This window comes from Lutra lutra, chromosome X (genome assembly GCF_902655055.1).
Source record: "Lutra lutra chromosome X, mLutLut1.2, whole genome shotgun sequence".
Classification (NCBI taxonomy): domain Eukaryota; kingdom Metazoa; phylum Chordata; class Mammalia; order Carnivora; family Mustelidae; genus Lutra; species Lutra lutra.
In genome coordinates, this window is record NC_062296.1 from 41,268,937 (window position 1) to 41,341,025 (window position 72,089).

Below are 72,089 nucleotides of genomic sequence, written 5' to 3' on the forward strand. Positions count from 1 at the left end.
GTGGCTCATCTGTGTAAGAGAGTTGATGTTACAAGGACAAGAATATTCTAGAACTTGGGGAAGCAAATGGGATGCAAGAAGCCACAAGAGGCACATCTCCCTGAAGTATTCATTTTACTCAAAAAGGGAGAAAAGAGGGGACAAAGTTCTTTGTGTATCAAAACAAACCTGTGTGGCTCTGTCTATTAAGTATCTGCCTTCAGCTCAGGTTGTGATCCAGGGGTGGCAATCAAGCCCTGCATGGGCAGGAGTGGTGGGGGGTGGGGAGGTTCCCTGCTCAGAAGGGAGCCTGCTTCTCCCTCTCCCTCTGCCTGCAGCTCCCCCTATTTGTGCTGTCTCTTTTTCTCTCTCTCTGGAATAAATAAAATCATTTAAAAAACAAATTCAACAATATTATAGAATAAAATGAAAAATACTCATGATTTTATTAGAGATCAAGCATAAGAATTCAAAGTAAATGTGCGCTGACTTAAGTAGCACATTAGAAAAATCCCTGGTTCTTACTAGGTACACAATAAATATTCATTAAACTGCACTATTGATTCTCACCTATCGTTAGGTCAAATAAAAACAGGAAAAAAAGTACTATTCATCAAGTGCAGTCTAAATCTTACAATGCAAAACTTCCCAGGAGACAAATCTCAGATAAAACTGCCAGCAGACAGGCACCACATCTGACGAAATTTACATAGGGCCTATACACTTTTGATAAGAAGGGTGAACATATTTTATAAGTGCCTATATGATCTGGCCCCTACCTACATCTCCAGCCTCATTTCTGTCGCTTCCATTATTCAAACTCTAAGCCCTGAGAATCATGAACTTTTGTACGTCCTTTAGCTAACTAAATTGTCTCACAACTCCAGGTAATAAATTCTTTCCTGCTGACTTCCATTTTTTATGGTTATGAAATCATGTGCTGTAATGATGGGAGAAGTCATGGGGTTTCCTTGACAAAACCACTAAGTTTTAAAATAGCCTCTGTAGGGGGAGGACAAGAAGCCCAGTGAGACTAACACCTTTAGAGGCCGGCAAAAAAGAACTTCTTAGCTTCCAGCTCGAGCAGGTAAAGAGTCTGCTAAGGAGCCAGATCATATAGGCATATAGAAAAGGTAAGGATCCATGTGTGTGTGTGCAGGGGAGGGGGTGTCCCACCTGTATGTATCCAGGGCAGAGACCTTGGAGTCACCCAGTCTGGTGGACTTCAGAAATACCATTCAACATGACTTATAAGGCTCTTTGGGTTCTGGTTGTCCCTCACCCCCCTCTCCAGGAAATCGTATGTTCCGGTCATACTCTCTATCACCCATTAGCCTTTGCCCATTCTGTTTGGAAATACACTTACACACTTCCCTGTTTCCCATCCTTTTCTGTGTGACCAACACCATTCACTCCTTAGATTTCAATTTGTCATTCCTTCCTTTATTCATTATACAAATATTTCCTGAAAGTCTGCCATGTGCTTGGTCCTGGAGATATAACAGTGGACAAGACAAACAAGGTGCCTGCCTTCATAGAGTTCATAGTCTAGGAGAGAAAGAAAATAAATAAGAAAACTAAATAAGGGGGTACCTGGGTGGCTCAGTGGATTAAACCTCTGCCTTCAGCTCAGGCCATGATATCAGGGTGCTGGGATGGAGACCCGCATCGGGCTCTCTGCTCAGCGGGCCTGCTTCCCCCTATCTCTCTGCCTACTTGTGATCTCTATCTGTCAAGTAAATAAATAAAATCTTTAAAAAAAAGAAATAAAACTAAATAAGATCATTTAGATAATGAATCAAGCAAGGTGATTTACTAGGAAGTGCCTAGATAGTTGGCTTAAATTGAAAGGTGAGTGTAGTGGATGGAATGATGACCCCCAAAAAGAGATGTCCAGTCAGAATCTTAGAATGTGACCTTATTTGGAATAAGCCTTTGCAGATATGATTTAGGTAAACACCTCAACATGAGATCATCCTGGTTTAGGGTGGGCTTTAAACACAAAGATGAGCTTCCTTAGAAGAAACAGAAAAGGAGAAGATACAGACATAGAGACCCAGAGAAAGGCGATGTGAAGATGGAGGCAGAGATTGGGGTGATGCTGCCACAAGCCAAGGAACACCTGAAGCCACCAGAAACTGAAAAAGTAAAGGGAAGATTCTCCACTAGAACATTTAGGGGCACTGCCCTGCTGACACTTAGATTTTGTACTTTGAGCCCCAGTACTATGAAAATAATCTTCCGTTGTTTTTAGCCAATTGTGGTAATCTGTTATGGCATCCCTAGGAAACTAACACAGCCAGGGAAGGCTTCCTTTTTTAAGCTGAACCTGAAATGATGAGAAGTAGCCAGACATGGGAAGATCTGGAGAAAATATACTCCAGACAGAAAACAACAAGTGCCAAGGTCCTGAGGAAGGGAAAAGCTTGACATGTTTAAAGAATGGAAATAACACCAGATGGCTGAACAGAGAGAGCAGGGAGGAAGAAAAGTTGATGGAGAAGAAGACTGTGCAGGGTTGGCAGGCCACTGTAAAGAATTGGGGTTTGGGGGCGCCTGGGTGGCTCAGTGGGTTAAATCCTCTGCCTTCAGCTCAGGTCATGATCTCAGGGTCCTGGGATTGAGCCCCACATCGGGCTCTCTGCTCAGCAGGGAGCCTGCTTCCTCCTCTCTCTCTCTGCCTGCCTCTCTGCCAACTTGTGATCTTTGTCTGTCAAATAAATAAATAAAATCTAAAAAAAAAAAAGAATTGGGGTTTGGTTCTATGTGTAATAAAATGGTTTCAAGCTTTCTATCCCATTTAGAATAAAATCCCAATTCTTTTTCTTAAACGATTTTATTTATTCATTTGACAGAGAGAGATCACAAATAGGCAGAGAGGCAGACAGAGGGGAGGGGGAAGCAGGCCCCCTGCTGAGCAGAGAACCCCATGTGGGATCCCAGGACCCTGAGATCATGACCTGAGCTGAAGGCAGATGCTTAATCCTCTGAGCCACCCAGGCGCCCCATAAAATCCCAGTTCTTCACCATAACTAAAAGACCCTCCAAGATTTGGCCTATGCCAACCACTGTCTTTCTTGCTTACTTTGTTTCATTCTCACATACTCTTTTCAATAAGCCAAATTATTCCTTCTTTCAGACTCTTTGCATTTTCTGTTTCCTCTATCCTGGAATGTTCCTCCAGATCTTTGCTTCTCTGGCTCCTTCAAATGATTGAGGTGTCAGCTCACATGTCTACTTTACTTCACAGCAATTATTCTTTCAATTAACCCTGTGTTATTATTTCATGGCACTCATCACTTTTGAAAACATTTTATTAACTCTCCTTAGTTGTTTGATGTCTATCTTCCTCATGTAATTGCAAGCTCCGTGGAGGCAAGAGTATTTGCACTGTACTTTTAGGATTAAAAGGAGTTTACCAGGGTGCCTTGGTGGCCCAGTCTGTTAAGCATCTGCCCTCAGCTCAGTTCATCATCCCAGGGTCCTGGGATCGAGCCCCACATCGGGCTCCCTGCTCAGCAGGGAGCCTGCTTCTCCTGCTCTTGCTGCTCCCCCTGCTTGTACCCTCTCTGTGTCAAATAAATAAATAAAATCTTTGAAAAATAAAAAATAAAAGAAGTCTAACCTAACTGATACATGAGAAAGGGGAGTGTTCCCAGGACTGAAAAACTAACTACTTCAGAACTGTTGGAGTATATAGAAAGAGGGTAAAGCGAGCGAAATGAGAAGTGATGGGGGATGAAACAACTGTACTTTTTAAAAATACCACATTGGCTCCTGAATTGTAGTGGGGCAACAGTGTAAGTGGAGAGACCGTTTATTTGTTCAAGAATATATTTTGTTCACCCACTACATGTTAGGCACTGTTTGGGATTTCTCAGCAAACAAAATAAACTAAAATTTTTATCCTCTTGGAGTTTGTGGTTTGGTGGGGACCAGCTTTGTAGCTACTGCAGGTGATGATGACTTGTACTAGAGGTGAGACAGCAGAGATGGGGAGAAGGGGCTGGATTTTAGGATATGTTGTTTTGTTTTGTTTTAAGATTTTATTTATTTATTTGAGAGAGAGAGCACGCACGTGAGTGAGAGAGTGAGAGCATGAGCAGCAGAGAGGGGCAGAGGGAGAAGCAGACTCCCCATCAGGCTTCAAGGCAGGGCTCTATCTCAGGACTCCAGGACTGTGACCTGAGCCAAAGGCAGCTGCTTAACCAACGGAGCCACCCAGGTGCCCCTTAGAATGTGTTTTGAAGGGAGGTAGAGTTGATAGACCCAGATAATGGATAGGATAGATTGAACATCACTTCCTCCACAAAGTCTTTCCTGGACACCCATTCCCCGTATGAGATTAGGCATCACAGTACCCCAGTTTACTCTATTGCTATCCACCCTGTGTTACAAATATTCATTCACTAGTCTGCCTTACTTGTATCTTATCACATTACATCGGAACTCATGGCACAATACTTGGAATAAAATGGGTACTCAATGAATTTATTAAAGAAATAAACTTATTTCATATTAATATTTATTATTATCAAATAAATTTACTAAATATATAAACCAGGTCTTTTATCAGGGTAGTATTCACTGTCCATCCAGCGAAAATCTCTTTTGACTAAAAGAGAAAAAAAAAACTATTGGTTTATTCTGTTCTTTGATGCAAAAAGTTCCTTTCTGGATTGATATGATAAGAACCTCCATTTAAACTATGAAAACATTCATGCAAAGCCTGGAAAATTACATCGTCTCATTATGACATGACAGTCGCACCTGATTAAACATTGCACAATGTCAGAAAATTAAAAGTTCAAGATTATAAATACAGTGCCAGAGAGCCCATTTGTAAGAAATCAAATATTCAATCAAGCTGTTATGACATTTAAAAGGTCAGTAGCCAAAAGCACTCCACATCTTTAGGTAATGGTCAATGTAGTACCATAGCACCAGTCACAGCTCAGAAAATACTTTAGAAATAAATTTCAATGGAATTCAAGCTTACAGGATCCCAAACAGCCAATAAAATTCAACAAGAAAGACAAAAAATTGTCACATGCAACCACACACTGGAGCCTAGAAAGTAATGACTGTTGCTGTTACTTTAAAGGGCTTCTCTCCACATTTTTAACTGTAAATATCTAGTACTATAGAACTTCTCCAGTTACCCAGTGGAAGACTGAAGCTTGCTTATCTGTGGCTGATATTCAGGGATTGGTTTCAAATCTACATTTCCATTATAAATGACTATAATATTAATGAGGGTTTTTTTTTTCCTCTCCAGTATTTGTGTGTCCCCTATCCAAAGTCAAGAACTATATGGAAACATGTAAGTCTGATTGCAGAAGCCAAAAAGATACAGAGAAACAAGGAGCTCAGTTAGGTGCCATGTGAATCTGGCTCATGAATTCATGTCCTCTACCCCTTTCTCTAGCCAGAGCTTTCAACACACTCTCATTGCATGTGAGTGACTATCATTTCACAGGTTAGGCAACCCAAAAAGGGATCACTTGGCTGATCCTCAGGGTGACATAGCAGCTAAACTACAGTTGAAACTAAAACCTTGTAGCCCTGGATTTTGATTCTCAAAAGAGGATTCAAATGAAAACAAAAACAAAAACAAAAAAACCTGGGCACTCTATAATCAAAATCCTCATGTATCAAAATACTCCCCCAGGGAAAAAAATGCCATCTTGTCTGAACTCAAACTTCCTGAAATCCCAGCCCCTCCATAAAACATTCCTAGAGTGATAAGAGGAGAGAGGATGGTTTCTCCAGGTTCCTTGCTTTTCATAAGTGAAATTCCCATGAGCCTGTAGGAAAACTGACCTTATCTGCATGTGTAGTTTTCAACATTAATTTCACTGACACCAGTGTGTCAAAACCTGTGGGAAAAACAAAGGAACATCATGTGCACTGAGAAGGCTATAACATCATTTCTATGATATTCCTGCCGCAAATGCATAACCTGAACCTCATCATGAAGAAACATCAGACAAATTCAAATTCAGGGACATTCCATAAAATAATTGGTTTGTACTTTAAAAATGTCAAGTTCGTGAAGGACAAAGACTAAGGAACTATTTCAGATTACAGAAGACTAAATAGACACAACAACTAACTGCAATGCCATGAGTGATACTGGATTGGATCCTGTATCTTCTACACAGGACATTAGTGGGACAATTTGCAAATGTGAATCAAGTCTAAAGATTAGAAAACAGTATTGTATCAGTGTTAATTTCCTGGTTTTGATCATTGCATTATGGTTATATAATCAAATGTTCTTGTTTTTAGAAAATACACACTGAAGTATTAAAGGATAAAGGAGCATCATGTCTGTAACATTCTCAAATCGGATAAAAAAATATACATATTTATAATCAGAGAGAAAATGTGCTAAAATGCTAACTTTGAGTGAAACTAGGTGATGAGCATATGGAAATTATTTGTACTATTTTTGCAACTTCTCTATAAATCTGAAATTATTCCAAAATAAAAAAATGTTTACAATATTCGCGGTCATTCATTCTTGTTGTTCCAGTCTGATTTGGACGGAAAATCCATACACAAATCATCTTCCGTGCCTCTATGGGTAGCTCCAGTTAATTTAAGGAACATATAATCATATTTAAAGCTAAGAAATAATTTAAGTTCGCTTTAATTTCAAAAATAGTCCCACGTCCCGCAGCACGTGAAGAGGAGGCGATGCAGGCAATCCAGAATAAACCTGGCAAGATTAATCCTGGACTGCTACACCAATAATCTTGAAAATTGACACCCTGAAGGGAAGAGTGCCATCTCCCCACAGGATGCCCTGCCGGGTGCCTACCAACTTGCCAAGCACCAGTGCTTATTCCGAGCGAGATGTTTGTCCGCCCCGCCAACTTCCATTGAAAGCCATTGCCGCAGTATTTCATTTGGCCACCTGAGGGCGTGCTAAAATTACTTTTTCTAACTCAGGGATTTACAGGCCTGGAGGCGGGAAGTGTGTGGGAGGTGTGAGTCCCAAGTGTCTTCAGGTCCCTTTGCAGACTCCCGATGGGGCGGAAAAGAGAAGGCGTAGTAGTTCTGACTTCAGCAAAACCGTGTTGTCCTCAGAGTTCAGCTTCGTTATCTTCTGCCTCCATTACCGGCTCACTTTTGACTTACTGTCAGAGTGCTTTCTACACCCCCAACCTCTTTCTCTTCTCTGGATATCCACAGCCTTCTTGGTCTCTTTCACCTTACTCCAACATTTTTGCCTAAAGCACTCATTCCCATTCAGTGTAAGACTGATAATGATGGTAATCACGATAGCAGAATGTCACTTCCTAAGAAACTGATAATGGTGATGACAATCATGATAGCAGAACCTGGCCCCTCTCAGGAGAGATTTTAATGCTGGCAGGAATCCATGGCTTAAACTAGAGCCTTAGGCTTGGATTAGAAAGAAATTCAAGCCTCAAAGCTAGTGGGAGAGAATGGTGGGCGTGGGCGGGGGGACCACAGGAGTCTTCATTACTCACCAAAAATCATACCTTGAGTGGCGAAAAGGGAGCCTGGTTATCATCCAGCTAGGCAAGGAAACAACGTGCCTGGGGTTTGTGGGAATCGGGAGGAACATCTGAGTTTGGGGACTGAAAACTGGATTCTAGAAAGGTGCTGCAAGGCAGAAAGGCAGTTGAAGTGAAGGAAAACAGTCACCTCTAGGGAATTTGGCAAATCCCCACGGTTATCACAACCTCAAAAAAATTGTGTGATACAACTGTAAAGCAAATATTGCTGACCTTTTTGAAGTTGCCCTTCTTCTACCTCCTAAAAGCAGAAACCTCCGTTATTTTAAAGCAGAGAGGAAATCTGGGTGTGATAGAGCAATCCTGGCAGTAAAGACATCTGGAGAAATCGGTGGTGTCATGAAATGAAGTCTATCAAAGGGAACATTCATTTCCTAGAATAATGTTCATCTGGGGTCTACGATCTGTTTTAAGAGATACTGATTATTGAGACTTCTCTAAAATTACCAATTTAAAAACTTGTAGACTTATCCATTCATTCAATAGTCATACACCTGAATTTTAGATGTCTTATTTATAAAAGTTCAGTTTAGGCAAGTCTGTTTTAACCTGTTGTCCCTGTGTAAATAAGCTTCAGAAATTATCCATCAAATTCTGTGTCCCAGGCTGGTCTGTCTCTGCTCCAAATCCCACTCCGTAGCCCACTCTACCGTGATCTGTTGAGATTTCCCTCTCGTGAGGCATACCAATGCTTCTGTTCACCCCAAATGGTGAAGCTATATGGCAAAATGTTCTAGACCGCCAACTCCTGAAAAGCAGGAGGCGACCTCTTTCATTAAGGAGCCTGTACCTTGCTGCCACTGGGGTCCCTCTACTTCGTACCTCTCTGATGTTGTGTATTTTGAATAAGTGAATGAGTAAATACATTTTTCTGAGTTTGTGATGTTTTTAAAAGGAGCTATGAAGTAAAACACCACCTGAAGCTGGCAAAAGCCTATCACACCCTCAGCTCTATAACATCATCTTATTATTAAAGTCCCAGTTCAAATCACTTTGCTAAAAATACAGGAAGGCAAAGAGCTAAAATATCGCCAAAGTCCACCTTTAGGAACATACTTGCTTCTGTACTAAAATATTCTGTATTACACACCTCATACCTTCCAATTAACTGACAATTAACTTCAAACAACAGGTATGCCCTTACAATTCAGAGCTTGAATATTCTTTTATGCCTAATAGTGTGATGTTAACAAACAAAAATGCCTACAATATGCCTCAGAACTGAATGTAAATTATCGCAATATTTATGGCTAAGCCAAGCTGGTAGATACCCGTTCTTTTTCTTGCCCTCTCCTTCCTGTCTGCCAGGAGGACACCACTTGTCTTTCAGGACTGAGCTCAAGAGTCACCATCCTCTATGGAGCCTTTCCTTTTTACGTTCCTCCTCTGCCAGTACATTTGTCTAGTCCTCCCCTCTGCCCATCCCCTGCTGTGCCACTACAGGCTTCTCACAAGTCCCTAGCACCCCCTTCACATTTGTCTGCTCACACATCTGTCTCCTTTGCCAAAAGTCAGGCTGTATTTGTCTTCGTAGCTCCTTGTCCTAGCTCAGCACCTGGTGTTCCATAAGCCCTCAGTATGTGTCCATGTATTTGTGTGTTTTCGTAATTATGCATGGTATACTCCCACTTGTAGATTCCTTTTCTTCTAACCATAGAATCAATTCTATAGTTGGGACAAACTAAGCATGAGCCCAATCTTAGGACAGAAGCTTGGCTGTCCAGAAGAGGGAGACCCAAAGCCCTGGTCAGTGCTGGGGTGGCCTGGTAGATCACCTCTTCAAAGTGCAGCCTTGGCGTCAATCTTTTCCAATGCCCCCTTCTCCCTGCACAGGAAACTTGTCTGTTTTCAAGCCCAGCACAACTAAATGTCTGACATAGATGGAAGCTGGAAGTACAGGGCCAGCTGCAGGGGTCCTTCCAACAAACGATGTGTTTGGTTTCTAAGTTAGGAAGCTAAAACAGCAGGTGGATAGCAGTGTCAGCAATGAGCCTCAATGAGCTGCAAAATGCCAATAATAAAAATTATAATAAAATTATATATAAAATTTATATATATATTATATATATAAATTATAATAAAAATAAAAATTATTGTTTTTGTTGTTGTAGGAAACATGATGTGGGTGCTGACTATGTGCCAAGGAACTATGCTAAGTGCTTTGTTTATGATTTAATCTTCAAAAGAACCCTATGAGATAGAGACCATTATCATTCTCATTTCACAGATAAAGAACCTAGGGCCTAAAGAGATTAATGGAACTTTCCTCTTCGAGAGTAAGTGGTGGAGCCACCATTCAAAATCCAGTTTGCTTAATAAAGAGCCCCCAACCATATCTAGTGCATTCTACTGGTTTCTTCTTTTTATTATTATTATTATTTTATAATGTTCTGTTAGCCAGCGAATACTACATCATTAGTTTTTGATGTCGTGTTCAACGATTCATTTGTTGTGTATAACAGTGCTCATCCCAACACGTGCCCTCCTTAATACCCATCGCGCAGGTACCCTATCCCCCCACCCCCTCCACTCTATTTCCTTCTATAGGGAAATACCAAAAGCCATAATTCAGGGAAGAAATTGAGACCAGGAAATGTGCTCAACAAAGAAACAAAAACATGAGGTGGTCACTGGACAGTTGATTTTTTTTAATGCACCACCCAAAATTATCTCTCATACTACTCCTTAGGAAACACTGAGCTGAAAAAAAAAAAAAAAAAAAACGTTGCCTCCAGAAGTCCCCTGGATCCAATGCAAATACATAAGCATAGCACCCATGACTATAACAGAGGTGAGTGTTTAGGGAATGAATAGGCTTTCATGAATGGAGCTTCAGGAGGACAGGACAAAGGGCAGGTGTCAAAGACCAAGGGAAACCCTTGAAATACCATAAGGGAAAAGTGCCTTCAGTGAACTATCACCTTATGATACTGGTCCTTTGGCTGGTCTTTAAGAGTAGCTGTATTGCTGTATGTGTCACCCCCAGGAGATCTGGATCCCATTCACTATCAAACCCTTATGCAGGAAAAAGCCAACAAGGAGGACCCCATATGTGCCCAAGCAGAGCCCCTGTGGAGGTGACTTGCAAGCTTTGCATGCCCACTCCAGCAGACATGTGGCAACCCAACAAGAGTGGAAAGTTGCCAGTTGAGACATCTGCCAACATAACTGGGGTCACAAATGTTTATGCGGATGGTATAACCTTCTGTCTCAGAGTGACTGCAGATAGATATGTTGCAGAAGCACGAACTCCTGCCAGATAAACTCTTCTGGAGTGGAGCCTGAGATAAAGTCTCCAAAACAGACCTTGCCTAGGAACACATATTCCAGGAACCCCTGCGTCCATCACTGTTTGTGGAAAAAGAGGGAGCTTGACTTTTGGACCCTCAGGCCAAGCCCACTGCTACTGCTTTGAAGGCCTGCCTTGGCAAGAGTATATAACTAGTACATCAAACTCAAGACCCCATGGATAATTATGGGTTAGTATAAGGCTGCAGTTAGAAGATGACTCTGTTTAAAATCAATTAAAGGAAAACATTTAGGAAATAATGGTATTGACGGTATTCAAAATGGCAAGAGTCAGTGAAAGAGGCCCTCAGTGACTCATATTTGGGAACCCCATACATCCAGAGAAGTACTGCAACAATGGAAATCCTAGTCACTGGGGCAGGCCTGTTAGGCAACGGGGACTCTTAGGAGAGACTGTTATTCCTGCACCCTTCATTGCCTAGAAGTCAGCCTATCCTGCCTGTAATGAAGGACAACACTACACACATACTCTGAAGCCAGGAAGAGGGGGAAAGGTGTCTCACCCTTACTGGGGGACTAGAGCCAAATTCTCCCTGCCCCATAGAAACCTCAGCAGGGCTTTGGGGTTGGGTGTCCCACAGTCCAGAGATAGTGTGATGGGTTTCACTCAAGTATTGAAACAAACCTTTATTTTTTTCTTTTCTATTTCCCTCCCCCATTTTATCCTTCCTATAAAATCTCCAACCTTGGGGCGCCTGGGTGGCTCAGTCAGTTAAGCATCTGCCTTTGGCTCAGGTCATGATCTCAGGGTCCTGGGATGGAGCCCCCTATTGGGCTCCTTGCTCAGCGGGGAGCCTGCTTTTCCCGCTCCCTCAACTTCTGTTCCCCTTGCTTATGTGCTATCTCTCTCTCTCTCTCTTTCTCTCTCTCTGAGACAAATAAATACATAACATTTTAAATATAAAACAAAATCTCCAACCTTGCAAAGCTAACCGGATAATGTATCTGAATTAGCACTAGGGGATCCCTGGATCGCACAACACAAAGGCTTAAAATAAATTCCCTCGTCAGCTTAATTTGAAATGCTTTCTTTAGTGGCAGGGATGGGAAGAGGAGATATTTCTTGCTAACCTCCCAATAAGACTACCATATTTAACACACTTGGAGTGATACAAGGAGACCGTAATAGGAGGAATTACAGCCCCAAAATGGAGGCTCACCCCTCCCATTAGTGTCAACAGGTATGATGAACTTACTCCAGGGAACACTGACAAAATGTGTGAAACTTCCATCTGATCCTAGTATGCCAGACAGGTCCCCTTCCACCACTAGAGAAGTGCCCCGGAGTTGGCAGCATTCTAAAATGGTTCCAACTGAACAAATGTGCACTTGGAATATACCAGAGAACATATTTTAGAGAAGTCTCAGACCTGTAATTCATCCTGGCTGTGACAAACCACCCATAGAGCTCAGCTCATGGCTCTGGCTCCTCCTTAGTGGAAGCCTGTCCCCAACTCACTGGAATAGGAATATAACTCCTCCATCTTTCCCTTTCGGGTAAATAAGAGCAGAGCTAAAATGAGTTACAGTTGTCATTTCCACCCTAACTTCCCCAAAACGCCACCATCACCAAAAGTGTAAACAGAACTCTGGTTCATGAATTTCTTGTTCTTCTCACCAGAAATAAAAATTGCTCTATCTATCCATTAAGCACAAGCAATGTAATTACTTTAGTGATAGATTTTAAAAGGGGTGTATGTACATTTTGAGTCCATCCTCTGTATGCCTTCTTCATGTTTATCTGCATCGGCCATCATATAATTGCTGACCAGCCCTCAAGAAATCAGGTTACAAATCCATTTCCTCTTGCACCCCCACTTATGACCTAAGGGATAGGGACAGTAACCTCTACAAACTGTGGGGGCCCTGGAACTTAGGTTTCTACCCATGAGTGGCAAGGTTAACCAGTTTTAATTTAATTTATAAAAAGGGCAAGTTTGAATACAAGTATCAGTATCTAGAGCACTATTACACTTAGCTTCTGATTCTATATTCAGCTACCTTTTAGATATAATAAACATCTAGGAGACCTACTAACACCCCAAACTCACAACATCCACAACTGAATTCATCCTCTTTCTCTGAAATGTGGTCTTCCCCTTATTCCTCTTAATAAGCAGTGTCGTCTTTTGGCTGAAGCCAGAAACCCCAGAATTATCCCTGACATTCCCTCTTTCTCAAGCTCTACATTCAGTGCATCAATAAATTCTATTACTTCCACTTCAAAAATAGTCCCAAAGCTAGTTTCTTCTCTCCATCTCCATCCCCTGCTCCAAGCCATCATCATCTCTCACCTAACTGACTGCAACAGCCTCCTAACTGATCTCTCTGCCTTACAGGTTCCACCTTCAAGAATTCTTTCTCCATATCTAAGCCAGAGTGATTTCAGAAAATGCTTACCAAATCATATTACAACCCTACTTCAAACTCCCTAATGAGAGACATATACTATTCATAAGTTGGAAGATTCAACACAGTACTGATGCCAACTCTCCCCAGATTGATATAGTGGTTTAGTACAATTCCTATCAAGATCCACACAAGAAGTTTTGTAAATATAGATAAGATTATTCAAAAAATTTATATGGAAAGGCAAAGGAACTGTGATACATTAAACAAATTTGCAAAAGAAAAATAAAGTGGGGGAGAAACAGAATAAAGAATCCAGAAATAGACCCACACAAATATGCCTAAATGCTTTTTGACAAAGGTGCAAAAGAATTCAAATGGTGCTGGAACAACTAGATATTCATAGCAAAATGATGAACTTTGACTTAAACATCACACTTCAAGTAAAAATTAACTCAAGGGTCACTTTGGTGGCTCAGTAGGTTAAGCATCTGCCTTTGGCTCAGGTTCTGATCCCAGGGTCCTGGGATCGAGCCCCTCATTGGTTCCTTGCTCATCAGGGAGTCTCCTTTTCACTCTCCTTCTGCCCTCCCCTCACACACGAGCTTGCTTGCTCGCTCTCTCTCTCTCTCTCGTACTCTCTCTCTCAAATAAATATATAAAATCTTTTTAAAATATTTTTTAAATTTACTCAAATTGGATCACTGACTTAAATGTGTTCCATAAAACTATAAAACTTTTAGACAAAAATAGGAGAAGGTCTTCAGGATCTAGAGCTAACCAGAGTTCTTACGTATGACATGATCCACACAGGGAAACATTGATGAATTAGGCCTCATCAAAATTAAAAGCTTTAAATTGGATGAAGGTGGTCAAAAGGTACAAACTTCCAACTATAAGATATGTAAGTATTGGAGATGTAATGTACACGTGATGACTATTTTTAACATTGCTATCTGACATTTTCAAAAGTGGCTAAGAAAGTAGATCCTAAAAGTTCTCCAAGGAAAAATATTTTTGTTACTATATGAGGAGATAGATGCTAATATTGTGGTAATAATTATGCAATATATGTATGCAAGTCGTTATGCAGTACACCTTAAACATATACAGGGCTGAATATCCATTATATCTCAAGAAAACTGGAAAAAAATACAATAAAGTTTTAAAACAACGTTTGCCCTTCCAAAGACCCAGCTAAGGGGATTAAAAGACAAACTACAAACTAGGAGAAAATATTTGCAAACCAAATAACTGACAAAGAATCTAGAATAAATAAAGAGCTCTCAAAACTGAACAGTAAAAACAAGCAATCCATTTACAATATGGGCAAAAGACATGCACAGATATGCACCAAAGAGGATATATATACATATGGCAAGAAAGCACAGGAAAAGATGTTCAATATCATCAGCCATTATACAAATGCAAATTTTCTTAATGAGATATCACTGCACACTTATTAGAATGGCTAAGAAAAAAATGACAATATCAAATGTTGGTGAAAATGCAAAGAAACTTTATTAATGTAAAACTGTAAAACCACCCTGAAAAAATTGTTTAGCAGTTTATTTAAAAACTAAACCTATACTACCATAAGACCCAGAAATCACATAGTTGTGATTTATAGCAAAGAAATGAAACTGACATTTACACAAAAGCTTACACATACATGTTCACAGCAGCTTTATTCATAAAAACAAAAAACCAGAAACAACCCAAATGTTCATAACAGGTGAACGGTTAAGCAACACTGCTAAGGCATAAAAGGGAATAAACTATTGATACAAGCGAAAACCTGAAATAGATCTCAAGAGAATTATGCTGAGTGAAGATAAAAAACCAGTGTCAAATGTTATATACATGTAATTCTATTCATGTAACCTTCTCAAAGTGAAAAAATTACAGAGATGGACAATAAATCAATGGGTGCAAAGGGTTAGGGCACAATGAAAGCATAATACCAGGGAGTTTCTTTGGGGTTGATGGAACAGTTCTGTATTGTGATTGTCACGATGGTTATGTGGCTCTATACAAGCATAAAAGGTCACAGAACTACACACACACACACACACACACACACACACACACACACACTGAATCCAATTTAGTTCTGTACTTGAGTTAATGCAGTGGTTCTCAACTATAGGCAATGTTGTCCCCCACCCCATCCTCGGGGGACCTTTGGCATGTCTGGAGATATTTTTGGTTGTGAAAACTGATGCAGAGAGAGGGGTTGCTATTGCCATCCAGTGGTGGAGATCAGAGATGCTGCTGAACACCCTACAATGCACAGGACAGGCTCCCACAATAAAGAATTTTTCAGTTCAAAATGATAGTAGTGCCAATGGTGACAAACCCTGTGTTAATAGCATTATACCAATATCATTTTTTAAAATTTTGACAAAGTACTATAGTTGCGGAAGTTATTATCATTGGGAAAAGCTGGATGAAAGGTACACAGAAATTCTCTGTGCTAGTATTTTTGCAAATTCTTGTGAGTCAAACTATTTCAGAACAAAAAGTTAGACTAATTAAGACCACTACAACTACACTACTCCTAATAATAATAATACCCTCCAATGATTCCTCATTGCTCTTAAAACCCCAACTCCTAAACATACGTTTCTCTTTTTTTAAGATTTTATTTATTTGTGAGAGAGAGAAAGACAGAGAGCACAAGCAGGGGAAGCTGCAGACAGAGAAGCAGGCTCCCCACTGAGCCAGGAGCCAGATGCAGGGCTCCCTCCCAGGACCCTCTATCATGACCTGAGCTGAAGGCAGACGCTTAACCTACTGAACCACTCAGGCGTCCCACTAAACCTATATTTCAAAACACAGTTCTATCTCTACCACTTACTAGTTGTGCAAACTTAGGCAACTAACTCCCAGTTTTCTCACTTATAAAGTGCAAATGATAATTCTGTAAAGATTATGTAAGCTAAGTTCACAAAAACATTCTTTAAATTAGGAACTGCTATACACCTGGGAAGAATGATTGTCACTTTTCAGCCCTGGCTCTCAGTACCCTCTAGATCATCTCCAGCCAAATTGAACTATTGGCTGGCCCATGAATACACCCTTTCTGTGTCATCTTCATGTTGGGCTATCTGCCTAGCTCTCTCCCCCATCCCTGAACTCTACCCATTGAAATTCTACCCACAAAAAATTCATGCACAAAGATGTACTGGTTAGAGAAAGTGGGGAGGAAGGAAAATCTTAGATGTTCTACACGAGAGAAAATGGTAAAGAAAGTTGTTACGACACAAATGAGCAAAGGGGAAGAAAGAGAGAGAGAGAGGGAGGGAGGCAGACCAAGGAAAAGACTCTTAACTATAGAGAACAAACAGAGGGTTACCACAGGGGAGGTAGGTGGGTGAAATAGGTGAATGGTGATGGAGATTATGATTACACTTATCATTATGAACACTGAGTAATGTAGAGAACTGCTGAATCACTATATTGTACACCCAAAACTAATAGAACACTGTATATTAACTAACTAGAATTCAAATAAAACCTTAAAAAGCAAAAAAAAAAAAGTTGTTACTATCTAGAATAGTGCTGAAACCTATTCATTCATAAATTGATTTAACAAATATTTATTGAGCATCCAATAAGTGTCAGGCACTTTGCTTACCACTGACACACAAAAGTGTGCATGGCTGGCAATAAATACTGATAGAATGAGCAAAAAAACAGATGAATGAATAACAGACTTTTTCAAAGGAGTTATTTATTTATTCATGAGAGACAGAGAGAGAGAGGCAAAGGCAGAGGGAGAAACAGGCTCCCCACAGGGCAGGGAGCCCAATGCGGGACTCAATCCCAGGACCTCAGGATCACAACCTGAGCTGAAGGCAGACACTTAACTGACTGAGCCACTCAGGTGCCTCTGAATAACAAACTATTATGCAATTATTATTTAAAGCTTTAAAACTTTTTAAGGTATAAGAAATACTTGTAATATAATGTTAGACAACTAAGATAGAATATCAGATAGTTAAACGGAAAATAGGACTGGTTAAAAAAAAAGTATAGAAAAAAAAGAAATTTGGGGTGCCTGGGTGGCTCAGTCGTTAAGCATCTGCCTTGGACTCAGGTCATAATCTGGGTACCTGGGACTGAACCCCGCATCAGGCTTCCTGCTGGGAGCAGGGAAGCTGCTTCTGCCCCTCATTCCACCTCATTCCCCTCATACATTTCCCCCTCACCCCCCACTTATGCTTGCTCTCTTTCTCAAAAAATAAATAAATAAAATCTTTAAAAAATGAAATTTGTCACTATAATTTCTGAATGATAGACAATGATAGACTACACACCACACACACAGTAGGGAGGAAAAGGAGGATAACAGTGAAGAAGGATAAAGGGACAGGACAGAAGAGTCTTCTCAAAGAGAACAGGAGTTCCAAACATTTCTTCAGACAGAGAAGAGAATGCAATGCTAACCAGTTTCCCAAACTACATCTAAAACCGTCAAGTAAATCCCAGACCCCTCCTAGGAAGTACTTTGCCACCTCAGTTTGTCTCAGGAAGGTCAGCTGAGCTGGGAGGAAAATGAGAGGACAGAGGCAACTCTGGATAAGCTCAGCTAGAAAAGTTTGCAGCCTTGGCCTTGGCCTAGCCACCCAAATCATGTTCTCCACATTTGCCAACCAATCCTTACTGATTACTGGTTACTGCCTGCTATATCCTCAGCACTGCTTTGGGGAACACTAAGAAGTGTGAAGTGTAAGGAATTTACAATCTAATGGAGAAATCGAAACATACATCGATATGCATACATACCCACACATTTATGCATTCATGTCTGCATATATTTAGAGGTAACTCACGCTCAGGAGGTATGTGATAAGAATCAAATGAAGAGTTCAGACAGCAAGTGCTGTGAGACCTCCTAAGACAAGAGCACTGATGGACTGCGTGGAATGGAACGACGTCCTGCCAGAGATGAGAACTGAGCTAGAAATGGAAATAGCTAAAAAGCCATGGTAATTTGCACACCCTATTTTTCTTTCACCATAAGGTAGAATGAATACAAATTATTCTCCCAGATCACAGCAAGGATCAAGAAGGTCATGAAAGGCTTCCTTCCGAAGGATTCCTACTAAGAATGCAGCTGTTGGGAGCAGACCTTTTAAGAGGCTTGAGCCTGGGATGCCCTAGGTAAAGAAATCCTTAGGAGCAGTGACCGAATCGTGCATCAACGCTTGTAGCTACAGTCATTTCTGCAAGCGTTCTGGTCACAATGGCCAAAGAAATTAGAATTTAAAGAAAAATCATGGAATTTTTTTTAAAGATTTTATTTATTTGACAGAGAGAGATCACAAGTAGAGAGAGAAAGAGAGAGAGAGGAGGAAGCAGGCTCCCCACCTAGCAGAGAGCCCGATGCAGCACTTGATCCCAGGACCCTGAGATCATGACCTGAGCTGAAGGCAGAGGCTTAACCCACTGAGCCACCCAGGCAGCCCCAAAATCATGGAATTTTTATTCTTGACTCTTAGTTACATCAAAGAAGCCCAGAGTCTGGACTGGGGTTTTGTGTGTAAATGATTCAGTTTCATGAAAGAAAACTGAAGGGCCTGGATGTTCCAAGACAGGATAAGAAATGCCAAAACTCAATCACTTTTACTGACACATAAAATCACCCACAGTAACAGATATCTCCAGGCTGTCTTTCCTTCCCTCCTGTCCTCTCTAAGAGCTAGGACTATATATGCAAATAGCCTCAGGGAGTTTTCCTCTCACTTTGTGAGTATAGACACAGTCTCAATAGTCTGAAGAAATTACAGAAAACTGTGGTTCCCCGAAATGTAGGTACAAAAAGCCTCCACATGACCCTTATATCTCAAAGAAGCAATGTCTATTTTCTTTAAAAAAGCTGAAGTTCTTTTTAAAAAAAAAATTTATTAAATCTTTTTGTACTTAAGAGAAATTATATTTAATAAAAACAGACATTACTTCATCAAAGCTATCCCATTCTTCCTATCAAGTTTTTCTGGGGTAGATTATCAGGGGTGCTCAGTCTGTAGGCCTTTTGGTCAGAAACAGAAAACATTTTAAATTCCTAACTACAGAGTCCCCTCGTGGGGAGAAGTAAGAATTAGAAACCACACAGTGCTATGAAAGGGCTCCTGCAGGCCTTACCAAACAGAAATACCATCCATCCTGCCCTCATGTCTAGCCACACCTGGGACAGGTGACCTCACCTGCAGTGGAAACATAATCTATGAGCATGAAACTTCCATAATATTACAGCTGTCTTGACTGCAAAGGTCCTTAAAAACTATTTGGTTTACAGACCGGAATAAAGACCTCTAGTCTTTACTTAGGGATCATTAGCTCCTTCACAAAGGGATTATTGCCTGGCAGACGGATTCCTCTTGGGAGTCTAAACTTGCATCAGCCAACCACCCTTCAGCAAGGGAAAGGCAGATAAGTATGTCACCTTGGTGTGGTAGTGCCAGAGCCACAACCAAGGCACCCTGAGCCTCTGTATGGGACTCCAGCTCCAGATTATCCTGACACTTATCTTCTGGAGGCTAGTATATGATGCCTCCAAGTAAGAAGAATGAAGACCTGATTCATGCCACCACATGGATGAATTTAGGCAACATTATGCAGAGTGAAAGAAGCCAGACACGAAAGGCCACATATAGTATTATTCCCTTTATATGAAATGTCCAAATAGGCAAATCTATACAGACAGACAATAGATTTATGGTTGCCAAGGCTAGGGGAAGTGGGACTGGGGAGTGAGCACCTAATGGGTACTGGTTCCCTTTCGGAGTGATGACAGTGTTCTGGAACTAGATAGTAGTGATGACTGCACAGCACTGTGAATGTACTAAATGCCACAGAACTGCACACTTCAAAATGGTTAAGATGGGAAATTTGACATTATGTGTATTTTGCCCCTATAAAAAAGAAAAAAATATGTTACTTTTAGTTCCTGTTCTAGAAATTCTATTTGCTTCTTTTTTATATATGGTTATTTCTCCCTTGTGTTTTTATATCCTCTCATTTATTTAAACATGATAAACATGTTTTTAAATAGTTTACACATGATAATAAGTCTTTGGAGATCTACATCTTTGGTTTATTTGTGCTGATGGTAGCTTTTTTTAAAAATGTGTGTTTGGGTTTTGTCTGTGAGAATCTTGTTGAAGCCTCAGTGAAGGGTAGACTCCTCCAGAAAAAAATTCAGTTTGCTTTTGCCACATGTCTGGATTTTCTACCAGGAATGATTTAGACTGTGCTTACAGTGTTCATTCGAACTCTAAAGCCACATGAGGACAGGCTTGTGATTGCAAAACCGAGGAGAGCTATCAAGAAAATGAAAAGAAAACTGAAAGGACCACACCATAAGGAGTCTAGTATTCAGAATATATAGACTCTTACAACTCTACAATAAAAAGACAGTTAATAAATGGGCATAAGATGAACAGTCATTTATTTCTCCAAAGAAAATATATAAATGGCTAATAAGCACATTAAAAGGTGTTCAATATCAGTAGTCATTAGAAAAATGCAAACCAAAATCACAATGATGCCACTTCATACTTACAAGGATGGCTATAACTTAAAAAAAAAAAAAAGCAGAACATACCAAGTGTTGGCTAGGATGTGGATAAATTGGAACCCTCCTACACTACCGGTAGGAATGTACAAAGGTGCAACTGCTATAGAAAACACTTTGATGGCTCCTCAAAAAGTTACACATAGAATTACCATGTGACCTAATAACTCCACTCCTACATACATATCAAAAAAAAAAAACCCTGGAAACTCATATTCAAACAAAACTTGTACACAAATGTTCATAGCAATAGTGGCAGCACTATACATAATGACTAGAAGGTGGAAAGAACTCAAATGTCCATCAACTGATGAATAAACAAAATGTAGTCTATCTGTAGAACAGAATATTATTCAGCCATAAAAAGGAATGAGGTACTGACATGCTACAAATGCATGACCCTCAAAAACACGATGCTAAGTGAAAGAAGCCAGACACAAATGGTCACATATTGCATGACTCCATTTGTATGAAATACCCAGAAAGGAAAATCCATAGAGATAGATAAACATTAGTGTTTATCAGGGGCTGCACGGAGGTAAGGACTGGGAAATGACTGCTAATGGGTACCGACTTTCTTTACAGAGTGATGAAAATGTTCTGGAATTAGACAATGGTGATAGTTGCACAGCACTGAATATATTAGAAATGACTGAATAGTATATTTATTTTTTTAAAAAATCATAATAGTACCATTATTGATAGATATGTTCTCTCTATGAAACATCATTTTAAGAAATTTCAAATCCAAGTTCTAAAACCTTCCCAGCTAGGTACCTTTAGACAAGTTACTTAACCTGTGATTCAATAACATTATGCATAAAACAAAGATAACAGCAATATCTACCTCCATAGGGTTGCTATGAGAATTAGATGTGTTAATATATAGAAAGCACTTTGAACAGTGCTTGCCACATAGCCAGAATTAGCTAAGTGTTAGCTACTGTTATCATTTCCACTAATCCTCACAACAACCCCATGAAGTAGGTATTATTAGTTATTCCCATTTTGCAGATGAGAAAAACAAAGGCACAAGAATAAGCAACTCACTAGGTTATCTAGCTAACAAGTAACAATCAAACCTAGGATTCAGACACCAGCATTCTGGTTCCAGGGTTCCTGCTCTCAACTACTGTCACATTCTACCTCCCATAAATCTGGTATAAAAAACCCCTGAAGTCATAGCTATTTTTGCCTAGCACGAGGTCCAATTAAGTATTTAAGGTTTTCAAAAAGTTAATCAATTTAAGTAAACATGTTAATCAAATACTACCATGGCCGGTATCCAGATATGGCAAAATGAGCAACAGGCACGTGAATAAGGTTTAGAAAATGCTGGAGTAAACCATGGAAATGTAAGATGCGAGAGAACACACTTAAGCTGTTACCGATATACTAAGTAAGCTACTACACACCCATGATTATAACCTGTATAGATCTCTTGCGTAATAACTCATCCCAAGCCAAAATTGTTCACCAAGTATCTGGTCCAAAGAGAGGGAGGCCAGCAGAACTCAGCAAGAGCCAGACTGAGGAAGAAATATCTAGATTAAAGTCAGTCAGGGGCTATGGAGTTGCCATCCCTTGACCTCTTTTTGAAAATGAACTGGTCAGCTAACCACCTATTAGCTGGTTTCCCACCTGCCACCTCTGGGAACATGAGGCAGGGGGATTTCTCCATTAGTCACAGCAGTCACAGTACCCACCATCCACCATACTTTTAGGAGTCCAGGAAAATGTTTTAATTCTTTTTAAATCAAAAGAAAAAATTAATATAACCTAAGGCACATTACATTTATCTTTATACCAACATAGTTGTGAAATATATATAAATATATATTAAATATATGTGAAATATATATTTATATATCTGAAATACATTTTATATCTCTTTATATATTATAAAATACATTTATATTATATATTACAATATATATTTATATATTTACATTTTATGTGTGTGTGTGTGTGCACACACACATATATATGGAGGAAAAGGCCCAATAAGGCAAAAACACCTAGGGTCCAGAAAAGTCCTAATGTGGCCCCAATGCAGGGTGGGTCTCCTCACCTCTCCCTCCTGTGTCTGCAAGTGACTAGCTCAGCAGCCAATGCATGTAGCACCCTGTTCCCATCAGTGTCCTCTCAGTTTTGAGAAAAAGTGAAGACACAGGCTGGAAAACCCCGCACTCCTGAATCCCAGACTTCTGGCTTTGGGAGACTCAGCAAATAGAAAGAGGCCTGAAGCAGAGCAGGAGGAGTAGGAGACCCCGGCACTCAGGATTTCTTAAGACTCTGCCCAATAATCTTCTTCCCCAAAATACCTTCCCACTCCACTCCTGTCTGGAACCTCCCCATTATATACCCTTTTAAATAAAGTAATAAGTAATAAGGTGAAAAGTACACGGACTTTCTAGTCAAACTTGCTGGTATGACCATGGATGGGCATGGTACCTGGCTTCCTGAGGGCTCGGTTTTCTGTTTAAAAAAAAAAAATGGGGATGATAATAATGGTGGTTGTAAAGGTTAAAATTAGGATAAATTGTCTACAGTGCCAAGCAGAGGGCCCACTATTAGAAGTTATTCTTAAATATAAAGGACATTAACATGTGCTGGAGCCCCTGCAAACACTTCTTGGAGGAAGAACCATAGAGCCTTCTATCGTGGCCCAGTCCTTTTTTATTTAGCACATTCGTGGAGAAAACCAGCTCAGGAAGATAACTGTAGAAAAGGGAAGGGGAGAAGTAGTGGGAAAAGCGGGAACTCATCCCAGGTTTGCAACACTGTCCCGGGAATAAGGCGCGCTTTAGGCGCCTGCTGCAATACTGGACCTGGAATAAGGCGCGCTCTCGGCGCCTTGCAGAGCAAGGCTGCATTAAGAAGCCAGCAAACTTTGCACGTGCCAGAACTGAAGGAAGGAGCCCATGCAGCATAGCATTCTTGGATGCATTAAGCACTTGGCAGGTTTCTACACTTGCACTCCGACGTGGGTTCATTACTAAAAATCTAAAGTCCTTGGAGCTTTCTCAAGAGGCAGGTTGGGTTTCTCGCAGCGCGCATGTGACCACCCGGACTGCTCAGTAAACCTGACTACAAACCACCTCTCCCGGAATACACCGGGGATCTGATCGCAAACACCCAGTGCAAACAGCTAATTCTTTCGTCTTAATCACTAGCCCGATATTCGGACTTTGGGTACAAATAGAACAGAACTAAATAATCCTATCCATTAGTCACTAGGTTCTAGGAGGGGAGAGGAGTGCTCAGAGCCCCACGCAGGTAGACTAACTTCGCTTTAGCGTACGTGGGTCGCTGAGGGCTTCGCACTTTCTGCAGCCCTATATCTCCATCTTTTCCCCCCTGAGGAAGCAAGCGACACCGCTTCCTTTGCGGTCTGGGGAGCATCGAACGTTGCGCGGAGGAATATGTTACAAACATTCCTCCACGAACTCCTGGATCTAGAGTGAAGTCTTGCCCCTCCCCACCCTCCAAAACTACTTTCCCGATCCAGTACAGCCCCATCTTCCAATCAGATATTTCGTCCTAGCTGGGAGAAGTCAGTTAAACTGCGATTTGGAGTCTCAGTTTCCCACACAAGCATGCCTATTCTTGCAAACACTCGCCCTATTTTACTTACGCGCCCCGACCGCCAGTGCGCCCCCGTCAGGTCCCACCGACACCAACCCGAGGTAATGCGAACGCTAATAGAGGGCGTCTAACCGACGCGAGCGCGTACACTTTGAACGTACCCCCTATATAAGGCGCGCAAGGCTCAGTTTCCGCGCCAGATCAGGTCCCGGCGTTACAAGAGCACCCACCCGGCAATTAGTCGCAGCTCTCGCCACCGACCCTAGCGAAGAATTTGTGGATGCGCTAGGCTTCATCGACAGCACTGCGGACATGCAGCGTAATTTCGGTTGCAGCCCCTACGACGCCGGCTACCGCAGCCTGGGGGTCGAGGTGGAGGATGAACAGTATGGTCAGTGCCTAGACGGGGACAGGTGCTTTAGCAAACTGCAGGAGAGGAACTTCCCTGGGAGGGTCGGGTGGACGGGCCGCGGCGCGGCTATCGCCCTCTATCTTCCATCTCAATCCCTTGCCTCCTCAGCCCACGCAGCGTGGGCTCCAACGCTCCGACCTCTTTTTTTGCTTTTTTCCTTTCCCAGATGCGAAGCCAACCTTAACTTCGTTGGTTCTAATGGGAGGAGGGGAGGATACACGGTCCGAACCTGAGCGCGAAGGGGCGGCGGCAAACAGCGTTGGCGCGGGAGAGCGGAGCTCCCCGAACGAGGAAAACCAGGAGGGAGGCTTTGGCGGCGGCTTGGAGCCCCCGCAACAGCAGGAGGAGCCGGCCCCCCCGGCCCTGCAGGGGCCACTGGTCGCGGAGAGGAAGCAGCGCCGCTACCGCACCGCGTTCACCCAGCTGCAGCTGCAGGAGCTGGAGGGCATTTTCCATCGCACCCAGTACCCCGACGTGTTCGCGAGGTAAGTGGCTTGTTCCTCATGCGCGCACTTCTCCAGGGGCCTCCGAATCTTAGGCTTTCTCCCGGGACCCCTTTCCTCCTCTCTTGAGCCAAAAGCCACTTAGGGGGTTCGAGGGCGCCAGGGCCCGTTCTTGCCCTCAGAGGTTGGGGCAGTGAGACAGTAGCGGAACTAGGGTGAAAGGGTGAAGCAAGTAAGGGAGGGCGGGTTGATCCCGCTTTTATTTAAAATTTTGGTATTTTGTTCATCGTGAGTTTTTTGCGTTAATTTTTGTATTTTTAATATTGCATTAGAATATTCATCGTGATTGCTCAGTTTTTTCCTGCATTTAAAATTTTGCGCACGAGGCGAGTTCCCCTCACCTTAGTCTCGGCTCTGCCACGTGGAGCGCTATTTCCTGGCGGCAGAGTTTGGAGCGTTTAAAAAGCCAGCGGACAAGGAACCCTTGTGGTGGGATCGCGGATCGCAGTAGTGTACGGAGGGGCAGGCCTATTCTGGCCCAGCAAGAATGCGGGGCGGCTGGGGGGAGGATCAGGACGTATCTCTGTGAGGTATTAGCGGCACTTTTTCTGGTTCTGATGTATTGAGGCTTTGCCCACCAAAGAGCAAAAGAAGAATCTCCCTCGAGCGCTTGGCCAACGGTTTGGAGTTCCTCCTTGAGAGTTCCCCCTCTCCCTTTACAATAAACCCTGGAAGTACTCTGCCTGGTTCAGAACTCCACTTTAAAGGCTTTTCCCAAATAAAGCTTTTCCCAAGAAAAGATTTCCAGGGTTGTTCTCTGCCGTTCCACAAACAGAAAAATTGATTGAGTCATGGTCAACAGACATACTACCAGGAACTTTCATATATGTTCCCTTTTTCTATCTTATTTAATAGAGATAAGTTGTCCAAGGGAAAACTCCTTAAGGCAAGCCTCAAGCTGTATTACAGAAAACTGCACTGGGAGGGGGCATAGAAATAATGTACATGATATATTTCATTTTATCCACAACTCCAAATACTAAACATTTGCAATTTTCCTCCCACAGAGAAGAGATTGCTGTACGTCTGAATTTGACTGAAGCCAGAGTGCAGGTCAGTAAATCTTAAAAGAGCTCTTGGTACAGGGCAGCCATTCTAAAACATACTTGAGATTTTGTCCTGGACATTCTGAAGTTGATGTGGTTTGTTTCCATGTTTCACAAATAAGTTTTGAACATTGGGTGCCTTGGGGATGGGAAATGGGATAGGTAAGCTGGAACTTCTGGAAATTTCCCACTACCAGCCGAAATATGATTTCCTAATGGAAAAAAAAAATCAAACACACTGTTTTCCCCAATAAAGTTCCCCTCCTTTTAACACTGGTATCTTTCAGGAAGGATGTTAGTCCTCCCTAAAGGAATATTTCTATGTAGAATCATGTTGGGGCTCAGTCCCACGTGTGAAATATACAAATTAATGCACTGAAGATCTAGGTTAAAAGAAGGTTTAACCATACTAAATTACTTGAAATATTTAAAACCAGGTGTAAGCTCTTGGCTAAATGAATAAATTTATAAATATTCAGACATTGGGGTGAAGGAGTTATTCACACGGAGAACACTTGGCATGAGTAACTAATATATGTTTAGTAAACTGAAACTGGGGTGGGAGGGTAGCTTTAAAGTCCCAAGTACCTGATCCTACTTCCTACTGCTATTTTTTAAGGGTTTTGTAAAGCTGCATAGAGAGTGACAGCCTTAAATTTTTAATTTTTTGGAAGACTTTGATGTCTGCCTGAAACATTGTTAAAATATTAGGATTTTGGGGAATGGGGAAAGGAAAATTGTCTTGAAGAATGGAACCAAAAAAGGGAACCAATTTTAATAAAGTTCCATGGACCTAAAAAGAGGTGAAAGTTTAGTTACGTATTGTATACATTCAAATATATGCATTGCAGATGTCACACAAATTCAACTTTATGAAGCTACCAAATGTATAAATGAATATTGTCATGAGGAATCTTTAACACTCTTAAGAATTTTTTCCCCTTTTTTGGGTAGTAATGCTTTGAAAAGGTGGGTTTTCTGGAATCTGATTATGAGAGTGTTCTCATTTCAGGCCAGATTCTAACTTGTATTAATTTATTTTTTTAAAGATTTTATTTATTTATTTGACAGAGAAAAAGTGCACAAGCATGGGGAGCAGCAAGCAGAAGGAGAGGGAGAAGCAGGCTCCCCTGGAGCAGGGAATCCAATGTGGGGCTTGATCCCAGGATCCTGGGATCATGACCTGAGCCGAAGGCAGATGCTTTTAACCAACTGAGCCACCCAGGCGCCCCATTTGTGTTAATTTAAAACACTTTTCAGGAAGTGATTATTAATTTGTTGGTCATGGGATCAAATAGGTGACTATCTGAGGTCATAGAAAATCATAGGTTCATCAAAGAAATAGGACAAGTCTTCTACTTTCTCAGGCAGGCAAAGTAATCTCAGAGAAAATAAAGAGGTTTGCTGAGTTGCTTTTCCCCCTCCCTGGGTTTATGTAGTCCTCTCAGTGGATTTCTGAAGGGAAAATGAGCCAGAAAATCCAAGTAGGGAAGAAGACTATGCTCTCACATATTTTCAAGCTTTGCAACATGCATTTCCTCCAAGAAACTTTATAAAAGATGCTTCCCCCCAGCCTTTTGCAAATATAGGTGATCTCTTTTATGAAACCAGTATTGTGAATATGGACCTAATACTGGCCCATAGCAAAATTTGCCAGATGTGGGCTTTATTTAGGTTTAGGGAGATTTCACCACTGATACATTAGAATCTCTCCAAAATAAGTTCTACTACACTGACTTTTTTTCAGAGTATATTCATCCAGCAGGACCCCAAATCCTAAGATGGGAAAGAGAAAAGGTAGCTGCCCAGAGAGAGAAAAGGCCCTTTGTCTCAATTAAAATACTGCAGTTTGGGAACTTCTAAAATGATTAAATACAATGTAAACCTGATTAACTAGTATGCCAAGAGGACAGTAAAGTCTAACTGACAACTTTTTCATCTGTTTGTTTGTTAATAGTTGGCAAACACTCAGGGAGGAGCCTCTTTTGTGAGCCCTACCTACTCCCATTGTTGTTGAACATCTTCCTTAAATGCATAATTGGACCTTCTGGCTTTAGGAATAAGTGATGGGATTGGAGCCCCCCTAGTTAAGGAGTGGAGCTGGCAGGACCTAAGGTGCCCCGCCCCTGTGGGTCACCGCAGCTTCTGTCCAGAATCCTAGAACTAGCTAGAGCTGAATGAGCGGACCTTCTGAGCCCAGGGAGGTTTGGAGGGTAAGGTAGATGGGAGCATGCAAAATTGATAGTCACGACAATGCGGTACCCAGTCTCTTATCTGGGGAATAAATTTTCAGTTTATTGAATTTGGATTCGGTTAGGTTAAACTTTGCTTAACACTAAAGGCTAAAATGGCAAGGCAATGTGAGGGGCTTCAGCAACTCACGTCCCAGCAGTCCCTGGAACCCCATAATCAGGCCTCCTTTGACATACTTTTTTGTTTAATTCTCACAAGGCTTAGAAGAATGATCCCTTAAACATCACTGAAGAAAACTTTTCTGTCTAAAACTGCAATGTGCTCCTATGGATTGGTAACTTCAGACTGAAGAGGAGTTTTTCGAAAAAGGGGTGGTTCCCATCAGCATGACTTTACGTCAGGCCCACTTTTATACCATGTTCAGCCTCCCCCATAGCCAACGTGACACTTCCCCTGGTGAGGAGGGAGTGGGAGCAGCTGGACAGCTGATGAGCCAATGTCTCTTTACCCTGTTGCCAGGCATAGGTATTAACGTCAGGGAGCCAGTGCACATTATCACTTAGACTTAACATCCAAAACCTGGGAGGGATAAACATTAAAGAATATTAAAAACAGGAAGGGAGACAAATCAATGTGCCCAAGTCTGGACTAGCCATGACTCACTAAGGATTAGCTGAAGGGAGGTATGTGGTTTGCTTTCCCAAGTTATTTTAGTAATAAGGACATAACTCAGCCACGCCCCCCCCATTTAAAAGTTCAATGGCAGCATTGCATGTTGTGTGTGTTTCTATTGTGACACTGACAGTTCAAGTACTAAACCAATACTTTTTTTTCCCTCTGATTGAAGGTCTGGTTTCAGAACAGAAGAGCCAAGTGGAGAAGACACCAGAGGGCCCTGTTTAGAAATCTGGCCCCCATTGCTTTGGGCCCTCCTGTGGGGGTGATCTTTGAAGGGCCCTATGCTATCCCTGTTCTAGAACCGGGGTGGAGATATGTTCCTCTGGTGCCTCGGGGGCTCATGCCTCCTGGGCCTCCACCACCACCTGTGCTCCCCGGGCTACCTCTGCCCCCCGGGCCACCCATGCTGCCAATGCCACCTCCACTTTTGCCTCCCTTTGCTCTGGCCCCTGTAGGCATGGCATGGGCCCCTGTCATCAATGGTCATTTCGCAGGGCCCATTTTCTGAAGTGTGGTCTTTATGACAATTTTTCCAAAGTATTTTTTTCTGCCAGATATAAATTGTGCATAGCACATCAAGTAATTCTTCAAATAGCTGTTAAATGAATTGAGTAACTGAACTAAATCAGTGCCTTTTGTTCTTGATAGGGCATGTTGTATTTTCAATAAAGTTGAAAATAAATAACCTATTGGTTTTTAGTGACTAATGTGATAAATGGGGTATACATGCAAATTACTAAGGGAATGGCATTCCAACAGAATATCAAAGAGGCCACCTTTCATAACATAATACCCCTGAGTCCTGAGTCACCATCAAGAGGCCATGCACACCACAGTTTTCCAAGTGCCCATGCTGGTTTATAGGATCAAACAATCTTCCACATGCCCCATCCTCAACAATGCTCATCCTCACCCTGCCCCATTTGGAGCACATCCCTGTGCAATTTGGGAAGGGGTGAGTCTCTGATGAGAGGGCAGTGTGTTTCCAGGCAGGTCCATGTTCCATTCATGCCAAGAAGCTCAACAGCCACGGGTTGTGAGACAAACTTCCTAAGAGGTTACTCACAGGGCCGTTAAGTGAATGTGACAGCCAAATTCTGAATTCTGTTCACTGCTCTCCATTTTGTGGAAGTGATAGGGAAATAGGAATCATTCTGGTTCAGACACAAGAAGGGGCTCCAAGAAGGTCAGAAAGGGGCTCTTCTCTGTTTTCTCATCCCCACCCCCCAACCAAGAAAGCCTATTACTGTAGTTTCCCCACAGCTCAGAGGCAGACAGTCCCACCTTTAGGTATATTTTGTCCCCTTCAACATCCAAGAAATGGTCCCCTGGACAATGTTCTAGAATTAGCACTCACTGAAAAGAGGCACACCTTTGCTTTTTCATGCTGTCTGCATGCAAAACTGCCAAGGGATGAAAACAAAACCTAAAATGGGAGGGAGAGGATGAAGCCAGGCCCACTCTTCTTAAAACATCACTTTTCGGTAAGATTTCTGCTTTTGATCAATGTACGGTCATTTTCTGACCACAATCATGCTATGAAATAACTATAGTGACTTAAGGGTGTCACAGGAGCATAAGAATCCTCTCACAGAAAGTGGGTTGGGGGGGCGCCTGGGTGGCTCAGCGGGTTAAGCCGCTGCCTTCGGCTCAGGTCATGATCTCAGAGTCCTGGGATCGAGTCCCGCATTGGGCTCTCTGCTCAGCAGGGAGCCTGCTTCCTCCTGTCTCTCTGCCTGTCTCTCTGCCTGCCTCTCTGCCTGCTTGTGATCTCTCTCTGTCAAATAAATAAATAAAATCTTTAAAAAATAAAAAAAAAAAAGAAAGTGGGTTGGGGAGGGGGAAACCCCAAAGATGAGTTTCACAGAGGTTATATGTTCCTAGTTTGAAGGGAGGCTTTATTATCTTGGGAACGCCTATGATTTTTTGCAGTGTTGTCCAATCCTTTTCAATCCTCTCTTCCAATCCGTCACATAGGGATGCCAAACATCAGCAAAACAGTTGTATCTAATGTGGGGCTTCTGCAGTGAGGAGGTCATTGGGAGGGAGGAACATCCAGAAATGCATCAGCATGCCGATTACCATCTTTACTGGCTAGTTTTGAAACAACCATTCTCTCCCATTGTTGACCATTTTCCTTCTCATTAAACATCAGGTCCCTGAGTGCTTTAAGTCCTCTTGGAAATACAGGGTCTGTACAAATAAATCAAAGTTCCAGGACCCCATCTAGCCCTGCCACACTAAGATTCGAAGTCAAACAGTGAGGACCCAGGACACAAATTCTGCCGCTAACTCTCAAATTCAGTCTGGCACAAACATAGAACATGTTTTCCCTCAGGTTGCCTGAAAAAACCAAAAGCACAAAAGGGAACATCCTTTCCCTTAAGTAGATGGGGTCTTCAAGAATTGTATGTACTATTTTAAAAATTATATCTACTTTGAGGTGCCAGAAGGGAGGTGGGATGTGAGCAGAGGAAATATGAAAAACATTTCTGCAGATAATAGGTTCCCCCAATGTCGGTTTTAAAAGGGAGAGGTTTTGGGGCACCTGGGTGGCTCAGTGAGTTGAGCCTCTGCCTTCGGCTTGGGTCGTGATCTCAGGGTCCTGGGATCGAGCCCCGCATCGGGCTCCACATCGGGCTCTCTGCTCGGTGGGGAGCCTGTTTCCTCCTCTCTCTCTCTCTCTCTCTCTCTCTCTCTGCCTGCCTCTCCGCATACTTGTGATCTCTCTCTGTCAAATAAATAAAATATTTAAAAAAATTAAAAATAAATAAAAGGGAGAGGTTTTTTAAAATAATCCCACAAAGGGCGCCTGGGTGGCTCAGTGGGTTAAAATAACCCCACAAAGAGCATTCCTCTTAAGGTGCATTTCAAATATCCCTAAGGCATAGATCAGGAATGAATTTGTTCTAATATAAGGACATTATTTTGATAAAATCTCTAGAAACTAGCTATCAGCCAATATGTTTATCTGAGATAGAGTCTTTATAGATGGGGGTTTGGGCTGAACTGTAAAAATCACAATTTCAGGAGGAGTACAGGAGGTTTGGCACTTTACAGTAATAATTTTGGATGTGCTCTTTCTAAAGTTTCTTATTGAAGAACATATGACAGGGAGCTTTCACAATAGTAACTTTCATAGTCAAATAAAACAAGATATGAAGTATTTGGGGGGGGGGGAATAAAGACTTTCTGATTAAAACTAGATTTATGTGACCTGGATCTTGTTTCAAACAAATCTAGTCAGAACAATCTAAGCTGGAAGTGCCTGAGAAATCAAAATCTCAGCCATCATTGAGACAACAAGTACTTATGAGGAAAAAAAAAAGGCAAGGAAGGAAGGGACTAAAAGTAGTTCTTCAGCTGAGCATACAAGGATTCTCCCTTGAAATAGGTATGAAAAGTGACTTTTTTAAAAAGAGAAGAATTACTGTAAATGTGTAAAAAAATAAAGGAATAGAGTTTGACCTGAGTTGTTTTCAAAAGAAATCAGACTTTTGCCCAAATTCTGTTCGTGGGGTTGTTATACCTAAAATTGGGCATGCTCTAAACACATATGAATATACTGTTTTACCACCCAACCATTCAGTCCCAGTGTGACTCTATGGATTGGTGAAAACCTGAAAGTAAAATAATGGTGTACAATAATAGAGTTATTCCCCCAATACTCCTGATGGGTAAATTCAACTTCCTCTAATTTGAATCCCAGGGCCTCCTATTGGTGGAGGTGGGGGAGTCAGTACAAAGTGGTACATAAACTAGGGTTCTCAAACCTTGAGTGGAGGGCAAATGATAACATAACATAATCCTCACCCCACACCCTTCTTTCCAAGAATGCTGATCTAGATGATTCTTCTTGGGGGCTTTTCTCATGCTTCCTCCCACTTTCAATACAATAGGATGTCCCAAGGAGAATGAACCCTGGCCTCAGATAGCTCCTCTTCTTCAGAGGCACTTTTTCATTTTCCTTCAGAGTATTTTCACATAAGATCCCATCAGTTTGGCATGGAAGAAAAACTCATTTACAATTCCTACAGTAAAAAGATGGCCATGACAGGGGAACCAGTCCCATCATGTCACTCCACTTTTTCAAGCAAATTGTCTTTCTTCTGGGGGACACTCAGCTTAAAGGAAGAGACAGACACTGGTATTCTCCCTGAATGGAGGGGGCTTTCATGGTAACCCAGCCCACTCCCCCCCATTTTACAGATGAGGGAACACAGGCCTTCAGGAGCCGTGGCATTGCCTTCCTGAGGTAGCATGCCCAGTTCATTCCAGAGAAGGCCAGGCTCCTTGTGGCCATGCCCTCTCCCCGGGACCCAGGATTTCCCAGCTTGTGGGGCGGGCACACACCAAGCGAGGTTCAGTTCCTCCGTGCTGTTCACCTCCATCTTCCCAGAACACTTTCCTCCAAGGGGCTACAAACTCAAGGCTCCTCCCCAAGTCTCGGCACCGGGCCATTTTACCTCTAGGAAAAGTAAGCAACTCCCCCTGAAGGCGTGCAGGATCCTGGTGTCCACTCTTGAACGCTGAACAGCAGGGGCTTGAGAGAGTGATGCAGTTTGTACCCTCCTCACAAAAGGCCAAGTGAGCTTCCACAACAATAATCCTCATTTCCCCCAATCCTCTTGCAAAGCAGTGCCTGCCAACTGGCAGCACCACACATAAGAAACAGCCAGCTCTGGGCTTGTGATGAATTAACTTTTTTTGTAAAGTAGGCTAATAGTTTGGAAACTGTCATTACGCAATTAGTATTCATTTTGAAATGTGGTTATTTATGCTCTCCCTTGATCAATGTCACACTCTCTCCTTCTCAGATGTCACCGCAATGCTATGAGGCCGGGACACAAGGTGCAATGGTATAAATCTACTTTGCAAATGCCCCCGGTGGTCTGTATGCCTCCCCATGCAAAGTGTTAGATCTTAAGGAGACTGTCTGGATTCCCAACATTTACATGCAAATATTTTTAGACCCTAAGAAGACAAAAGGCGCCTTCTGAAAGCACACTCTGTTGTGCTTCACAAACAAGGGGACACAAGTGATTGAAGAGGTGGCATACAGGCAGGGACAACATAATTGATACACCTGGATCCTTCTGATGCACAGGCCCCAACAAAACTAGGGCCTCTGAGAACTACAGACTTGGAACACAATTTCTCTATTCTTGGCCCAAAAATCTTGGCTTGGGGAGAAAACAAGAGGCAGGGTAGGGGCCAATGAATAGTCTCTGACCAGTTCCCCTTGAACAAGGGAGACAAAAAGATGAAGCAAAAGAAGTTTTATTTATTTATTTTTTTTAAGATTTTATTTATTTATTTATTTGACAGAGAGAGAGAGAGAGCACAAGCAGGCAGAGAGGCAGGCAGAGGCAGAGAGAGAAGCAGGCTCCCCACTGAGCAAGGAGCCCAATGCGGGGCTCGATCCCAGGACCCTGAGATCATGACCTGAGCTGAAGGCAGCGGCTTAACCCACTGAGCCACCCAGGCGCCCCAAAGCAAAAGAAGTTTTAAAGCCAGGAGTGGAATAGGAACCTGTGGGGACTTGGGGGGAGAAAGAAACCCGTGTTCATGGCTGGGGCCCCGAGATGCCACTGCAGGGTAGGAAGCTGGGTAGTGAGTGGATACTGCCAACTGGGCAGTGTCTCTGGGAGGTAGCCAGTGGGGCCTAAGGTGGTGGCCCTGGCCAGCTGGGCTTTACAAAAAAAGAAGAAAGGAAAAACAGAACTTGGGTTGATATGCAAATCAGTCCCTAATATCTCCTTCCATAGTCCCCATCACAAGGTAAAGCAGTGGGGCTGCTCTGTGTATTTTCCTCTCATCTCTACTTTCCTTTAACTCAACTGATCTCCTTAAGAGGTCTCCCCAGGATTGAAATATTCAAGAGGAAAGAGGGAAAGGGCAGGACAGAGAGGGTGTCCTACTATGTGACCACCCCGACCCAGGTCCCCAGCCCCAGCACCTGAAAAAACACCCAGGATTCTATTTCTTCATATTAACCAGAGGGAACTTCCAAGGATGTCCAGTGAATGCCATGGGCCCACCTACTGTTTCAAAACCTCAACTCCAACAGTGAGTCAGAAAGATACTGCAGGGTGCTAAACTGGTTCTTCTGTTAATTTAAGACAGAGGCCTAGACTTCAGGCATCCCATGGTCAAGTCTCGTCATCCCTCGGTGAACACATTCTATAGCTTTGTAACTCTGCTTAACACTGTTCTAGAGAGTGGTCAATCCATTCATTCCAAACAGAAAGTAAGGAGGCTGGTTACAAGGTGTGATTCTAGCAAGTATGTGGGATGAAAAGATGAAGTCATCTTTACAAGTCATGAGGTCACTGTCAAAGAGTAACAAGCAAAGCCAAGGGTGGAAATCAAGGCTCCTTCACCTTACCCTACTCCTCCTTATCATCTCCTCCCCCAGGAAACCCTGAGAAAGCTTCAATCCACAGGCAAAATTCAAATGGTATTTTTAATAACTCCATTAATAGCTTCCCCACAGCATTTCAGGGACCTCTGCACAAGTGTAGCTTGTCCTCCCACATAACTGATAAGTTTTATAATATTATACACTAATATCTCAATTAAACAAAACCACATCCATAGGGAATTTCAGTTTATTGGGATTGTATATTTATTGCAGGAATAAAGGCAACTGCCAGGAAAGTCTTTTCCCCCCTCTTTCTCCTTTTGAAAATCTTTTTTTGAATTTTGGGGTTTTTTTTTCCCTGTTGTTTTCATTGTGTCATGCTTTGTATAACCATTCAGAGAAAGTACTAGGGATCTGCACACATTCAGTGTAATTGTCTACTAACGTCCTACCAAGGAATTTTGATCTCTGAAATGATGACCCTGAGTCACTACAACCTCACAGTAGAAACACAGAACCTGTCATGCTCACTTCTGACTCTACACTTTTGCTTTTGCCATGCCCTTGCACCCCTTCCTCTTCTATTTTTTTAAAGATTTTATTTATTTGAAAGAGAGAGAGAGCATGGGAGGGTGGGGTGAGGCAGAAGGACAGAGAGAAGCAGACCTCGCCCTGAGCAGGGAGCCAATTTGTGGGGGGAGTGACTCGATCCCAGGACACTGAGATCATAATCTGAGCCAAAGACAGACACTTAACCGACTGAGCCACCCACGCACCCCTCACCCCTTCCTCTTCTAGCTGAGTCTCTCTTGCCTTTTCCTCCTCCTTTCATCGTTCCTCCCTTTCTCAATCCTGCTTACCCTGCTGTTACCTCCCCTCCGGAAATCCCTATGGGCCTGAGGCTTGGATCACTCATTTAACAAGAACCTGCATAACTTATGGCATCCACTAAAGCTCAGCCATTTGTAGATGCAATTCTTGATGTCTTTACCTGCACAGTAGTACCTGAAGCTTCCCACTGGGTCTCCTCTATTTTCTTGATCCCTCGTTGCACCCAGGCTAGTGCTTTATATTCAACAATAATAAAAGGTGATAATGATAACAGCTAAAATTTTCAGGGAGAGGGGGCTTTACAATGTGCCAAATACTATGCTGAACAATATGCCTGGATTGCAATTATTGGTATTCTACAGATGAGGAAACTAAGACACAAAAAGATTAAACAACCTGCCTAAAACCAAGAAACAGACTCTGAACTACAGAGAACAAACTGCTGGTTACCAGAAGGAAGGTGGGTAGGGGGATGGGTAAAATAGGTGATGGGGATTAAGGAGGGCACTTATTGGGATAAGCACTTGCTGAATCACTATATTGTTGTGTTTTTATTTAAGTAATCTCTACACCCAATAGGTTCATAGGCTCAAAATCACAATTTCAGATCAAGAGTTGTACATTCATCCAAATGAGCCAGCCAGGGGCCCCCTTAAGTCTCTATATTGTACAACTGAAACTAATATTACACCATATGTTAACTAACTGGAATTTGAATTTTAAAAGTTTTTTTTAATTTAAAAAGTAAATTTAAAAAACCTGCCTAAAATGACACAGCTGAAAAGTGACTATGATAGACTTCAAACCAAAAAGTTTTCATCATTTTGATGTATACATAATCACTGAATTGAACATTGAATTCATTGAATTCCTCTTTTAAATTTGAGAAGAAAACAGACTAATGAATGTTTTCACATTTTGTTAAACAGAAATACAGAAAAACATGGGTTTCTTGTTAAATTTCAACTCATCAACAAGTTCCATTAAGAAAAATAACTCCATTTCTTAGACATTCTGATGTTTTAAGGATTTACTTTAATGTAACATCATTCAATATTTCTGCGTAAAAATCAGGCAAATTTGTTAGGTATTGACCTGTCTTTTTAAATTTATTCTACTTACACCATTCAAATGGGTTCCCTTTTTTTCTCTTTTAAGCTTTCCTTTTCTCTGGATGAATGATAAACTGTCTATGAACACAGGATATCACTGGAATCTGGAAGTGTTATACTTTAAAAAGCAAGGTAAGATAAGAACATGAATGTGGCCAACTCCTCCTGAGAATCTATGTTTTTAAATTGTGATTTTAGTGTAGTTTTTTTTTTAAGTTTATTAGTGTAGTTTATCTGGCAGTAGTTATAAAAATAGTTCATACATCAAATATATTTTATAATCAAATTGTTTTCAACAGGGGTGCCAAGACCAGTCAATACGGAAAGGTCAGTCTCTTCAACAAATGGTGCTGGGAAAACTGTATATCCACATGCAAAAGAATGAGAGTGGACCCTTACCCTAAACAAGCTGCAAAAATTACCTCAGAATAGATCAGAAACCTAAGTAACCTTTTCTTCTAGGGGCGTGGTGTGCAATAGAGCACTCAAATGCTTTACCCAAGTCATGCCCTGGGCTCTGCATTATTGGCTCTTTTCTCTCTCTCTCATGCACGTGCACATGAGATCTTTAGACTGAAAATATCCTGGGGACGCCCATGTGACTCAGTCGGTTAAGTGTCTGCCTTTGGTCATGAACCCAGGGTGCTAGGATCGAGTTCTGCATTGGGCTCCCTGCTCAGTGGGGAGCCTGCTTCTCCCTCTGCCTGCTCTGCCTGGTACTCTCCCTGCTTGTGCTCTCTCTCTGACAAATAAATAAATAAAATCTTTTAAAAAAAAGAAAATATCCTGAGTGGTCACATCAATCCATCTCATTCAGTGCTTCTTTTGGACATTAGACTCTCCCCACTAGCTGCCGAGTTGCTCCCACTGAGGTCAATGAGAAACAGTTATCCACTTATGGTATTGTTCCAATGTGGAATTCCAAATGGCTAGCCCAGGAGTTCTGGAACTATTTGGTAAATCTAATGGTCTAATAATTGGACAAACTCCTCCCCATAAAAAGCAAGAACAGTTCATCACCAGAGAAGAAAGCCTGGTGAGCCAGGTGTTAGACTGACAAAGCCTGCTCCCGGGGAAGGTGTCAGGACTCAAGTCTGTGCTAAGAAGTATTCAGGAAGAAATTAATTTTTTAAAATACTTTCAAAAACAAATTAGTGATGGGCGCCTGGGTGGCTCAGTCCTTAACCGTCTGCCTGTGGCTCAGTCCTTAACCGTCTGCCTTTGGCTCAGGTCATGATCCCGGGGTCCTCGGATGGAGCTCATATTGGGGTCCCTGCTCAACGGGCAGTCTGCTTCTCTCTCCCTCCTTCTGCCCCTCCCCCAGCTCGTGCTCCCGCGTGGGCGCGCGAGCTCTCTCTCTCTCTAAAATAAATACATCTTTAAAAAAAAAATTAGTGATTAAAAACTTTTTTAGTCTTGCAATCTCTTAAACAATTCGTGTCATAATTGGAAAAGGCTTACAAATTCAAATGGACACAGACTATAAAAAGGTCCCCCCCACCCCATTCCAACCCTTCCTCCCCCAGTCCCACTTCCATCTCCCTAGAACCCAGCTGCGGCTCAGATGTCAGAACCTGTGGCGGCCACTAGAGGATCTCTGCTTGCCAAGAGTAGTGAATGGAAGGTGGATGCCCCAGTAGTCCATGACCTGCGATTTAACGCCCGCGTAAAACGGATCAGTGTAGTGACGTGTAAATGAAAATGATTCCTTCCTTCGGGCTGAGCTGAGCTGAGCTTTCGCAGGAACCGCCCTCCGCAAGCGCAACACCACTGACCGCTGGCACCTGTTTAACCTTGAGCCCTGGCCTCCCCTAACTTCCCATTTGAACAGCACAAGCGGCTCCCAGGAAACCAGGTAAGAGTAGCCACTGGGAGGCCACTGGGAGGGCGGGGAAAGGGGGTGTCCTCTCGGAGATTAAAGCATTTACCCACCAATCTTGGGCCGCCTAGACTAACCACTTTTGCAAAGTTGGCTGTTATAGGCAATCAATAGAAAAATGTATAGCCTGGTTTCACAAAAGTCAAACGATAGGGTTCCCAGCTGAAAACATTCCTCCTACTCTGTATTTCCCCCAGTTCCCATCCCAAATCTCATAATCTCCTAATTTACCTCTTAATTTCATCCTATAACCAGTTGTTTGTTTCTACGTAGAGGATAGTCAATAGTGTGCTCTATTTTTTGTTTAACAATATTTCCTAAATATTTTTCCACATTTTATCATATTCCTCACATTGATGGTTTTAATGTTTGGGTTCATATTTCGTAACTTGTTAGTAGTTTTTTTCTAAGACATAATGAGCAATCAATAGCCATTTGTTGAAATGCTAAGCATCTTTGTGTGCAGAGATAGAGATACACAGCTTTTCTCTTTGAAACGTTTTTCCCAAGCTAAATTTCTGGGCCTGGAATACAAAAATAAGAGGGTAAGAATTTTTTCATTTCTCTGCCTACATATTGGCATGAAAAGCAGTGTACATAGAGTTTTGGTTAAGAACACAGGGTTTGCGGGCCCCTGGGTCGCTTAGTCAGTTAAATGTCTGCCTTTGGCTCAGGTCACAATCCCAGGGTCCCGAAATTGAGCCCCACATTGGGTTCCCTGCTCAGCTGAGAGCCTGCTTCTCTCTCTCTCTCTCTCTCTCTCTCTCACTCTCTCTGTGTGTCAAATAAATAAAATCTTTTAAAAAAGAGAACACAGGGTTTGGACTTCAACAAAACGCTGTTAGGCTGGTTCTGCCTATACTAGCTATGTGAGGATAGACCCCACCTCCCTGAATCACAGTTGCCTCTGTTATGAAATGGGAGATTTCCTTCTGCACAGAAATGTTATGGGGAAGGCGGGCATAATAAATGTTGGCTACTCTTGTTACTATGATCACTACTGCCAACATATGTATTTTGCCAGAGCCTCACGAATATTGGGGTTTTGTCTCTCAAAACAATTTTTGGTTGATTAAATAGGTATAAAATGGTACTTTGTTGTAGGCTTATTTACTTGGCACATAAAGAGGTTTACATATTGTACAAGCATTGACTTATTCTATGTGCTTTTTGTTCTGCAAATTGTCCTCTTCCCCACAGTTGGGATTATATTTTATCAAATAATTTTGCTCAAGAAGAATAGTCTATTCTAGTCTTTAGATTTGATTTTACGTGATTTTAACTCTTTTAAAATCCCAGTTGAGATCATTTGTGTCCCATAGTAGGAGATACACAATCCTAAATTAATTTTTCCCTTCACTATCCAGTTGTTTCAAAGTGCTTACTAAATATAAAATATTTTGATCACTGTTTTAGGGTGCATATCTGATATCTGTCCATGTTACGTATGCTAAAATCTACTTCCAATCTCTCTCCTCTGTTCCATTGATAAATATAAATATAAATATTTCACTTTTGAGCCAACATCACAGTCTTTTTGTTTCAAATAAAGCTTTTTTTTTTAAGAAAAAGATCTTATTTCTTTATTTGAGAGAGAGAGAGAGAGAGAACAGAAACAGAAGAAGAAGTAAATTCACTGCTGAGCAGGGAGCTTGATGCAGAGCTCAGTCCCAGGACCCTGAGATCTTGACCTGAGCCGAAGGCAGAGGCTTTAACCCACTGAGCCACCCGGGCACCCCAAGATTTTATTTATTTATTTACAGAGAGAGAGGGAGGAAGAGAGCATAAGGCGGGGGAGAGGCAGGCAGAGGGAGAAATGGACTCCCCACTGAGCAGGGAGCCTGATATGGACTCCATCCCAGGACCCTGGGATCATGACCTGAGCCGAAGACAGATGCTTAACCGACTGAACCACCCAGGAGTCCCAAACCCTTCCCATTCTTATTCCTCCCTCAAAGAAAGATAGAGGAAATCAGATGAGGTGAATGATGTGGAGAAGAATTAAAAAGTTAGCAGAGTGGATATTTGATGATAATAAAGAATTTAATATTTTGGCTGTGACAATGATACTGTGGTCTTGTTTATAAAAAAAGACTGTCTTTTAGAGATACATATTGAAATATTTAGTGATAAAATGATATGTCTGGATTTCCTTCAAAATAATATAGGGGTGTGGGGGTAGGAGTGTTGGATAACGGGTGAGGACATTGATGTAATAAGGTTGACTATGAATGACAGTTGTTGAAATGGGTGATGTGTGCATGAGGTTCCTCTTATGACTCTCTACTTTTGTATGTGTTTGACAATAAACGTTTTAAAAAATATCAAGGGTTGCAAACTCAAATGCCTACAGAACCAAGCAGATAACATAAATGAGGGGAGCAAACCAGATGAGGACCATGAAGAACCAAGAAAGAACATGCCTTGTCCACAGGGGATGGCCATACTCAGCTCCAGCTGACTGTTGCTGGATGGAAATGTGGGGCTGGGCTGCCAGATTTTCCAGTTTTTTAAGCGAAGCCAAAAATAAAAAAATTTGTATGAAATCTTCCAAACCTTAAAAGTTGGCAACTAATTCAAATATGTTTAACCAACACTCCAGTGGCCAACTAAAACAAGTCTGAGAACGAGATTCAGTCTGCAATTACCAATTTGCAACCTTTGCCTGAAAGGCTAATTTTAGGCAATTTTCCAACTCAGAAGCACTAGAAATAGATGGAAAGCCCTTCCCAAATCAACAAAATTAGAATGCCATCATTCTGCCCTGGTCTGCCTCATTATAAGTCCTGATTCCATATATGCTTTGTTCTCCACCTTCCATCCCATGCCTGAGGTTCTCTAACTTTATTGTTTACTCTTATTACATAGTTCTGATCTCAAATCCGTGACCACTGAGGACCAAGACATCACAAGGTTCCAAGACAAGAGGCGTGATAACAGATGAAGCTTTTAGATTCCACCTGACCTGACCCTTCTTTCTGACACATTTTGCTGCTCTTCTCAATGATAAGCAGGTAACTTGGGAGAGTCTTAAGAAATATTATGCCCAAAGGGGCAAGGAAATAGGCTGGGAAGTGCAGGGCATTTGGTGTGCATTTCCTCTTCATGGGATAGAGGGAAAGGGTGGGTGTGTCCTGAGACCTCCACTCTCCATCATTCTCCTTTTTCTATGACTACAAGCTTTTTAAAAGATTTTATTTATTTATATCTCAGAGAGAGAGAGAGACAGAGAGCACAAGCAGGGGTAGCAGCAGGCAGAGGAAGAAGCAGGTTCCCTGCTGAGCAAGGAACCCAGTGATGCAGGACTCGATCCCAGGACCCCAGGATCAGGACCTGAGCCAAAGGTAAATGCTTAACTGACTGAGCCACCCAGACATCCCTGTATGACTACAAGCTTAGAGGAAGTCTGACAGGGTGATAAATGTACAGTTTTTTTTCTGGGAGGTCAGGGAAGGCTTCCGTGAGAAGTGATGTTTTAAGCTGAGGTAAGAAGGATGAGTAGGAGTTAACCAGATGAAGAATGGGTGGAAAAGCATTTCAGACACAGAGGACAGCATGGGCAAAAGTCCCGAGGTAGGAAAGCACTTGGCACTTTTGAAGAATCAACAAAGGCAGTACACCTTTAGAAAGGAGGAAAGTGGCTAGAGATATGGCTAAGGAATCAGGCAAAAGCCAAATCATGCAGAGCCTGGTCAGGCCTGAAATGGAGGGCCCATCATTCCTTGACACCATGCTGGACTCTGTGGAGGCCATGGACAAAATGCAGACTTAGTTCCTGCCTCTAGTAGCAGACAGTAACCAGCAAGATATTAGGCAAGTGCCCCCAGGGTTGCCAAAGAATATTATTGAAGGTACTGAGGAAGATATTACTTTGAATGGAGGGACTGGGGGAGGCTTCAGAGCAGAAGCAAGAGTTACATGCACCTTGAAGGATAAATGGGATTTCAAGGCAGTACAAAGCAGGTTTGGGAAAAGAGAGCAAAGATGGGGGTGGGAACAATATTTGAGAAATAACACTATCATACAACACAACTTTGAGGAGGCTTTGAATGCCTAGCTAAGACTTTTTGTCTTCATTCTGTTGGTAATAGAGCGTTACTGAAGGCTTCTGAGTAGAGAAGGTTTAGGAAACTCTGGCAGCAGTGTGGTCAGGGTGGGAAGCCACAGCCTCAGGGCTTTCCTAGCAATGTAACAATGTCTAGGGATGGCTAGCAATAGGCAATAGAAACTACCCAAAAGAGGTCTAGATCTGGTGACACCTTGGGGGAAAAGATACTTTTTGTGACTGTTTGCAATGGCCCGGTTTAGGGAGGTGGGGTTGATGGTTCCCAAATAATTAAATATAGTGACAGAACACAGTCTGTTCAGTACAAGTGACAGTAATTTGGGGGCTAGAGGAGGTCAGAGAGACTGGAGAGAGAATGAGAGTCTTATTTTACCCTGTGTCACAAAAAAAAGAATAATTTGCCTGAACTTTCACAAGGACATCTGCTCTGCCTGGAAGATGGGCTCAGAGGGGCCTCTCCCAACTCTAGGATTCTTGAATGTGAAGTGGGCAAGGAGTCCAGTGATATCAGAGTATAGCAAATGCTGAAAAAAAATGGGGAACTGAAGCCAGACTCTTCCAATAATTGAGCTGAGCCAACACGGTCCTTCTGGAGGAGGAAAGGGAGTTGATAGTGAGGAAACTAGCTCCCAAAGGAACCAAAGATAGGAGTACCCTCCCCAGCACACCTGAGAAGAAACCACAAGCTCACATGTGATCAGCAGAAGGCCCAGAGGGCTCCTCCACCAGAGACATGACTGTGTGTTCTCTCAGCTCCCAGACCTGCCAAGTATTCAAGAACCACTAGCTCACCTTCCTTTCGAAGATGGCATCTTGTAGCACTGAACTTGACTATTTACAAGTTTGAGCCTAAACCTATCAAGCTCACCTAAGTGTTGGGGGTCTAGATTTGAAAACTCCCTACAATTTGCTAGTTTCTTGAGAGACAATAATGACTCCTACAATGGAGCAGTTGTTGACTCCTGTAATGAGTCAATGACTGGTATAAAAGGTGATCAATCCTCCAGGGCCCTGCCCATCCACCTCAGAGTTAAGAAGCTGGCGGAAGAAATTAACCTGGAGGGTAGTACAGTCTCACCTGGAGCTCCATAAACACGCAGTACAATATCCCCAGATTCCCATTAGCTGTAGGTTTCTGAAAGGTCACTTATGGCTTTCCTTATTGGCAATTTCTTGTTGGTACTGGCAGATGTCAAGACAACATGTACCTATTTAGGTGTCAGGTTGTTATTGTCATTCATGTTTATGTTGCAGCCATAACACATAAAATCCACCTGTTGGTTTGTAAAGGACAAGTCCATCTGCAAATGATTGACTTGGTTCTGCCCAAAGGCAGACAGGAAAACATTTAGGGCCCCCAAATCTAATAGAGCTAGTAGTTCTAATGTGAGATATGAAGAATAAACACACTTCAGGTTAAACAGAAGCTAATTCTACTTTCTTGTCTAGCAAGGTGATCAAAGCAAGTTTATAAAGCTTCAATGCCTCAGAAGTATACTCTAACTATAATGGGCTCTTTATTTTACTTATCCTGCTAATCAAAAATCAGAAGTAACTTTGTATTTCCATTACTTATAGGATTCTTTCTGAGTATAGTGACATTTAAGTTGGTTTTGAACAGTCCTAAAGTATTCTCCACCTTGGCATGATATGCGTATGTATACAACATATACACATAAACATGATATACGTATATATGTATATATATACACATGCATGAACATACATCTACATACAATCATACACATATGTATGCATGCACACAAATCTATAGAAACATATAGGCAGATAGACCTAAATGTAGATATTTACACACATATAAAAATACAGATTTATATACACACATATACACACAGACATATGTACCTAAATCCAATACTGTGATAAATACTGATTATATAGGAAGAATTAACAAATGTATTTATTTTCTTGTTTACATTGACAAACATTTTCTCTATGAACAAAATTTTGTTACATGTCATTAGTGATAATAATGAATCCATTTTGGATTTTTCAGGTCTTCTTGAATTTCACAAGTCAAATTCAAGTCAAAATGTATTAAAGTGGGTGTTGGTGGTATAGTGATGAGCGTAGCTGCCTTCCAAAATGTATTAAGATCAATGTCAAAACAATAAATATTTTTCTTTTGAAATTAAAGCATAGGGGCACCTAGGTGGCTCAGTCATGAAGTGTCTACCTTTGGATCAGGTCATGATCCCAGGATCCTTGGATGGAACCCCACACTGTGCTCCCTCCTGCTTCTCCCTCTCCCACTTCCCCTGCTTGTATTCCCTATCTCGCTGTCTCTCTCTTTGTCAAATAAATAAGTAAAATCTTTAAAAAAAGAAATTAAAGCACACCTCAAAGGCTAATTAATGTTTTAAAATATTTTTCTATTGTGATATTATTCAAAATAATATTATATTCATTAGAAAAAAAAAAGCCTTGCCCTTTTTAGTTCCACTTGTATGGGTTGATGTAAATATAAATATATAAGAGTTCCTGATAGGAAAGTTAGCTTCTCTCTTTAATTTTTTAAAGATTTAGGTATTTAATTGAGAGAGAGAGAGAGAGAGAGAACAGGGAGAGGGGCAGAGGGAGAGAATCCTCCAACAGACTCCCTATTGAGCACAGAGCCTGACACAGCACTTAATCCCGGGACCCCGGGATCACAACCCATGCCAAATCAAGAGTTGGACACCCAACCTACTGAGTCACCCAGGCATCCCTTGTTCTCTTTAAATATGGGGGAGGGTTTGAGTGTGTATATGGGTAGTAAATGGAAGGGCTGTGTTCAGAAGGTTTTAGGTTATTTATTGGATCAATTACCTATATGTTGTATTTCCCCCCAAATGGAATACACTGTGAATGAATTGCTCTCTAATCTTTATGCTATAATGAAACAGTTGTAAAAATAATAGCAAATATATTTTCACCAGATCAAGCAAAGGAACTCAGGGATACCTCATAAAATCTGTATGTGTACCATCAACTTGTTTTAAGTACTACAAGCTGGAAACAGGGTTTCCTAAATGCCAAATTTTTTGTGTGTGTGCATGATACTTTAAAATAATGCTGGGTTCAACCAAATAGTTTCCAAAATTGTTTGTGTCTTTTCCAACCATAGATGATTATGACTTATGATTTTCTTACAGAATTGATTTCTACATAACTTAAAATTATACCCTATCATCAAAAGTTAGAAAATAACCAAGAAGTAGACTATAAAAATTAAAATAACAATACAGTCCTACAACCAAGAGATAATGACTATGAACATGTTGATGTATACGATTCCAGTCACTTCATCTAAATATATGTATATACATACAGACATATATAATTTTAATGAAATTAAATCATATTATAAGTTCTGTTTTGTAATCATTTTTTCTTAATGTATCCTGAACATAATCATTTGGTGACAATAAAAATACATTTAAATCATTATAATTTTTTATTATGTTCAGTTAGCTAACATATAGTATATCATTAGTTTTTGATGTAGTGTTCAATGATCTACTGTTTGTGTATAACCCCCAGTGCTCATCACAACATGTGCCTTCCTTAATACCCATCACCCAGCTACCCCCTCTACTCCCTCCCTTCTGAAACCCTAAGTTTGTTTCCCAGAGTTTGACATAGATCCATTGTGTTGTATTATGTTGAATAATTTCTAGAAATAGAATTACTGGATCAGAAGATATGCACATTTCAAGAGCTTGACCCATATTGTCAGATTCAGAATTGACCTTTATTACTTATTTCTGAAGCATCTCTTCTCTGTTATCACAAGAGACCCTTCATGATATTGTAGAGAGAAATACAGATTAACGAGTATAAGGTGTATTCATCTAATATTTGAACAGTTGCTTACCATGACAGAAACAAAGTGTATATGTCTTATAAAGTAAAAGAAGCTCTCATGAAAATCTTTTAAGTCTCATACACTTACTTCAAAACAATACCATTTTCACAAAATCTTACTGCAACCAAAGAGTTTGGGTTGCTCTGAAATCCACTCTTACTGTCAAGCAAGGGCATTTACATTCTTTATTTGGAGTATCAGTTGAAAGTCTCAGTTGAATTATTAAAGTGAGAAATACTGCAGTCAAGTTGTCCTAAGTATTGTATAGCAGGTAGCTCCCACCTGTTTTTTATTTCTTGAAAACTGGTATTGCACTGAAGGCTATGTCTTTTTTTTTTAAAGGATATGTCTTGAGAACATGATTCTTAGCCCCTTTCAGCCAGATGTTGCAGAGCAAATCCAAGTGTGGGAAAATAATGTCTAACTAAAAAAATTTAAAAGCACATGCATCTTTTTTTTTTTTAAAGATTTTCATTTTATTTATTTGTCAGAGAGAGAGAGCAAAAGCAGGGGGAGCAGAAGGCAGAGGGAGAAGCAGGCTCCCCATTGAGCAGGAAGCCCAATGCAGGGCTCTATCCCAGGACCCTGGGATCATGACCTGATCTGAAGGCAGACGCTTAACCCACTGAGCCACCCAGGCATCCCAGGAACATACATCTTTATGCAGTCTTTAAAAGGAAAGGGAAAAGATGTAAAGTTTTCTGTGTTGTTTTCGGGTATCTGTATTGAATATTGCCATAGGGTAGCAGTAATGGCCAGTTATTCTAATCTTTGAATTAAACCTAGAATGTGAATAAATATGAATAAGAAGAAAAGGAGGAAAGGTTAGGGAAGTGTAGTAGATTAAATTATTGACGCAAATTCTTTACTCCATGTTGCATTCATGTCCTTTGCCATGTGATTTTGCAGTTCCTCCTAGTAAAGGCCAAGTGTACTTCTATACCCCTTGACCTTGAGCATATGACTTTCTTTGGCCAGTGGAATATAGATAGAAGTGATAGTGTGTCAGTTCAGAGCCTAGACTTTAAAAGGCAATGCATGTTTCTCTCTCTGTGTGTGTATGCATATACTCTTCATTGAGATGTAATTCACATAATGTATAATTCACTGATGTAAAGTATACGGTTCAATTAATTTAATGATATTTGGCAAAACATAGTTGTGCCATGATCCCTATAATCAATTTTAGAATATTTTCAACACTCTAGAAAGAAACCCTTTATCCTTTAGCACTCATTCCTCCTTCTCCCTATCCATCTTCCCCAGACCCTGGCCACTGTTAGTCTACTTTCTGCCTCTATGGATTTGCCTACTCTGGACATGCCAAATAAATGGAATCATACAATATGTGGTCCTTTGCAACAGGCTTCTTAGACTTAGCATAAGTTCATCCATGTTGTAATGTGAATTAGTTCTTCATTCCCATTTATGCTTAAGTAATATTTCATTGTGTGTATAGCCCATATTTATTTATCCATTCATCAGTTCACAGACATTTGGGTTGTTTCCACATTTCCACAACTATAATAAATAATGCTTCTAGGAACATTTGTGTATAAGATTTTCTGTGGACAGAGGTTTTCAAGTCTCTTGGGTATATATCCAGTAATGGAATTGCCAGATCATGTAATAATTCTGTTTAACCCCATAAGAGACTCTTAATCCCACAAAACAAACTGAGGGTTGCCGCGAGGAGGGGGATAGAGAAAGGGTGGTTGGGTTATGGACATTAGGGAGGGTATGTGCTATGGTGAGTGCTGTGAAGTGTGTAAGCCTGATGATTCACAGACCTGTACCCCTGGAGCTAATAATACATTATATGTTAATTTTTTTAATTATAAAAAAAAGAAGAAATTAAAAAATAAATGTGAAAAAAAAATTCTGTTTAACCATTTGAGGAAATGCCAAAATGTTTTCTAAAGTGGCTGCACCATTTTACATTCTCACCAGCAAAGAACCATTGTTTCATATCCTCACCCATACTTGTTTTTTCTTTTGGTTTGGTTTTTATTTCTTTTTGGTGTCCCAAAATTCATTGTTTATGCAACACACTCAGTGCTCCATGCAATACATGCCCTCCTTAATACCCACCATCAGGCTCACCCAACTCCCCCACCCAAAACCCTCAGTTTGTTTCTCAGAGACCATAGTCTCTCGTAGTTCATCTCCCCCTCTGATTTCCCCCAATTCACTTTTCCTCTCCATCTCCCATTGTCCTCTGTGTTATTCCTTATGCTCCACAAGTAAGTGAACCCATATGATAATTGACTCTCTCTGCTTGACTTATTTCACTCAGCATAATCTCTTCCAGTCCCATCCCAAATGTTGGGTATTCATCCTTTTTGATGGAGACATAAAACTCCCTTGTATATATGGACCATATCTTCTTTATCCATTCGTCCATTGAAGGGCATCTTGGTTCTTTTCACAGCTTGGCAACTGTGGCCATTGCTGCTATGAACATTGGGGTACAGATGCCCTTCTTTTCACTGCATCTGTATCTTTGCAGTAGATACCCAATTGTACATTTGCCAGGTCATGGGGTAGCTCTATTTTTAATTTCTTAAGGAATCTCCACACTGTTTTCCAAGTGGCTACACCAACTTGCATTCCCACCAACAGTGTAAGAGGGTTCCCCTTTCTCCACATCCTCTCCAACACATGTTGTTTACTGTCTTGTTAATTTTGGCTATTCTTACTGGTGTAAGGTGGTATCTCAATGTGATTTGGATTTGAATCTCCCTGATGGCTAGTGATGATGAACATTTTTTCATGTGTCTGTTAGCCATTTGTATGTCTTTTTTGGAGAAGTGTCTGTTCATGTCTCAGCCTATTTTTTGAGGTGCTTATCTGTTTCGTGTGAGTTTAGTTTGAGGAGTTCTTTATAGATCTTGGATATCAGCCCTTTGTAGTGTCATTTGCGAATTTCTTCTCCCGTTCCATGGGTTGCCTCTTTGTTTTGTTGACTGTTTCCTTTGCTGTGCAGAAGCTTTTGATCTTGATGAAGTCCCAAAAGTTCATTTTCACTTTTGTTTCCTTTGCCTTTGGAAACATTTCTTTCTTGAAAGAAGTTGTTGTGACTGATGTCAAAGAGGTTACTGCCCATGTTCTCCTCTAGGATTTTGATAGATTCCTGCCTCACATTTAGGTCTTTTATCCATTTCAAGTTTATCTTTGTGTAGGGTGTAAGAGAATGATCAAGTTTCATTCTTCTACACATAGGTCTCCAATTTTCTCAGCACCATTTATTGAAGAGACTTTTTTCCACTGTGTATTTTTTCCTGCTTTGTCGAAGATTATTTGACCATAGCGTTGAGGGTATATATCTGGGCTCTCTACTCTGTTCCACTGGTCTATGTGTCTGTTTTTGTGCCAGTACCATGCTGTCTTGGTGATCACAGCTTTGTAGTAAAGCTTGAAATCAGGCAACTTGATGCCCCCAGTTTTGTTTTTCTTTTTCAACATTTCCTTAGCAATTCAGGGTCTCTTCTGGTTCCAAACAAATTGTAGGATTGTTTGTTTCAGCTCTTTGAAAAATGCCAGTGGAATTTTGATCAGGATGGCATTGAAAGTATAGATAGCTCTAGGCAGTATAGACATTTTAACAATGTTTATTCTTCCGATTCATGAGTATGGAATGCTCTTCCCTCTTTTTGTGTCTTTTTCAATTTCTTTCATAAGTGTTCTGTAGTTCCTCAAGTACATACCCTTTTCCTCTTTGGTTAGGTTTATTCCCAGGTATCTTATGGTTCTTGGTGCTATAGTAAATGGAATCGATTCTCTAATTTCCCTTTCTATATTTTCATTGTTAGTGTATAAGAAAGCAACTGACTTCTGTACATTGATTTTGTATCCTGCCACATTGCTGAATTGCTGTATGAGTTCTAGTAGTTTGGGGGTGGAGTCTTTTGGGTTTTCCATGTAAAGTATAATGTGATCTGCGAAGAGAGAGTTTGACTTCTTCATTGCCAATTTGAATACCTTTTATTTCTTTTTGTTGGCTGATTGCTGTTGGTAGGATTTCTAGTACTATGTTGAATAACAGTAGCGAGAGTGGCCATCCTTGTCATGTTCCTGATCTCAGAGTGTCATAGAACAGAAATTTACAGAGACAATCTATAGAACAAGGACTTCACAGGCAACATGATGACAATAAAAACGTATCTTTCAATAATCACTCTCAACGTGAATGGCCTAAATGCTCCCATAAAATGGCACAGGGTTATAGATTGGATAAAATGACAGGACCCATCCATATGTTGTCTACAAGAGACCCAGTTTGAACTGAAGGATACATCCAGACTGAAAGCAAAGGGTTGGAGAAACATCTTTCATGCCAATGGGCCTCAAAAGAAAGCTGGGGTAGTGATTCTCGTATCAGATAAATTAGATTTCAAACTAAAGACTAGTCAGAGATAAAGAAGGACACTACATCATTCTTAAAGGGTCTATCCTCCAAGAAGATCTAACAATTGTAAATAATTATGCTCCCAGTATGGGAGCAGCCAACTATGTAAGACAGCTGTTAATCAAGATAAAGAGTCATATTGCTATGAATACATTAATTGTAGGGGATCTTAAAACACCACTCTCAGTAATAGATCACCCAAGCAGAAAATCAATAAAGAAACAAGAGCATTTAATGACACATTGGACCCACACTTGTTTTTATTTAACTTGTTGATTTTGGCCATTCTAGTGTGTGTGAGGTAGCATCTCACCATGATTTTAATTTGCATTTCCCTGATTACTATTGATGAGCAACTTTTTATGTCTTTTATTTTTTAGATTTTAGTTATTTATTTGACACAGAGAAAGTGACAGCCAGAGAGGGAACACAAGCAGGGGGAGTGGGAAAAGGAGAAGCAGGCTTCCCACTGAGCAGGGAGCCTGATGTGGGCCTTGATCCCAGGACCCTGGGATCATTACTGGAGCTGAAGGCATACACTTTACAACTGAGCCACCCAGGTACCCAACTTTTTATGTCTTTATTGATGATTTGTATATTGTCTTTGGAGAAGTATCTATACAGAACCCTTGTCCACTTACTTCTTGTGCCTCTACCACAGCCAGAAGAACAACCTGCCCTGGGCAGCCAGACTCCCAGAATGAACACACTTGGAGCAGATAAGGACCAACCAGCAGCAATGAGCCAACCCCAGTCAGACCTCTAGCTTGAAGCATAGTGTCCCAAATCAGCTGCCTAGATCAGACAACCCCTAAATGATATATAAGATATAAATACTTATTTATGCACCCCACTGAGATTTTGTGCTTGGATTGTTACTCAGCAAAATTTGACTGATACAAGAAGGAAGAAAAAACAGGTGATATTATACTAATTACAGATGGCAATATCTTCCTTTGCCTCCTACCTCCCGCCTGCCTCCAAAAATAAAGCAGGTACCTACCCTCTACCCTTAGCGTATTTTCTGACAGTTCTCTAGGTACTTTTCAAATGATCTCGCCACACACTTATTAATGCATTGCTGGTATTTCCTTTTAAGAAGTTCCTGAAGTATAAAACTAATTCTATAATAGAAAATTTAAGCCATCTGAATATACAGATTAATTAAAAGATTTTATTTTTTAAGTAATCTCTACACCCATCCTGGGTCTCAAACTCACAACCCTGAGATTAAGAGTCACATGCTCGGGGTTCCTGGTGGCTCAGTGGGTTAAAACCTCTGCCTTCGGCTCAGGTCATGATCTCAGGGTCCTGAGATCGAGCCCCATGTCGGGCTCTCTGCTCAGTGGGGAGCCTGCTTCCCCCCTCTCTCTGCCTGCCTCTCTGCCTACTTGTGATCTCCTTTCTGTGTCAAATAAATAAATAGAATCTTAAAAAAAAAAAAAAGAGTCACATGCTCTACCAACTGAGCCAGCCAGGTGCCCCTGAGTATACAGTAATAATCTATCTTTTTATAATACTACTAATATTTAATTATGTCTTCCTTCTACCTATTCACCCTTGTGGCTTAGCACTCCTACCCCACCAAAAAAAAAAAAAATCATCCCAGCTGAGGAAAAAATGTCACTTTCCCTCCTTTGCTCCTTACTACTAAGTGTTCTGGGATGTTTCCACCAATCAAGGAAAATAGAAATACTTAAAGAATTTGAATATGATTTTCATAGTCAGAAATTCTGGGTATTTATCACAATTCATTGCCAAATATCCTCCCCTTGGCACATGCATTGGAATAAACAGGAGAGTTGAGGAGAGGGATGGAGAATAATAAGAGAAGTAAGCCAGATTAATTTAAAAAATAAGTTCTCAAAGGGAGTCTTTTTTTCAGTGGGAGGAGCTACTCTGAAGCTATTTTTACAGATACTTTTACTTCTTAGCCTAAAATTGAGGCCCCACAAAGCAGGAATAAATAAATAAATAAATAAAGTGGACAGACAGACATCAACTACTGTAGAGCAGGACACTACATAATTATAGTAAACTTCCTAAGAGCAGGGAATCTGGTATGTCTATCACTTTATCACCTCTTTGGCAAAAAGCTGGATGTCACCTACAAGCATAAGATAAAGCAAATAAATAAATTGCAATGTTATCTCATTATATACTCAGTAAACAAGGATGGTACTTGGAGTCTAGTAATGGATTAATTTACAAAGAGATCATTTCTTTTGGTCCTAAGATCACCTGCCTCCTGCAGCACAGACAAATAAAGCTGCCTAACACAAAATGGGTATGACAATATCACTCTTTAAATAGAATTACAGAATAGATATACAAGAGGCACACATTACAAGATATATAATAAATAATTCCACAAAGAATTTTTGTTTTATATATATAAAAAAAAAAAGAGGGGAGAGGAGTCAAGATGGCGGAGAAGTAGCAGGCTGAGACTACTTCAGGTAGCGGGAGATCAGCTAGATAGCTTATCTAAAGATTGCAAACACGTACAAATCCAATGGGAGATCGAAGAGAAGAAGAACAGCAACTCTAGAAACAGAAAATCAACCACTTCCTGAAAGGTAGGACTAGTGGAGAAGTGAATCCAAAGCGAAGGGAAGATAGACCGCGGGGGGAGGGGCTGGCTCCCGGCAAACGGTGGAGCAACGGAGCACAAAATCAGGACTTTTAAAAGTCTGTTCCACTGAGGGACATCGCCCAGAGGCTTAAGCGGGGTGAAGCCCACGCAGGGTCAGTGTGGCCTCAGGTCCCACAGGGTCACAGAAGGATCAGGGGTGTCTGAGTGTCGCAGAGCTTATGGGTATTAGAACGAGGAAGCCAGCTACAGAGACAGAGCCGAGGAGTGAGCTCTAATCTCGGGGTTACCATGAACCGGTCGCAGGCTCGGTCAGCTCGGAGCGCGGCCGGAGGCCAGGGTGATGGGAGTAATTGGGCGCTGTTCTCTGAGGGTGCACTGAGGATTGGGGCCCCGGGCTCTCGGCTTCTCGGCCAGAGACCTGGAGGCCTCCATCTTCACTCCCACCCTCCGGAACTCTACGGAAAGCGCTCAGGGAACAAAAGCTCCCGAAAGCAAACCCGATCGGATTACTCAGCCCGGCCCGGGTAAGGGCGGTGCAACTCCGCATGGGGCAAAGACACTTGAGAATCACTACAACAGGCCCCTGCCCCAGAAGATCAACAAGAAACCCAGCCAGTACCAAGTTCACCTACCAAGGAGTGTAGTTTCAATACCAAGGAGAGCAGCTGAATTCCAGAGGAGGAGAAAGCAAAGCACGGAACTCATGGCTTTCTCCCCATGATTCTTTAGCCTTGCAGTAAATTTAATTTTTTTTTCTTTTTCAATTTTTTTTTTCTTCCTCTGCTAATTTTTTTTAACTTTTACCCTTTTCTTTTTTTAACATTTTTTAACTAGTTTATCTAATATATATATATATTTTTCCTTTTTATATTTTTTCTTTATTGGTTTTCTTATTTAATTGCTTTTTTTTTCTTTCTGAACCTCTTTTTATCCCCTTTCTCCCCCCTCACGATTTGGGATCTCTTCTGATTTGGCTAAAGCATATTTTCCTGGGGTTGTTGCCACCCTTTTAGTATTTTACTTGCTCCTTCATATACTCTTATCTGGACAAAATGACAAGGCGGAAAAATTCACCACAAAAAAAAGAACAAGAGGCAGTACCAAAGGCTAGGGACCTAATCAATACAGACATTGGTAATATATCAGATCCAGAGTTCAGAATGACGATTCTCAAGGTTCTAGCCGGGCTCGAAAAAGGCATGGAAGATATTAGAGAAACCCTCTCGGGAGATATAAAAGCCCTTTCTGGAGAAATAAAAGAACTAAAATCTAACCAAGTTGAAATCAAAAAAGCTATTAATGAGGTGCAAACAAAAATGGAGGCTCTGACTGCTAGGATAAATGAGGCAGAAGAAAGAATTAGCGATATAGAAGACCAAATGACAGAGAATAAAGAAGCTGAGCAAAAGAGGGACAAACAGCTACTGGACCACGAGGGGAGAATTCGAGAGATAAGTGACACCATAAGATGAAACAACATTAGAATAATTGGGATTCCAGAAGAAGAGGAAACAGAGAGGGGAGCAGAAGGTATATTGGAGAGAATTATTGGAGAGAATTTCCCCAACATGGCAAAGGGAACAAGCATCAAAATCCAGGAGGTTCAGAGAAACCCCCTCAAAATCAATAAGAATAGGTCCACACCCCGTCACCTAATAGTAAAATTGACAAGTCTTAGTGACAAAGAGAAGGTCCTGAAAGCAGCCCGGGAAAAGAAGTCTGTAACGTACAATGGTAAAAATATTAGATTGGCAGCAGACTTATCCACAGAGACCTGGCAGGCCAGAAAGAGCTGGCATGATATATTCAGAGTACTAAATGAGAAAAACATGCAGCCAAGAATACTATATCCAGCTAGGCTATCATTGAAAATAGACGGAGAGATTAAAAGCTTCCAGGACAAACAAAAACTGAAAGAATTTGCAAATACCAAACCAGCTCTACAGGAAATATTGAAAGGGGTCCTCTAAGCAAAGAGAGACCCTAAAAGTAGTAGATCAGAAAGAAACAGAGACAATATACAATAACAGTCACCTTACAGGCAATACAATGACACTAAATTCACATCTCTCAATACTTACCCTGAATGTTAATGGGCTAAATGCCCCAATCAAAAGACACAGGGTGTCAGAATGGATAAAAAAACAAAACCCATCTATATGTTGCCTACAAGAAACTCATCTTAAACCCGAAGACACCTCCAGATTTAAAGTGAGGGGGTGGAAAAGAATTTACCATGCTAATGGACATCAGAAGAAAGCAGGAGTGGCAATCCTTATATCAGATCAATTAGATTTTAAGCCAAAGACTATAATAAGAGATGAGGAAGGACACTATATCATACTCAAAGGAACTATCCAACAAGAAGATCTAACAATTTTAAATATCTATGTCCCTAACGTGGGAGCAGCCAACTATATAAACCAATTAATAACAAAATCAAAGAAACATATTGACAATATACAATAATAGTAGGGGACTTTAACACTCCCCTCACTGAAATGGACAGATCATGCAAGCAAAAGATCAACAAGGAAATAAAGGCCTTAAATGACACACTGGACCAGACGGACATCACAGATATATTCAGAACATTTCATCCCAAAGCAACAGAATACACATTCTTCTCTAGTGCACATGGAACATTCTCCAGAAAAGATCACATTCTTGGTCCTAAATCAGGTCTCAACCGTTATCAAAAGATTGGAATCATTCCCTGCATATTTTCAGACCACAATGCTCTGAAGCTAGAACTCAATCACGAGAGGAAATTTGGAAAGAATCCAAATACATGGAGACTAAACAGCATCCTTCTAAAGAATGAATGGGTCAACCAGGAAATTAAAGAAGAATTGAAAAAATTCATGGAAACAAATGATAATGAAAACACAACGGTTCAAAATCTGTGGGACACAACAAAGGCAGTCCTGAGAGGAAAATATATAGCGGTACAAGCCTTTCTCAAGAAACAAGAAAGGTCTCAGGTATACAACCTAACCCTACACCTAAAGGAGCTCGAGAAAGAACAAGAAAGAAACCCTAAACCCAGCAGGAGAAGAGAAATCATAAAGATCAGAGCAGAAATCAATGAAATAGAAACCAAAAAAACAATAGAACAAATCAACGAAACTAGGAGCTGGTTCTTTGAAAGAATTAATAAGATTGATAAACCCCTGGCCAGACTTATCAAAGAGAAAAGAGAGAGGACCCAAATAAATAAAATCATGAATGAAAGAGGAGAGATCACAACGAACACCAAAGAAATAGAGACAATTATAAGAACATACTATGAGCAACTCTACGCCAACAAATTTGACAATCTGGAAGAAATGGATGCATTCCTAGAGACATATAAACTACCACAACTGAACCAGGAAGAAATAGAAAGCCTGAACAGACCCATAACCAGTAAGGAGATTGAAACAGTCATCAAAAACCTCCAAACAAACAAAAGCCCAGGGCTAGATGGCTTCCCGGGGGAATTCTACCAAACATTTAAAGAAGAACTAATTCCTATTCTCCTGAAACTGTTCCAAAAAATAGAAATGGAAGGAAAACTTCCAAACTCATTTTATGAGGCCAGCATCACCTTGATCCCAGAACCAGACAAGGATCCCATCAAAAAAGAGAACTACAGACCAATATCCTTGATGAACACAGATGCAAAAATTCTCACCAAAATACTAGCCAATAGGATTCAACAGTACATTAAAAGGATTATTCACCACGACCAAGTGGGATTTATTCCAGGGCTGCAAGGTTGGTTCAACATCCGCAAATCAATCAATGTGATACAACACATTGATAAAAGAAAGAACAAGAACCATATGATACTCTCAATAGAAGCTGAAAAAGCATTTGACAAAGTACAGCATCCCTTCCTGATCAAAACTCTTCAAAGTGTAGGGATAGAGGGCACATACCTCAATATTATCAAAGCCATCTATGAAAAACCCACCGCAAATATCATTCTCAATGGAGAAAAACTGAAAGCTTTTCTGCTAAGGTCAGGAACACGGCAGGGATGTCCGTTATCACTACTGCTATTCAACATAGTACTAGAAGTCCTAGCCTCAGCAATCAGACAACAAAAGGAAATCAAAGGCATCGAAATGGGCAAAGAAGAAGTCAAACTATCACTCTTCGCAGATAGTATGATACTATATGTGGAATACCCAAAAGACTCCACTCCAAAACTGCTAGAACTTGTACAGGAATTCAGTAAAGTGTCAGGATATAAAATCAATGCACAGAAATCAGTTGCATTTCTCTACACCAACAACAAGACAGAAGAAAGAGAAATTAAGGAGTCCATCCCATTTACAATTGCACCCAAAACTATAAGATACCTAGGAATAAACCTAACCAAAGAGACTAAGAATCTATACTCAGAAAACTATAAAGTACTCATGAAAGAAATTGAGGAAGACATAAAGAAATGGAAAAATATTCCATGCTCCTGGATTGGAAGAATAAATATTGTGAAAATGTCTATGCTACCTAAAGCAATCTACACATTTAATGCAATTCCTATCAAAGTACCATCCATTTTTTTCAAAGAAATGGAACAAATAATCCTAAAATTTATATGGAACCAGAAAAGACCTCGAATAGCCAAAGGAATATTGAAAAAGAAAGCCAAAGTTGGTGGCATCACAATTCCGGACTTCAAGCTCTATTACAAAGCTGTCATCATCAAGACAGCATGGTACTGGCACAAAAACAGACACATAGATCAATGGAACAGAATAGAGAGCCCAGAAATAGACCCTCAACTCTATGGTCAACTCATCTTTGACAAAGCAGGAAAGAATGTCCAATGGAAAAAAGACAGCCTCTTCAATAAATGGTGTTGGGAAAATTGGACAGCCACATGCAGAAAAATGAAATTGGATCATTTCCTTACACCACACACGAAAATAGACTCAAAATGGATGAAGGATCTCAATGTGAGAAAGGAATCCATCAAAATCCTCGAGGAGAACACAGGCAGCAACCTCCTCGACCTCAGCTGCAGCAACATCTTCCTAGGAACATCGTCAAAAGCAAGGGAAGCAAGGGCAAAAATGAACTATTGGGATTTTATCAAGATCAAAAGCTTTTGCACAGCAAAGGAAACAGTAAACAAAACCAAAAGACAACTGACAGAATGGGAGAAGATATTTGCAAATGACATATCAGATAAAGGGCTAGTGTCCAAAATCTATAATGAACTTAGCAAACTCAACACCCAAAGAACAAATAATCCAATCAAGAAATGGGCAGAGGACATGACAGACATTTCTGCAAAGAAGACATCCAGATGGCCAACAGACACATGAAAAAATGCTCCACATCACTCGGCATCAGGGAAATACAAATCAAAACCACAATGAGATATCACCTCACACCAGTCAGAATGGCTAAAATTAACAAGTCAGGAAATGACAGATGCTGGCGAGGATGCAGAGAAAAGGGAACCCTCCTACACTGTTGGTGGGAATGCAAGCTGGTGCAACCATTCTGGAAAACAGCATGGAGGTTCCTCAAAATGTTGAAAATAGAACTACCCTATGACCCAGCAATTGCACTGCTGGGTACTTACCCTAAAGATACAAACGTAGTGATCCGAAGGGACACGTGCACCCGAATGTTTATAGCAGCAATGTCTACAATAGCCAGACTATGGAAAGAACCTAGATGTCCATCAACAGACGAATGGATAAAGAAGATGTGGTATATATATACAATGGAATACTATGCAGCCATCAAAAGAAATGAAATCTTGCCATTTGCGACGACGTGGATGGAACTAGAGGGTATCATGCTTAGCGAAATAAGTCAATCGGAGAAAGACAACTATCATATGATCTCCCTGATATGAGGGAGAGGAGATGCAACATGGGGGGTTAAGGGGGTAGGAGAAGAGTAAATGAAACAAGATGGAATTGGGAGGGAGACAAACCATAAGTGACTCTTAATCTCACAAAACAAACTGAGGGTTGATGGGGGGGAGGGTGGTTGGGAGGGGGGGTGGGATTATGGACATTGGGGAGGGTATGTGCTATGGTGAGTGGTGTGAAGTGTGTAAACCTGGCGATTCACAGACCTGTACCCCTGGGGATAAAAATATATGTTTATAAAAAATAAAATTAAAAAAAAAAACTCAGCATTCATCTGAAAGGAATGCAGTTAGCTGATGGCCTCCAGTGATCAGGGCCTTTGAGTACCCTTTTCCAGAGGTAGAACTCAGCCTATGACTGGCCATTTGTCCCCCATGTGGGACTCCTCCAGTGGGCAGTCTTTGCTCCGGAACTTCCTCTTGAGTTGGCCAAGACTTAGCCAGAGCTGAGGCACGAACTGTGGTTTGTTGCAACTTATTTGTCTCTCCCATTTTAACCTTCACAAGTGCTAGTCACCCCTCCCTCCAAAAAACTTCTTGCACTCAAGCCCATGTGAACATCTGCTTCCCAGAGGACCCATCCAAAACACCTACTTTCTCCAAATGACCTAATTACATGCAAATGAACACATCAGGGAATTTAACATTGTTCACTTTACAAAACTGTGATAATATCACATACGATCCCATTCGTTCTGCTTTTGTCCCTTCGGATAGTGTGGCTCTGGCTCCCAGGCCACCTTGGGGATCTAACTTATAATGGTTTCAACGGTTTCAACGGTTATTGATGTCCCTAGGTTTGTCAGTTTCCCCATGGACAAGAATATTTGTTTTTTTATCTTGTTTACATTTCAGACAATACTGCAGTAAACGCACTTGTGCTTACAAAAAAAAAAAAAAGAGTTTATTTTTTTTACTGCTCCAAATCATGTTACCTTTTCAGTCTGTTAATATAAGAGGCAGGGGGTGGCTCCTAGGTGGCTCAGTTGGTTAAGCTTCTGACTCTTGATTTGGGCTCAGGTCATGATCTCGGGTATTGTAGGATTGAGCCCCGAGTACATTAAATCTGCTTGGGATTCTTTCCCTCTCCCTCTACACTTCCTCCAGCTTGTGCATTCTCTCTCTCTCTCTCTCTCAAATAAATAGATAAATCTTTAAAAATTGCAAGGAATGTTACTCATTAAAAAACTCACTGCCAACCACAAAACAAATGAAAACATCTTTAACTTTTGAGATGATCTCAGCAAAATAAGTTAGGTCCACAGCAAGGCCATTTTCTCTGGTTGAGAATATTTCATGCCAACGTTTGGAATCTTTCATGATCGCTTCTCGGCCTTTTGGCTAAGATCAAGTGTGGAATCTTTCATGAGTTTCTAAAACACAATGTTTAAGCATTCAAAAATCTGTGTAATTACTCTATTAACATTAAAAAAGCAAAACCATTTGATCGTTTCAGTAGATGCAGAAAAAGCATTTGACAAAACTCAACTTCCATTTCTGAATTAAAAAAAAAAAAAAACAACTCTCAGCAATCCAGGAATAGAGAGAAATTTCCTTAATCTGTGAAAGAGCAGCTATGAAAAATCTGCAGTTACTATTGCAATGGTAATAAACTGAATGTCTTCCACTTAAGAATAGGAACAAGGGAGTGCCTGGGTGGCTCACTGGATTAAGCATCTGCCTTCAGCTAAGGTCATGATTCCAGGGTCCTGAAATGGAGTCCCCCATCAGACTCCCTGCTCAGCGGAGAATCTGCTTCTCCCTCTTCCCCTCCCACCCTGCTTGTGCCCTCTCTCTCTCTGAAATAAATGAATAAAATCTTAAAATAAAAAAAGAATGGGAACAAGGTGGAGCACCTGGCTGGCTCAGTCAGTAGAGCATGTGACTCTTGATCTCAGGGTTATGAGTTAGAACACTATGTTGGATGTGGAGATTACTTAAAAATAAAATCTAGGGGTGCCTGGGTAGTTCAGTCAGTTGAGCATCTGACTCTTGGTTTAGGCTCAGGTCATGATCTCATGGGTTGTGGGATTGAGCACCATGTTAGGCTCCATGCTCAGTGTGGTGTCTGCTTAAAGATTCTTTCCCTCTGCCCCTCCCTCCACTCACTCTTTCTCTTTCAAATAAATAAATGAAATATTAAAAAAAATAAATTTAAAAAGATCTAAAGAAAAAAAATGAGAAAAAGACAAGAAGGAAGTTGAGGGAGTTGAACCTATTGTCTCAGTTTTCTCTGTAAAGGAGGTAATGTTTTCTGTCTAAGCCCAGTCTTCTCAGTCTATCATTCTGATTTTGTTCAAGAATATTGAAGAACTAACAAAGGAGGAAACGAAAACTTGGCTTTGGGCAAATAATGTAGAGGACAATCACTTAATAGTATTGCTTATTCTGCAATAATTCACTAAGCATCACTGTGCAAAGCATGACACATGACACAATATGCAACTCAAGGATTTCTGCTGTAGTGAGAGTAGTTCTCAAACTCTGGTATACATGCAAGTCACCTGGGAGATTATTAAAGTTCATATTCTTAGACCTCACCTCTGAGTGACCTGAAAATTCTAATTCAGTAGATTTGGAATGGAGTCTGGGAGTCAGAGAATCTATGTTTTAAAGAAGTTTCTGCCAGGGCCCCTGGGTGGCTCAGTGGGTTAAAGCCTCTGCCTTCGGCTCAGGTCAAGATCTCAGGGTCCTGGGATTGAGCCCCACATCGAGATCTCTGCTCAGCGGGGAGCCTGCTTCCTCCTCTCTCTCTGCCTGTCTCTCTGCCTGCTTGTGGTCTCTTCCTGTCAAATAAATAAATAAAAATCTTTAAAAAAAAGTTTCCCCCAACCCCTGATCCTGACACAGGTGGTTCCTAGACTCCATTAGATAAATACTGCTGTAGGCTTCCTCCCTTTGCTCTGGCTGCCCACGTGACGATTTTGATAAGGACTGGTTCTCTATTGAGAATTGTGAAATTCCCAGAAAAAGAGGTATTTTGTGGATCACTCCTTGCTGAAATCATATTTGCTTCTGCTTCTCCACCTTCTTGGCCTGTACCTTCTCTCCCCAACTTCTGAAGGAGTCTGATAGAGTGGCACCTGCTGTTGGGATCATCTTCTTTTTTTTCAGAAGAGCTATCTGCGTAGAAAACCATAGACCACATTATATATGCAATTAACACCATTTAAGTCAAAGCAATTGTATGCAGTGAAAGATACACTGGTAAATTATCCTAAATTACAACTGTTTCTATCCACATTAATTTGCTTTGTACATGCAAAGTGCAGTTGAAAGAGCAGCATGATGTCTGACAAGACCTGAAAAATGGCACTTGCCGGAAGTAATTTAAATTGAGCATTATTATCATTTACATGATAATATATCATTGCATTATTCTGTTTAGATTCAATAAGAAGGAAATTCCTGAAAGCTTTAAGCTGATGCTAATCACTTTTGGTTTGGTAACTCCTTACAGTTAATTTGTATATTTTTCCCTCTGTATCAGTCATTGGCAACTAAATATTTATATGATCTTTAAGTCTTTCACAATTTCTCTCTTGTTTCCCCTCTTTTTCATCAGATTTAGCATCCATAAATTTGTCATGATAGAAAACTTTGGAAAGAGTTGATCAAGGGGGGAAATGCAGCTAATAGAAACAGATCTCAAAAACAAAGTAGGGCTGATAACTAAGGTAAATTTATTTGCCCTATTGACATCCTCTAATATCAACATAGATCTTAGAATGAATATTGGTCTTCGAAGGACACTTAAGGATCATCTGGTTCAATCTCCCCTTTTCAGATCAGAGAATTAAAGCCAATGAGGGAAGTGGCTTCCCCAGGTCCCAAAGATTGAAGCATTTCCTTTCTTCTTCCCCCTCTTCTTCCTTCTCACTGGCCTTCACTTGTCTTTGGACCAGGATGGACCCTAAGGTTAGCCATTTAAATCACATTATGTCTAGAGCCCCAGGAGCCCCAATCCATCTGACCTGCTTTGTCAGTCCTTAAAACTGGGGAACCCCACTTGTTTGCATTTACTGGGTCATACTTGACTCATTCACTAGGATTTGCACCAACCTACTGCTTGATCTAGTAATTCTACTTCAGTAGTATTGTCCAAATTAAACCCATGCTTTCCTAATTCTTACAGCAAACAATCAAGTTCAGGTGCTCATCGGCTCTACCAGGAATTATTTTATTTATTTATTTATTTACTTACTTACTTACTTACTTACTTAAGAGATAGAGAAAGAGAGAGAGTGCACGAGCAGGGAGAGGGGCAGAAAGAACAGCAGACTACTCACTGAATAGGGAGCTCCTTGGAGGACCTGAACTCTGAGATCATGAGCCAAGCTGAAGGCAGTCACTTAACTGACAGCCACCCAGGTGTCCCTCTCCCCTGAATTATTGTCACAAGCCTCTTAACTCTTCCCCACTGCAATTTCTCTGCTCTGACCTCATCTCCACTCCAACCCCAGCTCCACTCCATACAGCTGGAAGGCTAACATTCCTAAAACCAGGTCATTTTATGGCATCTTCCCTTGAAACTTATCAATGGCTCCCTAGAACAAACAACATAAAGTCTCAACTCCTTGGTCTGGTATTCAAGGCCTGTTAGAATTGGTCTTTGCTTAATTATGCAATCTCTTCTACTTCCTTGCTGTTACCATATTCCTCAAACTAGACCACTAGACTTTTTCTAAATGTACCCATGTTTTCCCTTTTTCTCATACCTCACTATTAATAATACCCTCACTATTAATCTAAGGACCAGGTTAAGTGTTCCCCCTGACACAGAACACACTAGAAAGTCTCTTTCATAACATTTGATTACAATATGCTTTTAGAACGAAATATTTGATTCTTACATCCTACCTACTCAAACTGCAAGCTTCTTGACAATGTGAAACATCTGCTTAATCTCTGGTTCAAGCAAAAGTCATGGTTTACCATGCAGCCACTGGAGCAGGTCCGAGCAATGAAAATATGTGAACCACATATGTGATTTTTATTTCTCCAGGAGCTGTATTTAAAAAGTAAAAAACACAAGTAAAATTAATTGTAATCATATATTTTAATTCATACCAAAATATTAGCATTTCAACATGTGGCAATATAGACATATTATTGAGATATTTTATAACCTTCTTGAAATCAAGTGTGTGTTTTAAGTTTACAGGACCTCTTAATTTGGACTAGCTACATTTCAAGTGCTCTATAGCCCCATATGGTTAGTAACTGTTACATTGAAGAGTGAAGTTCAGGTGTCTTGTTGCCAGGGTTCAAATACCAGCTCTGTAGCTTATAACCGTGTGATCTGAGCTAATTGCTTAACTTCTCTGTGCCTCAATGTAAGTATCTGTAAAATGGGAGCAATAAAATTACCTACCTCATAGGATTGCAATGAAGACTAAATGAGAAAACGTGAGTAGAGAGCTTTGCAGCATGTAGTTTAGCACACAAGAAAAAGTCCTTACTAGTATCATCATCTTCCTAGTTACTGCAGGGTCCAAAAAGCATCCAAGGTTGCCAACTAATACGTATTTCTTGAATTGAACTGAATTCTGCTCAGAGTTCCTCAAATAGAAGAGCGATTAAAAAATAATGCTTGGGGCGCCTGGGTGGCTCAGTGGGTTAAAGCCTCTGCCTTCGGCTCAGGTCATGATCCCAGGGTCCTGGGATCGAGCCCCAAATCGGGCTCTCTGCTTGGCGGGGAGCCTGCTTCCCTTCCTCTCTCTCTGCCTGCCTCTCTGCCTACTTGTGATCTCTGTCTGTCAAATAAATAAATAAATCTTAAAAAAAAAAAACGCTTAAAAGTTAGCCTGAATGTATGTGGTGTATTAAAGACAAAATCACAGTGAGATATACTTGTCTTTTTAATGTATTTATTTTCGGCCTCTCAAATTCTCTACACTTCTCCCTGGTGGCAAGGGAAAGGACCTGCTATCGCTCAGATCACAGCTTATCAACCTTGGCTACATATTTGAATCACCTGAGGAGTTTTAAAATTTGTTCCCTGCGTCCATTCCCCAGAGATTCTGATTTCATTGGTCTTGGTTGGGGCTCGGCCATTGTTAGTTTTAAAAGTCCCACGTGATGTGCAGCCAAGGTAACCCAGATCACCTTACTTTGAGCCCTTTTCAGAGTGTTCCATAGACCACTTTCATCAGAAATATCTGAGGCCCTTCCTTAAAAGGCAGGTTCCCAGGCTCTACTGGAAGCATCAATCAACAATATCTGGGAGTACGAATCACCAGTACACCTTTATAACAAGTTTCTCACATGATTTTGCCTTTCTGGTATTCTTGCTACCTGTCCCCAGACACACAGTTCTCCAGCTCCTATGTCATGTAACAACACTCTTCCAACTGCACATGCTCAGAGAGTGTCCTATGGTCCTTGGTCTCTAGGCACAAAAAGCCCTTTCCTGTTCAGGGAGGTATTCTCACCTCCACTCAAATCCCCTCCTCCCAAACATGGTGGCTGTGTGTTTGAAAGTCTAAATTCACTCCTCTGACCCATCCAAGGCCTGGTTCTCCCATATTCCCCATCTCATAGCAACAGGAGGGCTGATATCTGTTAGAGATAAGGGGCATGAAATCAGGGAAGGCTTCACAGAAGGGGCTGCATTTGAAGTGGGCAGGATTTCCTCAGGCAGAGATGACAGAAAGAGGCAACAGTTTCAGCAAAGATGAGACTTACTGTGAGGGATTCAAAGCATGAAATTTTGGGATGAGAGGGTCATAGGTTCACACTCTAGTCCTGCCCTTTTTAGCTCCATGATCCCACCCCTCTAACCCCAGCACCCCTCCAGTCTTTTCTGCTCCATAGCCCTACTTTAGTATCTGCACCTGCTCAGGTAGGTGCCTATGCTCCTTTAACTCTAGGCAGGAAGAGCCCCTGTGAGACTGACAACCATCCTTACGTACATGTCTCCCCCCACCCCACATCTCCCCTTTTTATATATGTGCCATTGTCTTGTGACAGCTGTTTTGTCTCACTTTCCTCCCAGTCTCCTGCCCTGACAGGACTGACAGTGCTCTTTCTCAAAATGGTTGCCAAGTTGTTGAAATCATTGCTCTGACCGGTGAGTACCCAATTTGGTATGTTTTGTTAGAGAAGGTTCATCCAGACTCCAGGCCTAACTGTCCCCCAGTTATTTGTATGACCTTAAATCAGGAGTTCTCAGCATGGTCTGAGGAACAAGGACCGGAGTGGCTTGGCGTGTTAGAATATAGATTTCTAGCTCCCACCTAGACCTGCTAGATCATAATCTTCAGGGAAGGAGCCTGGGGATATGACTTTTTTCTTTTTCTAAATGACTCTCAATTGCACGTTTCTTGGGATGGAAGGAAGGGTAATGAGAACTTGAAGGAGTCTATAGAATAAAAAGGTGGTAGTGTCAAAGAAAACAGTTGCTTACCTTGCTCTTTTTTACTTCCTACTCTTCTTCTCCCCCTTAGTCATGAAGGGCAAAGCTTAAGTAGTGGCAGAAATGTTGCTGGTTTCTCTGACTCTGCATTTCAGAGCTTACTGGGAAGTCTGGTCCCATGCCCAAGTTGTATAATCGGAGGACAATTTGATCAAGTTATAGTACTGTATTAAGAGAAAGTAATGGGGGGCGCCTGGGTGGCTCAGTGGGTTAAAACCTCTGCCTTCAGCTCAGGTCATGATATCAGGGTCCTGGGATCGAGCCCCACGTCGGTCTCTCTGCTCAACAAAGAGCCTGCTTCCCCCCACCGCCTGCCTGCCTCTCTGCCTACTTGTGATCTCTGTCTGTCAAATAAATAAATAAATAACCTTTAAGGAAAAAAAAAAGAGAGAAAGTAATGGAATGCCATGCTCCTCTTCCTAGAACTATATGTTCTTTTAACAGGGATTCTAGGAAATAAATCTTTTTTATTTTTATTTTATTTTATTATTAACATTATTTGTATTATTTGTATTATTTGTTTCAGGGGAACAGGTCTGTGAATCATCAGTCTTACACAAGTCATAGCACTCACCATAGCACATACCATCCCCAATGTCCATAACCCCCACCACCCCATCCCTCCCCCCCCCCTCCACTCCAGCAACCCTCAGTTTGTTTCTAGGAAATAAATCTTAAATGCAGGAATGACCCTATGATTGAATTTCAATCCTGCAGCAGACTGGTAGAAAGGAGAGGGAACTACTAAAACATGGAGACATAGAGAAGATAAAGAGAACTGGAGCAATTCTGCTGACATCAAATTGACAACTAACTCAAAAAAGAGACTCATTTTCTATGTCGCTCCCTGGAAACAACCCCCTTAGGAAATCACTGGGTGCCACTGGGTAGTGTTCTTGTTTAACCTGAAACCCCTGGTCTAAAGAGCATGTCATCCCTAGGTAATGGGAGTCCCTGTAAAACGCATTGTGCATATGATTATGCCTCTAGGAGTCCAGCTGGACCTTGGCAGAGCTGTGAGACTTGGTTAGCAAAAGTGTCTGGTGGCCAGCCAGACCTACTTGGGGGTCTTAGCAATCCTCCCTTCTCTTGTCTTGGTGGGTATTAAGTTAAATCTATTGTGATCGGTTATGGTGTTTATATGGAAAGGTTTTTTTTTTTATTATTATTTTAAACCATGAACTGTTTTTGCCTAAACCAAGAGTCATCAGGGTATCAGGGTGGCTCAGTTGGTTAAGCAGCTACTTTTGGCTCAGATTGTGATCCTGGAGTCCTGGGATCAAGCCCCACATCTGGCTCCTTGCTCAGCGCAGAGCCTGCTTCTTCCCTGTCTACCATTTCCCCTGCTTGTGCTTGCTCTCCCACCCCTGTCAAATAAATAAATAAAATCTTTTAAAAAAAGAAAAAGTCATTACATTTTAACCTAAAAAAGCGATGGTAATAGGCAACTATCCTTATGTGTTCAACGGGAACCTGCAAAGCACCTATTTTATATGCAGTACTGTGTTGTGCCGTCTCTTTGCCTAGTGTGTCCCCTTGCCAGGAAAGCTTAAATTTTTCCTCCTTGCTCTTCCCCAGTCCTAAGTGACCCATTCACTGATCACTGTCCATCACATTGCCTGATTTTATCTTCTTCATGGTGCTTTTGGGTACCTGAAATGATCCTATTTCCTTTCTCCCTCTGTTTCTCTCCCTCTCTCCCTCCTTCCCTCCCTGCTCCCTCCCTTTCTCTCTCATCCCCTAGAATGTAAGCTCCAGGAAAGAAAGCAGGTCTTGGCTGTCTCTTTTATTTCAATAACCCCAGTAAGTAGCCACTTAGATCATATTTGTTGAATAAATGAGTGAGACACCTGAAAGATAGGAATCTTTGGCCAGGTCTTAAAGGGCATGGCCATAGATAAGAAAGGAAACCAGCTTTCCAGGTAAGGAAACTATAGTAGAAGGATCAGTGGCCGGAGTTGATTGGTGGCTGGAGGGGAGCAGCCAGCTCATAGCCCAGGGACCAGGTAGGGGAACAATGTGTGCTATCATTGGAAGAATGAGAAGCTTTGGAGGGAATATGAAATAGTGGGTAGGCTGCAAAGCCACAGGTGCTAGGATAAGAATGTATGTGATCCAAAAAGCAGTGAGAAAAAAATGTTTGGTTACTGGATAGGAAGAAATGATGAAAATAGTGTTCAACAGTTTATCCTAAAAGAACAAACTAGAACAAAATCAAGTCATGTTCACAAGTGCACTTTTTCTTCAAGTAAAATCTTGTTGGAGAACACAACCTAGAACAGATAAATATCTTACCCTTCTCATGATTCTCTTTCCCTTTTTATAAATTAGGAACTTAAGCAACATCATCAATAATAATATAATAATAATTCTATTGTCAGGCACTAATCCGTACAACACCCTTATGAGGTAAGTACTATTATTAACACCATTTTAGAGATGAAGAAATAGAGTTTTAGAGAGGAGATTACATAATTGGCCCAAATTCAAACCTGGATCTGGTCCAGAGTTCTATTAAACACCATCTGTAACATGGAGGTTTCAAAGATAAAAAATTCCGTTTGTATACTTATTGGGAAAAGATACCACCTTTAAAAAAGGAAAATGATAGAATAGGAGCTTTGTGGACACCAAATTTTGAAATGGCAATGCTATGTTTGTACTCTGACAGGAAGCAATCTAAATGATTGTGAAATACTGTGTACTCTAAATGTGTTATGAGGTACATCACAAGTGTCTTATGATGTAATGTTAAAAGCAAGGGCTTTAAGAATTGGGGACACCTAAATTTGAATCACAGCTTGACTACTTCCCAGGGGTATGATCTTGAAGAGATTACTGCACTCCTCTGAGCTTCAGTTCCTTCATTTATAAAATGAGGATGGTACTAGTACTGAGGTCATGAAGATGTAGTAAAGATTAAGTAAGCTGGGGCACCTGGGTGGCTCAGTCATTAGGCATCTGTCTTTAGCTCAGGTCATGATCCTGGCATCCTGGGATCGGACACCACATCCGCAGGGAGCCTGCTTCTCCCTCTCCAGTTCCCCCATGCTTGTGTTCCCTCTCTTGCTGTCTCTCTCTGTCATAAATAAATAAAATCTTAAAAAAAAGATTAAGTAAGCTAACAAATGTAACCTGCCACTGCAGAGAAGAAAAGCACCAGCTTTAGAATAAGATAGATCTGGGTGCAAAGCTAGCTGTGTGACCTTCGGCAGGATAATTTACCTTTCTGAGTACTGGTTTCCATATGTGTAATGGGACTGGTAATATTTGCAACTCATTCTTCCAACAAATATGTATTTATTTTTTTAAGATTTTTATTTATTTATTTCAGAGAAAGAGATCGAGCAAGCATATGAGCTTAGGAGGGTGCTGTGAGGAGCAGAGGGAGAGGGAGAGAGAAACTCGAGCTGACTCTGCACTAAGCACAGAGCCCCATGATCTCATGACCCATGAAATCATGACCTGAGCTGAAACCAAGAGTTGAGGGCTTAACCTACTGCACTACACAGGCTCCCTTCAACAAATATGTATTAAATGCCCATGGTACTAGGTATTCCACTCAGTTTGGACATTAAAAAATGAATAATCTTTGCCCTGAAGGGGTTTACAACTTTGTAATAGGAGATAACAAACACATAAGATTAATATATTATTACAAGTATTACATTACAGTAAGGACCCAAAGAAAGGAGTCTATAATTCTGTGTAGAAGAGTTAGGAAAGGCTTCATAGAGGAGATGAGCAAGTTGTGAGAGCTGAACAGGATATGTTCTAAAGCGTCAAAATGAACAATGAGTGAAAGGTTAGAAATGGAAAATGTTGTATAGAGATTTAACTTTTTATTATAAAGTATAACACATACAGCAAGGTGCACAGGAAGTAAATGTACAGCTCAACATATTTTCACAGTCACTATAAATGTATAAATACTAGCACCTCATCAGCAGCCAGATGCTGCTCCATGCCCTCTCCCTATTACACTACTCCCTCTTTCTCCAAAGACTACTATCACCTTCAGTTTTTTAAAGAAGATTTTATTTATTTATTTGACAGAGAGAGAGTGCACACAAGCAAGGGGAACAGTAGGCAGAGGGAGAAGCAGGCTCCCCACTGAGCAGAGAGCCCACAGGGGCTGGATCCTTACCTTAGGAGCCTGAGCTGAGCTGAAGACAGATGCTTAACTGACTGAAACACCCAGGCCGCCCCCATCACCTTCACTTTTAACTGCAGATTACTTTGCTTATTTCTGACCTTCATGTAAACAGAACCATACAATAGGTGCTCTTTTTGTATCTAATTATTTTGTTCTACATTGTAAATGTGAGATTGATCCATGTAGTTATATGCACACAACATGGTATAGTACACTATTATCCAAAGATAAACACATTTCTAATTTTTCCCTCCTCATAAGGAATAACACGGAGGACATTGGGAGAAGGAGAGGAGAAGTGAGTTGGGGGAAATTGGAGGGG

The 72,089-nt window shown here is 41.2% G+C and overlaps 1 protein-coding gene across 1 annotated transcript; it reads left to right on the forward strand.

Moving 5' to 3' along the window:
* Positions 1-24,507: 24,507 nt before the first annotated feature.
* ESX1 (ESX homeobox 1) lies at positions 24,508-29,792 on the forward strand. Its single transcript, XM_047716482.1, has 4 exons — positions 24,508-24,748; positions 24,936-25,254; positions 26,280-26,325; positions 29,359-29,792. The coding sequence occupies exons 1-4, from the start codon at positions 24,670-24,672 to the stop codon at positions 29,695-29,697; spliced, it is 783 nt and encodes a 260-aa protein (XP_047572438.1). The 5' UTR covers positions 24,508-24,669; the 3' UTR covers positions 29,698-29,792.
* The last annotated feature ends 42,297 nt before the right edge of the window (positions 29,793-72,089 follow it).

Bases quoted from the DNA above. Each gene is read 5' to 3' on its own strand.
- ESX1 (XM_047716482.1), top strand. From the start codon at position 24,670: ATGCAGCGTAATTTCGGTTGCAGCCCCTACGACGCCGGCTACCGCAGC. The intron at 25,255-26,279 runs GTAAGTGGCTTG...TTCCTCCCACAG, and splicing joins TACCCCGACGTGTTCGCGAG to AGAAGAGATTGCTGTACGTC. The intron at 26,326-29,358 runs GTCAGTAAATCT...CTCTGATTGAAG, and splicing joins TGACTGAAGCCAGAGTGCAG to GTCTGGTTTCAGAACAGAAG.